The sequence below is a fragment of the Acanthopagrus latus genome, chromosome 15, assembly GCF_904848185.1.
Source record: "Acanthopagrus latus isolate v.2019 chromosome 15, fAcaLat1.1, whole genome shotgun sequence".
Lineage (NCBI taxonomy): Eukaryota > Metazoa > Chordata > Actinopteri > Spariformes > Sparidae > Acanthopagrus > Acanthopagrus latus.
In genome coordinates, this window is record NC_051053.1 from 6,534,353 (window position 1) to 6,606,441 (window position 72,089).

General features: G+C 43.6%; 1 protein-coding gene and 1 long non-coding RNA gene across 4 annotated transcripts; one reads left to right on the forward strand and one right to left on the reverse strand.

The window, feature by feature from the left end:
* Nucleotides 1–2,429: 2,429 nt before the first annotated feature.
* Nucleotides 2,430–57,675, reverse strand: zgc:171482 (zinc finger protein). Of its 3 annotated transcripts, none has more exons than XM_037124049.1 (8): nucleotides 57,536–57,675; nucleotides 40,242–40,358; nucleotides 36,894–36,986; nucleotides 30,276–30,453; nucleotides 26,875–27,132; nucleotides 17,491–17,587; nucleotides 10,650–10,741; nucleotides 2,430–4,990 (listed from the first exon to the last, which is right to left on the reverse strand). In XM_037124049.1, exons 2-8 carry the CDS (start codon nucleotides 40,350–40,352, stop codon nucleotides 4,986–4,988), a joined length of 834 nt encoding a protein of 277 aa, XP_036979944.1. In that variant the 5' UTR covers nucleotides 40,353–40,358; nucleotides 57,536–57,675; the 3' UTR covers nucleotides 2,430–4,985. The 3 variants fall into 3 exon arrangements, with proteins under 3 accessions (XP_036979944.1, XP_036979943.1, XP_036979945.1); XM_037124048.1 differs by having other exon boundaries at nucleotides 10,646–10,741; XM_037124050.1 differs by lacking the exon at nucleotides 10,650–10,741 and having other exon boundaries at nucleotides 2,432–4,990.
* Nucleotides 57,676–57,942: 267 nt separating this feature from the next.
* Nucleotides 57,943–59,079, forward strand: LOC119033667. The gene is made up of 2 exons (XR_005079343.1): nucleotides 57,943–58,082; nucleotides 58,770–59,079. It is a non-coding gene; the product is annotated as an uncharacterized LOC119033667 (long non-coding RNA).
* Nucleotides 59,080–72,089: the final 13,010 nt, after the last annotated feature.

Here is a 72,089-nt window from a genome sequence, read left to right on the forward strand (position 1 = left end):
ACTGGTGTCACCACCCTTGTTACTGTCAAGCCTGTCCTACTTAGCAACATCTAACTCGGGGGTGGGGGGACTTCAGGTCTGTCAGTTGTCAGACTTTAGCTTTTTACAGATATTCTGATGCAAACTGTTCCTCAGATTTAGGGCTGATTGAAATGCAAAAAATCCTATTGAGATGATTTGATTATTTATTAAAGAACTGCAGCTTCTTTTATTTGGATATTGCACAATAGGCCATGCTGCAATTTTTACATTACTCTGGTTAAATCTTTTGCCTTATTTAAATTCCAAGTGTGCTTGAGGTCATTTGGAATCTGTGTCGCGATTACATAGCAGTGTTTCCCACAGAATAGCGTGTCTGTAAATGACGACCTGAGAATGAGACTCCAAAATCCAGTCCCTTTTTTAGACGTGCTTAAAAAATGTGCCTACATAGTGTTGCTTTAATTCTTCACCTTACAGTAATGTAACACACTGGCGAGCCTTGCCTTTCTGTTTCTCCCTGTAAGTGTCTGCTGCCCTGTTGAATGTTCTTTGTCAGCAGTTTGTTTTATTAAGTTGGCAAAAAAAAAAACACTGCCTGCATTATAATTTTTCACCCCTCAAGCTTATTGTTAATGGCCAGTGTTGGGCAGGTTACTTTTAAAAAGTAATTACTTACTAGTTACTTTTCCTCAAAAGTAACTGAGTTAGTAACTGAATTACTCCATTATAAAAGTAACTATTTACCAGGGAAAGTAACTATTGCATTTTTTTGTTTTTTTTTGCCCCCCTTTTGAGCTTGGCATTCATTTTAGCGTACTCGGCATCTATGTATTTAGAAAATGTCTTTCTGCATGGCGGACCGGCTCCTGCGCTCCCCGGTATTTTGCCAGTGAGGGATCTGAAGGAGTCTGAGTCAGCTGTTGATAATGGGAACATGTCCTCAACAACATACCTGCCTATCACTGCATTCAGTTCAGTCTGTGTCACAAGTTTTTGTGAAGCTGGAGCAGAAACGTCCAGCTGCTTGGATGGCTCCATGTCCTTTGCTTACAACAGACGTGGACAAACACTTGGCTCTGGGACACAATGTACACTTCGCATGTATGTTCTTGCCTTTTACCTCAAGGAGATTAAAGTAGTGACTGTACCTCCACTTTGAAAATGCCAACTTTCCCCCCGGACTCGCCATTGCCAAGTTGGGTGACGAGAACTTTAATGAGTGGCTTCAGTTTCCAACGCTCCACATTTGATAGTCGGAAAGGTAACAGTGTTGTAACGATGGAAATAATAATTAGTTTGATTACCAGTTACTTAAAAAACACCATCAGAAACGCTGTTTATTTTAACGCCGTTATTCCCATCACTGTTAATGACACATCCTATCAGAACCTGTTAATATACCAGGACAGCCCGCCAAAGAGGAATATATGTGTGGGAAACACCTCGTAGTTTGTCCAGAAATGACATGTAAAATCAGCACTTTTCTCCTATCTTTAATTAAATGCAAATAATTAAAGTTTATCCCTGGAAACATGTTGTCTCCCCTCCTTGCTTGCAAGAATTTCATTTTTTTTAACTTCTTAAGATTTATGTGCTGCCCAGATTAATCACTGATTCATCAATTATTGACTCCTGATAAGCTGTTTCAGACAGATCCTGTTGCATCTTCTCAGTATTTTCTATAATGTAATTCCTTTATTAAGACAGCTGTTTGCAAACAGATTAGGTTGCTCTTATTGTGACTTTTATAGCTTTTACGGGCTGCAGGAAACCTTAAAAGTGGGTAAATAGCCAAATTCAACAAAAATCTCTGACTCCAATTTTCATTTAGATTTGGAAACATCAAAGGAGCTCTGTGGAACCTCTGTTGTGTTGGAAGCCGGTAGTTAATATAGTTAGGAAGTTAATGAAGTGCACTCCATTTCTAAACTAATGTTAGCTACTTTGCTCTCTGTTAGCAGAGCTGAGACAGGCACTCTGGGCTCTACAAAAAGAGATTCACTGTCCAGCAGAATTAAACAACTTACTGAGAGAGACGGGGAAGTCTCATTTTTCATGTCGAATGGTTCACTTTTTCACAGAAGCATGAAACTTAGCACACTTGTACAGTTTGGCCTTGTATTGGCTGTTCACTTGAACAGTTTATGATGTAGTATATGGTATCATTGTAATCCTTGACCATCAAAACATAGAAGTAGAAATATTCGTTCGCATCACTGGAATTCTATATCTCATATTCTGCATTCATATCTCTTGGTAATGTTTTGTATATAACTGCACAGTATCCCAGTATATTTGGCTGAGAGGAAATGAGAGAGTGATAAGAGACATTAAAAATAAAAGGAGATAAATTAATTAAATAAGTCTGGTAAAATATTTTTGTGTGGGTGATGGTGTAATCTCGAGGTTGTGCGTGTGTGGCAACATCGTCGCTGCCAGTAAAAAGCAAATTTCACACATCGACATGCCGTTGCCAACAAACAGAAAAAGCAAGCAGGTTTGGATTTTGCAAGAGAAAATAGATGTAGTTATCATCTTCATTGTATTGATCATCAGGTGTGTTTTACAAATGTGCTCACGGTACACAGCTCAGAGAGTCTCCCACTGCCAGTGCAGCTGACAGCATCACATACACAGACACCCGGCCGCAAGCATCATATCACAGATATCCTACCCATAGATACATCTCTGTCATATATTATGTAACATCTGCTAAAATATGTGACTCATGGAACCGTCATCCTCTGCACAAAGTGTGATGTCGGCAAACGCAGACACCGCCTCTACTGTGGTAACACCAGTGCCGGAGAGAAAGGAGCCAGTGTAAAGAGTCATCAGAACAGTCATGATGCACGACAGAAATGCCAAGCGACTTCTTGTTGTTGTGTTTTTCTTACGGCACCGTCGACAACAGACGTGTCGGTCACTTTAGACGTCATGTTAAAATCCAACAATTTGTAGTCCTGCGTCGCCTTTTTGACTGCTTCGCTGATCCACAGGCAAAACTGTCACACGAGTTACCCTGTGGTTGTCCTCATGAAAACATTGGACTTTGGTCCAACATCACAGGCTCCTCCGCTCAGGATGACTTTATTTTCACATGACCCACCAGAAAACAGTTTATATTTATTTCAGTGCCAGCATATTTCAATAATATCCTTAAGAAACACATTTCCTTTTCACCCTGTAGCTCAGTGCAGATAAACGCTATAAATACAAAAACTCTTGTACTTCTTAAAACACAAACTTTACTTATTTACACAAACCACTTTTTTTTTGCTTCGTTAGACTGTTTCACTTCAAACCCACATTGTCTGGTTGCTAATATTACAGTGTGATTGCATAAAACCATTACTCATCCGTATGAGTGCAGAAGAAAAACACTTTTAATCAGGTCATCTGTAGTTCGCTCTCCTCACCATGAAATGAACGGAGCACAAAATAATTTTACTAAACGTGTTAACACACAAAGAAACAGAGCTCGACCCAACCAGAACTAACAGAGGATAGCTCAGTGCTGAGTGCTGTGCTTTTCAGTCCTTTCCCCAGCTTACACAGAAATGCTGCTCAGTGCCTGCACAGCAAAGTGGAGCGTGTCTTCTCTTTGCTCATCTTATGGTGCTACAATACGTTGTTGAAACTCACTTTACAGACACTCTGAAGACACTACAGATGAGGGGTGTTATACAGCGGTGACTGGTCTAATTTCTAAGTATAAAAAGGTTGTCCCTTTTTGATGAATAAATTAGATGTTGAAAAGAAGCCGGTTCAGTACTAAAAGGTGACCTCTTTCAAGGTACAAGCATGTGCAGTAATGCATTACGAAGCTATCACTAGAAAGCAGCGCTATTGCCAAAAAAAGGCGCAAGCAATAGGTTTCAAAAAGGCAAGTGAATGCAACGCTTTACATTTTGCATGCATTGACTTACATCCCAGGTGTTATGTACATTGGCTGCTACATGGACTGGGATGTTTTATTTTACTCTGGTCATAGCAACAGAAAAATAAGAAATTATTTGAGAAGTTTTTGTCACCTCTGGACTGCAGCTGACATCAGTATTCAGTGCTGTGGGAATGTTTTCAACAGTTAATGATTAACAAAGTTGCACAGAACCTCACTTCAGAGCAGGAGTTCAGTTAGTTTTACTGTAAAAGTCTTTGTGCTGCTTTTCTCTACTACCCTCTGTCCCGTAGCCACATCTCAACATTTTGATTACACGGAATATATGAAAAGATGGGTTTTAAAATGACACGTCCACCGTTTGAAAAGAAGTGACACCAATCGACTACATTTACAGACAACACAGGATTCAAACCAAAAAATACCTTTTGTTTGTTATGGAAATTCATGCAGTCTGTAATGGCTGAGGTCGTTGGGAGTTTTCTTGTCCTTGGGTTTGAACATCTGGGCCTGAGTAGGTCTCAAGTGGTCGGAAAGTGAGCCATGCATGTGCCACCGGAAGCATCAATGTTTAAAACAAACCCCTGTGTTCACACATGGATCACTGTCAGAGCGCTTGGGTACGGCTAGATACAGAGTTATTATTACGTCTGCTCTATGACTATCATTGTAATGGTTATTACCACTCTGGGCAACGCACTGACATCAGTTCAACTTTAGGATTGTGGTTCACACAGGAGTTATATGGCAATATGCAGCCGCAAGTCCTCTGCCAGCTGTTGGTGTGGAGATCTTATCAAACACTTCAAGTGCTGAATAAGTCTCAGAGATACATTTTTAGATCAAAGATAGGAAAAAACACTCACGATGACCCACACGTGTATACTGCAGATGCGTACATGGATGCCAATGACACCCAGACACACGCGCACACATACACACACACACGCACACACAAAGACACACGCACGCTGAAGTTACTCTGCACAACTTTCTCATACTCCTCAGTGTCTGACACAAGTCCTCTTTTCTGAGGTTGTTTATTCCAATTTCCTCTTCTTTCCAGAGTGGCCTGTCTCCGTGGCTTACTGCTGGTGTTGCTTCAGGCTGAAAACAAAACACAGGAAAGAATTTGTTAGCCTTGTTTGTCTCTGACACAGGCAGATACGACAAGACAGGGCTCTTTAACCACAGGGAACATCAAGCCTACTGGGGAAAGATACTCTGCTTCTGCCATACTCAGTCCCTGGGAAGTAATCCCATTTACCTGTAAATCTGTGTCTCCTGAAATTCTTAATATAGTGTAGATAGCGAAAGAAACAGTCCTCACTGGTGATGTATCAAGACAAATCTGCAGGAATGTAATAATGTATCCCTGCTATGCTTTCAGAGCTCTGCTGCATAGAAAAGGCTTTGCTTATACCGGGAATGGCAGCTCTACTGTATGTGAAGCATTAACCAATAATCCTATTTCACAATCTTCTCATAATTACAGTCGTCTATTATGCCTTCTATCTGGCTGTTCCCCGTATTAAAACAAAGGAGAACGATAGGAGCGTAAACCCTCATGTTTAAGGTGCAATAATTACTGCGGATTTAGTCTTTATCTGGAGCTGCAGATTGTTTTTCACGATGACAGGCGCTGTGGCTGCATTCTGTAGCTTTATCACCATGAAACAAAGCAACTCTAGAGGCAAACGCGCCAAATTTAATTAAAACAAAGAGATAAGTTGGGTTGGAGCTCATGCAAAGCAAGACCCTACTAATTGAGACAGCATTTCTCAGCGAAATGTATTTCATGGTGGCTGCAGGTCCTTAAAGACTTTGGAAATGTCTTAAATTCACAAATAATTGTTTAAACAAAGTACAAGGTAATTCATTGGTCATTATACAACACAGGCTCGCATAACAAGATAAAAGTTCAAGGCATCAAAGTTTTGACTTTTAGGAAACACTGTCCACTGAACACCTAAATAAATTAACTTAATAATTAACTAATACATTTTACACGCAGTCCACCTCTCCTTGTCCCGCTGTAGACCAGCACCCAGCACACTTTTTTTGTTTACATTGATTTCCAGTAACACCAGGACCTCGGTGTAGTTTCCTGCCACTGAAGAAACCATCACTGAAGTCCACACAGGGGCACAGACATCGAGTGCAACAGCTTGATCCGTGAGCATGTGGTGGAGACAGACCTCTCCTAAATCCAGCTTGATTAGAAAGGCTCCTATCCCAGCTCTCGTCCTTCCTGTGGCGGTCTGGTTGGTCAGGATTGATAGTCAAAAGTTGCTGTGGGCAGTGACTGAAGTCTGAGACTGCTCTCAATCCAAAACTTCCACCTTCTTAACCAATGCTCCAGGATTTCAGGGCGAGTCTCGCTCATGTTGTTGCACCAGGCAGCTTGAACAGGTGATTCACAGCTTGTAGTTGCCCCCATGTTTCCCCATTCAGAATACAAAAGGAACGATATTAGCTTAACAATGTATTGGTAACATTGCCAGGACAATAATTATCCACCTGAATTTGGGTAAAGGTCATAAATCATCAGCCCAGTATGCATGAGGAAGTGGATTACATTTATAACAATAACAGACTGTAGGCTGAATGAGACAGGATAGCTTATACCTGTTTATTTAAAATCCCCACATAAACTATAAAACAGAATCACAATAAAAATCAATTTATATCTGTCAGTATAGAAATGATCATTCTACTTGCGAGCCACCCTGTTTTTGGAGACCTCCATATGACAGCGGGGTGGGGGCTTGAGGAGTTGGGGGTGGTGTCAAGGCAGTGAAGTCCTCAGCAATTGTAAAGCTGATCTTTGCAAAGTATGACTGAAATTACAGTATTAAATTCTTATTCAGAGTTTAGTTTCAGATATTCAATTGCCAAAGTGTCACAACAGAAAGCAATACAATACCTCTTTCTGTCTGCAGCTTTTTTGGATAATTGTTCCTCTTGTCAGTTTGAGGAGCGTTCAAACTTTTTTTCATGGAGCAGTTATGAAATGTCTGTTGTTCGGAGACGAAAACAACTAAAGACCCGCACAAAGTGAGATTTAGATGTTTGTTTCTGTTCGTGGTTGTCGCTCCAAGCTTGAAATGAAAACGCGTCCCACCCAAACAGCGCACAAATTCCACCGTTTCCATCACAGCCCTTGTTAAAATGCCAATTGGAGCGTTGCCCCCCCCACACACACACACACTCTCAATGCTGAGATGGAGGGAGAGATGGGGAAAGGGATGCACAGGCACCCTAGCTGTCAGCACCTATCCCAGTAATGGCTGTTAAAACAGTGGCCTCTACACCCTGTCCGCTCTGTCAGGACTCATCTAGTACTTTGGACTCTCTGAGGAGAGGGAGGCCACGACTCTGGCTGCATGTATTGTTCCCTGGGAGGGGACAGGTAGCGACGAGGAGGTAGGGGGAGGGCATCAAGAGGAGAATGGCCAGAGAGAGAACAGTACGGGGCAAAAGAGGGGCTGAACAGACAAGTCTATTCTGGGACCCAGTGGGGAGTTGCATGACTTACAGACAGAAAGAAGTTGTGTTTGACGTAATACATAAACTACCGTTCAAATGTTTGGTATCACCTACTGCGTGATATGGCCTGGAAATAATACTGCAATATCTTTAAGCTATATCGCGATCCACAATATATATATCTTGAAATGTTTAAATCTCTTCACACTAACTTCATAATGGCTACGACTGCGTGACAAAATCAAATATTTTAACATTTTTGACCAAATACCTCAATATTTATATTGGAACAATATTGTGATGCTGTTGTGATACTGTTGTTGTTGATACTTTCACAAAATATTAACACAATCAGAATGTTTGATAATCAATCCTCAGTAATGTGAATATATGGGAAAAGATATAGAAAAGACAACATTTATGTATTACGTCTTCCACATAACAATATCCAAAATCTTAGAGTCAAAACAGTATAAAAGTAAGAACTCTAACATATTATTAACATTTGACATTTTTTTGCCCTCCAAAAAGAATGATTTGATTCCCTTATGTCTGAAGAATATGTACCATCATGGTATGTATGGTATGTTGGGTATTATACTTGATCATGCAGCAGTTCAAGTTATATTTTGATAACTTGGTCAACCCTATGAAATTCCCTTTGATTGTGACTTTGTCTACCAGTCTAGAAGAGCACGAGGTCTTTGTAGATGGAACCGCAACAATGCGATTGGTCTGATTTGTCAGTCCACACTTTATATTCAGTTGATAATCTGTGATCCAATTCCAGTAGTGCTATCCCTAAACTGACCCTCTGATTTCATCTTACAGCTTTAAGAATAGTTTTGCTAAAATGCACTGTCAGCAGTCACGCACCTGCTCATCAGAAGCAATAACCATTCATACGCACACACCCTCATGGATGAAAGAGCCACCAGGAGCCATTAGTATATGCTACCAGTTCAGCATTCTGCCACAAGATGCTTCAATATGTAGACTGCCAGGCTGGGAATTGAACCACTGACTTTGAATTGGTGGACAACAGCTCTACCTCCTGAGCCACGCCAGTTAATTCCAGGTTGATCACAGCCTTGCCCTGTTCCTTTTTAAATCTGCAGAGATTTTGATGTTAAACATCAAATTTCTCTTTACCATTGACTGGGGATTTCTTTTACCCTAAATGAACTCAAATTAATATTTGTTTTTTTTCTCTGCCTTTTCAAAATGCTGTTTCATCTGCTTTTTGGAGCATTTGGGAGCAATATTCTCTCCACGTTCAAACCTAAACGGATGAAAGACCATTGAGAAGTATAGAGTGGACTTCTCACTGTACTGAATCCAGCTTTTGTGGCAGAGCATGATTAAATCTCGTTAATCTAAAGTGCATGTTTGACGCTTACACATTTATAATAGCGGGTAATACCAGGACAAGGGCTGGAAAGGTGACGGAGCCAAGTAAAGTAGAAGGTGAGACAGGAGGGGGTCAAAAAACAGGTCATGATCTGAGCGAAGCGGTTTGTTAACTAATCCAATATTCTCTCCCATGGCCACACATGTTGGATGTGAGATATACAGGGATGAGGACGTGTGAGAGAGAGAGCAGAGAGAATGAACAGCCTCTGTGTCCGAGGGAAGTGTTTGTGAGGATGCGAAGGTCACCTTGGCACGCCGTGTGTGAGCGTGTGTGTGAGCATGCCAGGTAAACGCAGTCCGACAGTGGCAGTTGCTAAGGGAGCGGAGCTGTGAGTCATGATTCAGGCATGACCCTCCCCTCCTCACCGCCTTCACCTTATTAACATGACAGACAGCAATGCTCTGGGCAGGCGGGCTGTGTGTGTGTGTGTGTAAAGAGTTTGTGTGTTTGTTGTGCGCAATTTTTTGGGGGGCGGAAGGTGTGAGCAGGACAAGCTAAAGCAATGCCTTTGGGGGAGATGAGGAGAGACTCAGGCGTTGGCCTGCATGTGTGTTTTCAAGTGTGACAGAGCGGAGCTCACCAGTGTCAGTCCTGAATTAACCTTTGACTTTGCCTCAAGCAGGGAGGACGCACACACATACTCAAACCATGACACACACACACACACACATACATGCAGCTAGCCTATTAACAGGTCGATAACTCAACCATTTTGCATTTGGAGTTACTTTACTTACGTACACCAAGCAATGTCATCTCCCGGCCTCTCGGTCTCTGTCTCCCTCTTGAATGTGCATTAGTTTGTTTTGCACTTTGTGTGTATGTGTCCCCTGTGATACTGATGCTGAATAATTACTAGGGTGAGTAGGCTAAATGGATTGTCCCCGACCTCACCATAATAGCCTTGGGGCATCAGCATCAGCATTAGCATCAACATCACACACACACCCTCATACACAAGCGCTCGCTATGCACATAAATGCACACAAAGGCGGGCCAGAGGTCAGAATTGTGTAAGGAAAAAGCACCCAGAAAGCAAAGGCCATACAGTCCAAGTGAGCGATTGAGAACATGATAATATTACACGGGTAGTTAAAGCAATGCAGTGTCATTGGTCAGAGCTACAACCCCGCTGACACGTCTCATCAAGTACACTGGCCTTACTGGTTGCCTTGTTTGCTCTCATGGACTCTAGGGGGGTAATTAGTTCCCATCCTTGTTTTATTCTGGTGTTTCTATTTGTATTCCTTTAATGCTTCCTTGGACTTCAACTTTGGAGGCCGTATAAAACCCACTGTAGCCTTGAGGATGTTGTGGACTGTGATTTTGAGGTCTCTTAGCACTTTTTCTGGTTCACAATACTGGGTGTTGTTAATAGAACAACGCTGTACCAGACAGAGAAAGATCTATATAGTGGAGCCTGACTGATGAATCAGCATGCCAATAAGCAGATCTTATCGGCATAATGTTGGCAGATTTACAGAAAAGCATTTGCTGCACATAGATGTTTTATAGACACAGTGAGGTGTATATTTTGTTTTTATATTATTATACTGCCTTAATAATTGCTGTTACTGCCATTTTTTGATAATGAATATTCTATTGAACCTTTTAACAAGTGTTTGATATAGTATTTGCATATTTATGTAACACATAATCGAGGATTAGAAACATGTTAACTCATAGGAGCCTTTTATCGTATCAGTGCTTCTACAGCATAAAAGAAAACATCAGGTTATTGGACTGTTGTACAGTTAAAAATAAGACCTCACAAACTGCTGCATCCACTAGCACATCTGAATTGTTCTCTTCCAAAGACAGAACAAAGATACAACTTTTGAAACCTGATTAGAAATTACCTACTGTACTGTGTATCGGTGCAGGCATACATTGTCGCTGGAAGCAGTCTTCCATCGTCAGAACATTTCCCATCGACACGTGGGCTCAGCTCCTGTCTGCTGATTGCAGGGTTCAAAATTAGTGCCGATTTCTGTCAAGTCGATTTTATTTATTTTGCCCAAAAATCATAACCACATTTCCTCAATAGGCTTTACAATCTGTACATGAATGACATCCTCTGTCCTTAGAACCTCGATGTGTTTAGGAAAAACTAATTGAGGATAAAAACTCTTTAGCAGGGGAAGAAAAATATTATTTTGTATGTTTAACAGTATCTTAATGAATGATGGCAAACTAACCTGGGCGCCAACTATACAATTGCTGTCAGTGCCTGGCTACTCGATGTAAAACCTACAAAAAATGACACTTTAAATCAGAAAAGATGCATTACACTTGTGGACAACAAATCCACATTGAAATCGGTAGTGGGTGAGCGTGCGTGCAGCCAGATTCCTGGGGTGTGTTTGCTCAAGGGAGCTGATAGCAAATAGTGCTTATGAGGCTAATTGAGCTAACAGCTAAACACACCTCAGGACTGAGAGTTTCACTTCAGAGGAACAGGAAGCAGTAAGTGTTGTAAGTTGTTCTGGGATGGTGGCCTTACGCTCCTTTTTTTTAATATCACTTTTTTAGAGTTCTGCGCTCTGGAACCAACATGGCAATTTAAAGTTCATCCATTTGGTTCAGCTGTGTCTGCTGCCCACTTGTGTCCCTGTCTGCCAGCCAGCATAGTGCCTTGGCTTAATTGCAACGTACTGTAAACTGTGAAAATGTTCTGCCAAGTTTATGTAGTTTTATCTTCGCTGTTATCTTCCTGCACAGGTCCAATTACAGCAGCCAGTCTGGAGCGACTGTGTGGAGTCTGCTGGGTTTCAAATGACCTGCAGCTGACTGAGTATGAAGCAGATGCATGGTGCAGATAGGGAGAGCTGGCGGATAGATGCATCCAGCTGTTTAAAGAACAGAGAAATCTGTTGTTGTTTTATGATGACACATTCCTAATGCCAAACATCACACACACACACACACACTCACACATACAAACACACACAAATATATGTAGAAACGCATACACAGTTTTCATGGATGTTTCTTCGGTGAGAGCTAATCCCCTGCTGTTGTCAGCTGTGCTTTCGTCTCCTCCGAAAGCTCCTTACACAAGCCAAAGCTCATCCTGAGTGCGAAGAACACACACACACACACAACCCACAAGAAATGCATACACACACTCACTCAAAGTTTGGGTGGAAGATCTCACGTCGCTTTGGCAAAGCCCTGTCCACCCTGTAAATAACCCAGAGATATGAACAACAACCTCAACAACCTCTTATCCATAAGGACTCACACAAGCTGCTACATTAACACATATGCGTGCACATGTACACATAGCCACACGCAAATGGATAAAGAGCATTTGAGCAGGGCAACAATCCATAATCAGACGGCTAATCAAAAAGTAGAGTTTGTAAAAGACTCATGCACATGCACACCCACGCATACGCATACACACACACACACCCAGCCCTCATTCTCAGGGCCTTATGTCTTCGCCTTACAAGTCATCAAGTCTTATATCTGTGCTGCAACCAGTGTGTGTGTGTGTGTTTGTGTACACTCCCATGTCAGCAGAAAAGCGACACTTTGAACAATATGCTGCACAATACGATGTGACAGGGGCATTATTTGCTATCATGCCCACATACTACTCTGTTACCAAGGCTAAAATATAACTGCTAGTTGATGCAGGGAAGGGTTTGCGTATGTGAGTGAGAGAGATGTAGCCTGAAGCACTTACTATCACACATTCGTGCACCCGTATTGTGTTTCACCTGAGTGACTTGGTGAAGGCAGAGGAAGTGAGGTCGATGAGGTGGAACCTTCGGTCTTGTTTCCCAGAGGATCGATGGAGCAGTGCAACGGAGCTGGCAAGACTTATTTCCACTACCAGTGTTCACTCCGACTAAACAGAATTCAGCAGGCGTTTGCAATAAGTCTGGGAAGGCTCAGGGCGGTCGCACTGTACAGTCGCTTGTGCTTTGAGGGCTCTCTCATGGACTTTTTGCCAATTAATGCACGCTGTCTGCAACCCTGCAATCCTGCAGATGCTGCTTAATGGCCCCCTGCAATGTATTTTGGTATTTTTATGAAATTCCATGTTTCTCTGAGTATTTTCCTGGCAATGTTGATGAGCCACACTGTTTGCCAAGTAGCCTAATTTTGTGCTCAAAGTGACAAATCTGCATGCTGTTTCTAACATGGAATAATGACGTATGACTAGAGTCTGATACGTCATCCTCCAATTATGGAAAAGGTGCCTATGTAAATAGGTTCACATCAATTTGCTCTTTCAATAAAATGGGGATCCATTGACAATAACCCTTAGACATTTAAGTAAAGGGCTGTTGACAAAATCTGAGACTTCAGTTCTATGTACTCTATCGTAAGCTTTTGGGTCATTGGTCCAACCGGCCTTCATGTGGGTTGCTAGGTCTGCCCAGGCGTGAATGGTTGTCAAGCTGTCTGGGGAGGGAGCTGAGTACTGCATTGTAGGTGTAGTAGTGTTGTTAGTATGTAGTTAGAACTGAAGAAGCCTCTTGGATGAGAGGTGAAACGTCCAGTTGCCTATGACACAGTGCTTAACCTGGATAACTGAAAAGCTCCATCAACATGGGACATCAGTGTTCTGTGTTTAGGGCAGATGCCGAGCTTGGTCTGTAAAACTCTGACAGTCCTGCTCTCCTCTCTCCTACTAAAGAATTTGATAATTACCTTCTACCCACAGAGGCCTCGTAAGGTTCCTTACATAACATTCCATTACCTTACCTAAACCTTACCTAAACTTGAAAAGGTAATCTTACTACAGAATGTCAGTAGAGTATCCTTTCCTTCTGTTGACAGCCCCGCAAACAGTCCAGGGAAAATCCGCTGCTCTGACGCGCAGCTCTTCACACTTCTAGACCAAACTTCCTCCACTTCAGAGCTCCTTCCTGTAAGCCTGTCTGATAGTGTGGATGAGGTCCATCCTCCCCTTCTATCCAGTGACCTTTTGGTATCAGCCCTGTAAATGCCCCTCTCAGTACCTCCCTCTCATTGTGTCTCTTACTGCCCTCTGTCCGTTGATGCCCTGTCATCCCACGCTGTCTATCAGTACTTCCCAGCAGCTATCAGCAAGACTACGTTCTTCTCAATGTACACTCCGGGTCTGCGCTTTATATCTCTTGCTCCAATTTCAGCTCAGTTTAGGGAGATTTTTTATCCTGCTCTTTCCACCTTTCCATCTCCAGTAAATCCTGTTTCTGTCTGCTTTACTACATTTCTCCACGTCCCTCTGTCTCTCCTGATCAACTTTGTCCTTGGCTTTTTCTATCTCTTTGCCCTTTTTTTCAAAAAAAAAATAAAAATGTGTTTGGCCTGTCTTTCGAACACGATTTGTCTTTCTGTCTCATTGCATCCCACTTCCCATCTGTCTCTCGGTGTCTGCGGTGCATACCGTCCCTCCTGTGTCTATCAGTCTTGCTTACACTCTCATAAAGATGACTCTTTCAGTGTGTCTGCCCTCTTTTCCGCTTTATGACAGTAAATCTGACAGACGGAGAGAATTACGAGCTGCCATTTTACATGACATACAGCCTCTGTGCTGAGACATTACACATCTCAACAATCACGCTCTTTAGGGGTTTAGCTGATGTTCCTATGTCTGCCGACTCAGACGGAGGGAAGAGCTGTTTTTAGGCATTCGGTGTCTTGCTCAGTGCATGTAGTAGTTAATGGCCTTCTTGTCGCATCCAAAAACACAATAAAGCGGATGTCCCTCCTACTCAGCAACATCTCTTTCCAAACACATTCATGCGCTTGTTTATGTTAATTACCAAACCTTGTCATGAAGTTTTGCTGAGAACTTTATATCAAAGTACGCCTGCCAAATGTCTCTTTCTGCTAACAAAGAAAAATTAATCACACCAGCTTCAGTGTAGTACATTGAGTAACCTTTCAATTCTGTTTGAAATTTCTGAATGTCAGTTTTTCATGCCTTGATCTCCATAAACCAAATACCAGTCCCGAGCTGCTATCTCCGCACCTCAGCCAACCTCTCTGAGTGGACTGATACCACGCTGGGGAGGAGAAAAATAAGTTTGCGTTGGGATTTGAGTCAACGTTCCCTGAAATGTCTTAGGCTGCACCGTTTTCAGCACATCTACAATTTTACCTCTGTGCCTCCTCTTCAGCTTCGGCGACACTCAAATATACACAAATCTTGTTTGTTTTTTTTTCCATTTTATGTTAGCTCCTATATCAAGAATGGTCTCTGAACAAACCATGTGAAATAGCATTGTATGTCAAAAATGTATCCTGTAGGGACAGTTTACCCTGTAATCAAAAATGTATTTTATTTTCTCCTACATGCAGTGCTATACATCCATCTTGATTGTTTTGGAGTAAGTTGCCAAGTTTTGCAGCTCAGCTCGAAGCACAAACAAAAAATTCATTCAAATTCATCAAAATCTGAACAGCAATGTCTCCCTTGCAGAAATCATGATTAGTCAAAATACTCCATGACCTTGATGTGAGCAGTTTGATGTATGAACCTTCTCTCTATGTAACTCAAGTGTCTATATAGTCAACAGAGCATGCATGATGGTTCCCATAGTAATAATAGAGATTATCTTCTCTTTTGTGACCAGTGGATATCAGCATTTGGAATTTGGCCACAAGAAAATAATTTCTTTTATTTGCTGTCTGTGTCATCCTTCTTCCCTCTCTGCCTTTTCTCATGCTTGTTATTGCCGCTGTTTTTCTCAGTCCACCCACCACTCTCTGTCTCAGCGTTAACTTGTTTGCAGAAGTTTGGTGTATGCAGCCCGGACGAGTTATGCTCCAGGGTGGATAAATACAGACATTTCGGCTGAAGTGTCTCCACTCTCGGAAAAAAGGAAGAAGAAACGGCCCCAACAACAAAGTTATATCCTCAAGCAGCCTTTTATCTGGCAAACACTCAATTTAGAACACACCGCATTTCCATTATGTTGCTTTAAATTCAAAGAGATGCACAGATGGGCACGCATGCACACACACACACACACACGCACACACACACACATACACACACACAGCACACAAGCATCACAGAACAGCCTACGGCAAAGCTTTGAGCCATTTCATGATAAATGCATGAAATGTAAGTGTTCCATATCGCGCTCTCTTCCTGCTGGTGGATATAATTTCCCTGACATCGGCTGTGATTGCGTTTTCTGAAATCAATGATGAAAATGACCAAACCTCATCGTGCAATTGTCATTCTTCATTATAAATAACCTTGTTTCCATTACGCTGCGCTCAGCCTGCTCCACATCTCTTTGCATGGCTTACATGTAAATGATGAATGAATGTCAGCCAGTGAATGTCGGCTGTGCCATTCCCCTCATCAGATATTTAAAAATTTAAAGCCCCGTCATCATCAAAACATTTTAAATACAAACAGAAATGTGCTGTAATTTGCAAGTAGGGCTGACCGCCTCTGTCATCGCAAACAATGCATTTCTTTTCTTGGCTGCAACAACACAAAATGTGTCCAAAAAGATGTACTGTTTGAATCCATCTGAATCTTCCCAATGACCAACCATGCCGACCATCCCTTTTCTCCTCAGCCCTCAGCAGTCGGTACTGAACTTTTCAGGGCACAAGATTAGCATCTGATTCCAGGCACATGCTGATGAAACATACAAGGTCCTGAAAGATTTTCTTCACTTAACAGCCACAAATACCCCAAAGGTAATCTACTGAGCAATTTGAAAATGCAGTAGCTACAGGGCCATGACCCTGCATGTGCATGAATCCCGGTGGCGACATCTGCATAGTGTGACGTCATATGCACTTCTATGGGGCAGGACAGGAAAAAAGGATTGTGGAAATATTAATACATGTTTCAAATGGACACACACGCAGGCGGGAAGCCGGTTGTCCTAGCCTCACACTGCCTCCCTTATCTCTCTCGCTGTGAGGGCTTTTCTCTTTGTGTCTTCTTCATAGTCTCAGCGCAATGAATTGTAGTGGGGATAAGCTCTCACACATTCAGATGGTTTTTCATTTGTTGGACTCATTTGTACACATGAAAAAAAGATTAAAGTGGAAAAAGACAACTTTTCAACTCGCTGTTTCCCTGTGGTATAACTTGGCGCCACTGTTGCAAACACAGTATTAGCAACATGGCTACCGCTAGCTGCCTGGCTACTGCCCAAATCAGAAGAAAAAAACAACTGTAAGAGATGTAGAAACCTTGGTCTCAGTGTAATACAAAGGAATAATAAAAAACTTTGTTGTGTTAAGAAGTAGACCGGTTTTGTTACTTACTGACCTAGTAGAATGATTGCCAGTTTTAAACTGTCTGAAGTTCTGCTACTCAGGGAAAACACATATCCAAGGGCAACCAGACCCTTGACACAACACCGGTGCTCTCCACTGAGTGAATGCCTGTCTGTTCACTGTTGTTTCCCTCTTCACTCCCTTTGCCTCCTCCATCAGCAGGGTTCTTTTTCTTTTAAAGTTTGCTGTTTTCTCTCTTCCTGTTTTGGTTGCGTAATGTGACTTTCATTTTTGCGGTGGAAAGGCCAAATAACTTATTCAAAGCGAGGTTGAAGGTGAACCGATCTATATGTGGATGGTGTCATTTGTCTGCAGCCATTACACTGTGCAGCCAGTATTTACTTCAGAATGACAAGCACAGGTGGATTTACCTTTTTGGAAGATTATGCGCTGTCGCCTTTTTATGGATTTTATTGACTATCAGTCTATCCATGTATGTACTCACTTGTTCTGATGCTTGGAGCCCTGGAGGTGTGCATGGTACTGCTCGATGGAGTTGAGGACCACACTGCAGACGCTGCAGGAATAACTACTACGCAGCCCTGGTGGGACACAGACACACATGTACAGAGGTTACTGTGAGGACACTTGGAAAAAAATCCTAAAAATCCTTAAAAGTCGTTGTCACTGTCGTCATCGGCATGAGCAACAATACAAATCTCCATATAAAAGCCTTATTATTCTGCAGTGCAGGGTAATTTTCCTAATTAGAGTGCATCTGGAAAAAAGATTTGATTAGACTAATCATTAGGCGAAAGCCAGTTACATTTTTAGATCCTTAGATCACTGCCTTCTTCTTCTTTCCCATCCCCGTGTGTGAATGTGTGCGTGCGGGCACTTGTGAAACTTGAACTTGGAGATGAAGAATGAGAACACTGGGGGTAAGAAGAAAACGGTGCAGAAGGTTGTGTACATGAGCGTCACTGTCTATGGCTCTGCACGCGCACACATTTGTATTGTACTGGTGAATGCATGCTTGAGATGGTGGGGCTCAGACACAGATGTGAACTAATTAGAGGGTTTGCAGGTGGTCGAGATTAACACCCAAAAATAGATGGATGAGCATGGAGATCCTGACAGAGCGGGGTGAAGAGGGATGGGCGGAGGGTTAGGTAGACAGAGCGGGCGAGAAGAGGGGAAAAATAAGATTTGCATCAAGAGATGAAGGAGATGGAGACCCGGTAAGGATAGTGGGTTGTCACACTGCAGCAGTGATGTAAAATGCATGCAAGGGTTTGATGATCACAGAGAAGACATGACGCGCGTTTCTGCCCCCCCCAAAGAAAACTCCCCCTTACACATGTGGTGACGACAGAGCGGCAGCGCTGATTTTGATTTCAAACTCTCTCTTTCACAAGGGCAGAGGAAGATTCTCTCTGATTGGACGAGGATGGGGCAATCAGCAGCGTGACATAATTGGCTGTGTGTTCTTTGTCAGGGATGCGATGAAGTGCTATTTTTGTTTCTGCACGCTGCACAGCCGTCACTGCAGAACTTTGCTCTGATCACAGATGAACAACCCTGACGCTTCAAGGTTGTGTGACAAGACAGGCAGCCTGTCCATGTTCAACCCCTCCTTGTCCGCGCCTTTCTTTTTTTCCGTGAACGTGTTTTGACACTGAATGCATAATTCTGGGAGTGGCGACTAAAATCGGCTGATGTTTGCTTGCGTGTGGGTGCCCTTTTCCCTGCTGTCATTACTGTCCTTGAGATTTATGAGTTGTCTTGTGTATTCCATCACCTTTTGACCCTCCGTGGCGGTAATTGGTGAAGTATGCTGGGAGATGAAGTTGTAATATTGTTAGGGAGTGGTGGGAGGTCATTTATACTGGGCTGGAGCTGCATAATGTGGCATATCTACTCCCTGTTGTCTCTGAGTCGCTCTGTCTGTTTCAGAGGTGATTAAGGACAAGCAGTCATTTACAAGAAAGCCACGACTGAGTAAGTTGCCTGGAGTAAGCACAGTCTTGGCTTAAATGTTGGTATTTTGCATCTGTTAGGAGCTAATAACGAAGTCTGGTGTGTGTAGGAGAGAAAAAAAAAAAAGAGAGAGATAGTACATCCTCTTCTGCCAAAATGTCATTACTTCTGTTCTCTCTTAATGAAAAGGCTATTAATTGGAGAGGAGATAATTTGGAAAAGAAAGGAAAGGAATGATAAGTCTCTCATTCTCTTTCCGTTTCTCTTCCTCGTAATTCTATACTGCCACAAGGATTACACAAAGAGGTCTTTTGTCGTATACACGATTAAGTGTGTTTTTATGTGCCCGCGTGTGTATGTGCGCACACACAAAGGCAGCATCCCTGCTTTTAGCCTGATTGATGTCACCTCCCCACCGGCTGACCGAGTAACACTGATGCACAGCACGCTGCAGTTTGTGTCTGTCCCAGAAAATGTGCTTTCGAACACACATTTCATGCACACACGTGCACACGCGCACACTGTGTTTTGGTTAATAAAGCAGTTCTGGCATAAGACAACACTGTGCCCTAATCCATGTTAATTACATGCAGGGAGAGTGTGTGTGCAAGTGACAGCATGCAGCACAGGGTTGTGAATGTGGGTTTTTTTTTTTTTTTTTGTGAGCACGAGCAGTATTTGTGAGGGTGCTCTAAGCCTTGTTAATTACACAAGAAGATATGCCAGGAAGAGAGAGAAGTGGGGGTGAGATGAGCTCAGGCGGTGGGTGTGGAGCTGTTTTGTGGCTGTCGTTTAATGCACAGTCTTCTGGCATCACTGGCACCCCTGGTATGGAGACGCCTAAATGTGTGTCAAAAACGTAATAAAAGACAAAATGATGCTCTTTTCAAGTGCCTTGTTGCAAGAAATTTAACATCTTCCCGCAGTTTTAGAGTCAGACATATTTTATCTTTGCCTCGGCTCAAGCTACAATAATGACCTATTTGGAGTGTAATGTTCATGGCTCGTTTCATTAGGAGGCTCTGCCAAGCCTCATACCTTTAATTTGTGAGTCTCGGAGGGTTTGCAGGGAGTGGTCAGCTCTGACGTTTGTGAAGTCTAGTGTTACATGAGCACTGTTGGTTAAATCGAGGGATGGTTTTCAGATGCTCAGGGAGGAATTGAGCTGTGTGTACTGAACATCAATGTACATATGGATCGTTTCATGGTAGATTTTCCTCTATTTTCCACTTCCTTCCTGTGAGATGACTGCAACTGGGAATCTCACTGTAAGGTACTCATCCATAATTTCATTCACCATGGAGGCAGGATAATAGTTTACAGCGCTCTCACTACCCCGGAGCCTTTGTGCTGTGGCACACCATTAGTTTACCATGTGCTTTGCAAGATTAAAAAGGAACTGGATCCAAAAAGAAGCCCACTGAGATGCAATCAAACCAGCAGTCTGCAGCAAAAGGCCTGACAGTTCGTCTCACAGGAATATATCACAAATACCACAGCAGAGAGGGGTTGAGCATTGGGTGAGAATCATTTTGAGTCCAAGTGGAATTTTACCAAGAAACAAACTTTGAAGGACTTATACTGAAACTAATTAGTTTTGCGGTGGATGTGACAGTAATTGGCGAGACCATCTGTTTTAGACAATGAATTATCGTAGACATGAAACAGACTTGATTAACTAATGCTCTTCAATAAAAAGACCTAATACTTTTGTATTTTTCCTCTCAGTTTATTAATTTATATTTGTTTCCTAGTCTCTGATTAATAAGACTTAATTTTAGTTCATAAGAATATATTTGCATTCAGGATGTGTAATGTTTGAGCCTATTTGATATCTTTGGCAAAATGATACCTGGATTTGATATCAGATCCTGTCAACAAAACTTTTCAACACCTTAGTTTAGAAACCTGCTTTAACATCATGCTTTAAAAGTTTCTCATTCAACTAAATGTTCCAAACTCCTTATTTGATCATTGCTGAAGCAGTAATAATTGTTTTTATTGCTACTTGGTGGCCACTTATACAAGGTGCAAACAAAAAAATAGACATTATATAACATCAATATGGCGAACACATGTAGCAAACCAGCTGCGACTCCCATCAACATGCTAACCGTCCCTTTCATGAATATTCAATCGTCATCAGTATTAATAATCAGGTGCTCAGTAATTATGGCGGTGTGGTTGTACTTGAGATTTGGCTTGGTTTGGAGACCAATTTTTGGAGATCGAGGTATCGTCTTGAAATCGACTGGATATTTACTCGGCGTTGTCTCGTTCTCAGGAGATTGTTTTTAATCATTTTTAAGACCAGTCAAGACCACAGCTGCAGGGATATGAATGTACTGAATATTTTTTTTAGACATTCTGCACTTAATGAAGGTTTATATTGGAAGATAAGGGCGGATCTATTTTTGACAGATGCGGAACACAGCCGCGCCTAGCTGAACAGAGCACATTGTGCCGGGCACGAAGTCACACAATGAATTTTCAAAATAAAACACGCTGTATTGTTTCAGGATCACGTTTCACTTCACTACATTGACATTACTTCATAGAAGGGTTTAAGTACATAGCCTACGCACTCATGGTAGAAGAAGACAAATCAAGGAGAATGTGACAAAATAAGTAAAATCTCGGGAGGTCTACTGTATCAGCCAATAGCACGCTCTGCAGCTGTAATGCTCTCTGTGGGATATGCAGTTGCATGGAGTATGGAGCAAAACAGCATCGCACGGGTAACATCATAAGCACGTGTCCGATGGAAACCAGGGGTGAGACTCGCACTGGTCTTCGTCATGACTTAGTCTCAGTTTAGATGGTCTTGACAACAATACTGTAAGGATTTACAGGATTTGTTGGATTCAGTTTTAGCTCAGCAAAACAAAGTTTTCAACTGCATCTTGCACTGTCGTGGCGCTTTCGCTTAAACAGAAGTCTGCTGACAGACAGACATAGGTGTCTTCAAAAGGTGTCTCCAGGACAACCGTTTTGCAATGATGAGATGCACACAAGCACGCTCGCGCGCACACACACACACACACACACACACACACACACACACACACACACACACACACACACACACACACACACACACACACACACACAATACGCTGGTAATTAGCATTCATTTGGAGATGTGTTTCTGCCCACCTGACAAGTATGTGTTCAACACTCCCAATTACGGAGGGAATATCTGATTCTTTGCTCCACCAGCTAGTGGCTTATTTTTGTCTGCCATTTGGTGCTAAGCAGGTGGCATTCAGTGGGTGAAAACAGCTGCCTCCTGCTACTGGAAACAACACTGATGAAGAGCAGTGAAGCGAAACACAAAAGTTAGGCTGTTAAACCGAAACAATGAGCTGAAAGATGCTAAAATGCTCCGTAGAGCTGAGTTGAGCCAGGAAGCTGTCGAGTTTTCACTACGAGACGCCCCTTTCACATTACACATAGTCACTGGAACTGGTGTCAAAGGTAAAGGCCAAGTTTATCATCATGTTTGCATCATACATGGTACAATGTTTAGTCAGATTCAGTTTCTACACATCCTGAGTATTAGGAGAAGTTGGCGGTCATGATGTGGTACCCAGAGACCAAGGGGTTCATAGTCGTTAGTACCAATCCAAGAATATTATATTTAATATATAATGTTATAGCTACATTTAAGTCTGTACTCAAGAAGGATTGAGCTTTCATAGAAGACCTACTTCAACGTTTTGTAAATTGTATGTGGGTCTACCATGCCTGCAATGTATCTTGTTTATGTGTGCATGAATGTCCACTCACTTGTGCGACTGTATGACAGCTTGCACTGTCTCATGGGAGAGGAGGTCAACTCTGTCTCCCAACTCAGGCACAGTCATCAATTACACACAATTTTCTCTGCTTTGGTACCTCACCCTCTCCTGGGGTCCTCACAGACACACGCACACACTCATACACAGACACACACCGCAGTCCTAGACACTTATCTCACTGCCTCTAATTCTCTACAGTCTCCTGAGAGAAGACACAGCGCGCTGGCTCTGTCTTGAGGGGTTTCTACCCCTGTCGTGATTTATGTAAAGACACAGCTGAGTCAGGCGGGCTCCGTCCCTCGCCAGTACCCACCCCCCACTGAAACGCTGTCCACCTCCATAATCCTTTTTCCAAGGGTTTTGTCTGGCACCTAGCCGTAGAAAATAACGACAATCTCCCCGGTGCCCTGTCTGCACAATTACACCAGAAAAATTCAAGAGTAAGAAACAATGTCGATAAAAATGTCATGGGGATTTTGTGATACGTTTCGGTCTTTGAGAGAAAGGGGGGGGGTGGTGGTGGTAGCAAAAACAGAATATGCAGTACAGTGAAGTACAAGCAAAGGTCAGTATCATCAATAGGACACAACCAGATAATACAACAAGGGAGACTGTCGGGAGAGAGAGGGAATATTGGCGTGTAAATAATTCACCTGTGCCTTGTGGGGAGCTAATGAGGAAGACAGATGAGACATGACAAGAGATCAGAGCCCCTAGTGGCGCGCACGCACACATTTACACACAAAACAGTCATAGCAACAACAAACAAGGACACAAGACTGAGTACAGCCGCAGGAAGGTGGTGTGAAAAACATAAAAAAGGATGTAAAAAGAAAACAGTTCCGCAGAAGGAGAGGAAGGACAAAAAGGCAGAGACGAATCTGCACTTGGCCGAGACCAAATTTCTCATTACTCCCCCCTTTGCTCAGCTGCCGCTTCGTTCGACCCTCCCTCTGAGAGTACACCAGGCACACCTGTGACTTCACACCTGAAGTAGTGATAAAAGCCAATCAGATGTGCGAAAGTTGCACCGATGGAAATGTGTCGAACTGAAGAGCAAGGCGACCGCTAGTGATGGAGACGTATTTTGATGAACAAAGTGTTTCAGACTAAAGGCGCTGGAACAAACACTTGATTGATGGCACATATAATAGATCCCGTCAGAAGCAAGCTCACTTAGAAATCTTAGACCAGTTGCCCTTGAAAAGAAGACGGGTAATAGATTTTGCCATGGAGTGTCAATCACCGCTGAGCGTGATTATCTCGGATATGAGAAAAGGCAAATCCGACTTTTAAAAATGTGCATTGTGTATTTGAATTTTAAATGTGCTCTGTTGTTATATGCTGAGATTTTGAGTCCAAATAACCCAAAAAACAGCTGAGGTTGTGGGATCTGGGTCACAGTGTGTGGATGGAGGACGATATCCAACATGACACCTCTTAAAGCCTCTGAGCCAGTGTAGGCGGCAACATGACTCACGCTTTTAATATGATTGGCTTCTTGAGATGATGGTTTGTGTCATGGCACCTGGAGCACAAAGCAAACGGCACGGCTTCGGCTCACAGAGGATCTGCATGTGTGTGTGGTGGCGTCAAACTTGCGTGTGTGTATGCGTGTGTGGACGCTGTAGAGGTGTTGTGTGGCTGGGCTGGGTGCTGCAGTGGGATGATGTTGGACGATATCACTCATAGGAACCAGGAAAGGAAAAGGCACTTTCTGTGCCACATACTATTAATAATTTCATTAGAATACCCTCCTGGCAGTAATGTGTGTGTAAGCATGTGAATCAGTGTCCTCTTACTGCTACATTTGTATGTGGAAGTGTTTGCGTGGGAGAAGGGAGGAATAAAAGGAGAGAAACACAGTAATTAATACCCAGGACTGGCTATCAAAACTGTCGTTTGAACTCAGTTTTAACAATTAATACTGTACAGTGGAACCTTTTTCCAAACTGCCTTATTAATCCTTCAGCTGGAGTGGGACTAATTTTGAAACCATCAGCAAATGTACAGGCGTGTAATGTGTGGTTATTTAGCTGCCTGAGCTCCGGCTCTATGTATGTATGCTATATGCAACATGCCAACAGAGGCCCTATGGCTGCTTTTGACAGTTTGACACAGTGCGATGCTAGCTAACAAGTGTGACAGCTATGCTGTTACATGAGGAGGCCGTGAACCCAGACAGCCGACATGGGAAGGTCAGACTGCGACGAACAGATGATGAATTAGATGTGTCAGGATTTCACTTGGGAGAGACAAATATTTACTTGGGATGATGGATGAGCTAACTCATTATTTTCCTGGCGTAGAGTCCAGCCAAAGCATTCCAAAGAGAACTCCAGTGATTAATTGTACATATCCGTAAAGTTGGGGAATCATTCAAAAAGCAATAGTCAGAGTTGGCTCAGCAGAGCTATCCAGATTTAGTCCCCAATGTGGGTCAAGCTCTAAACATGTTGCCTTCTGCTGTTACGATATGCAACTTGATAGTTTTTTCTTTCTTTCTTTTTTTGTTGTTGGACCTAAACCACCAGATCCATGTCTATCAAACTGCAAGCCGGGCATTCAACTGTGATATCCGGATAGTGTCACCTCATTAATTTCTCATACTTGACAAAGCAGTCAGAGCCACAAATTAAATTAAAGCTGCTGTAAGCGTTATTGTCTTATTAAAATATGCATTAAATAGCTCTATATTCAGAGTGTTTGGTCAGTAACCCATGTCTTTCCTCCCTGCGCTCATTTTGTAAGAGAGTAAGGAAAGGTATCCCTGCACGCTTTATGCAATCGGGACAAATAACTCCGCAAAGCGGTGGAATGAGAAATGAAAAGGGGGCAAAAAAAAAAAAAAACTGCCCCTGAAAAAAAAAAAAAAAAAAGGAGTCATGCATATGTGGTGATGCAGAGAGAGGGGAGAGGATTGCTGACAGTATAAGAGACAGGAATCTCGCTAAAAGGTCCAAAATGGTTGCTTTAAACTTGAAACAACCATCACCAGAGGGTGACCTCTAGGGCTGCTTGATTATGACAAAAATCAAGATTATTTTGGTCAATATTGAGATCCTGATTATTTAGATCACTCATTAGTGTCAGCCATTTGTTGAACATTAAAGTAAAAACAGTTTTTTCCATGAGCCACAAACATAATTCAACCAAAAATGATAATATGAGAAATATAATGACGTGTACAAAGCGCATTATACTGTCATTTATTTGCTTTAAAAAAATGGGAGAAAGAACTGCTGAAATGTGACTCTCATCCCTTTTGCCTGCTCGTTACCAGTATCATAGCAGCGGGGTTAGAAACGCATCAAAATCCAAGCGACGGCTGTTTTTCCATCAGTGACTCCCTTAACTGCAGTAAGCTCAACTACACGTCACAACCTGGCCAAGAGTAAGTCTGGCTTCATAGGGAAGGTCGAAAAAGCACTGTTGTAAAGAAAAGCGGTGTGCTGGATTTATAACAGCACAAGACAAAACGAGGCATAATAATCATTTTATCTCTTTCAACTTATTTTAATGATCATTGGAAGCCGAAATTGAAAATAAAATGCGATTATTTGCCCGGCACTGATGCACCCATGGACTTTCAACTGTAAAAGTGGTTTAGTGTCTCTTGAATTCAGGAAAGTCCCGTTATGACCCTCCTGCAGAACTATAAAACTTTATAATTCTGCATCTAAATTTTAATTTTAAGAAGGTATTCCAACCATTCTGTATCACATTTATTGTTTACTGGATGAACACTCCGACTGCAGAGGAGGTTGATCGAAGGAAAGGACACACAAAGTACGCTTTAAGGGCACAGAAGACATGTAGTCAGCTGTAGAGGCCGTGTTTGTGTCCACATACATGGTGGATGTGAATCTTTACAGTAACTGCCTGACGTTGCTAATTTTATCTGCGAGCTAGTGGTGTGGCTTACCTCTGTATTACATCTGTGAAATGTACACCACAATAAAAGGCCTATATGGACATTCAGTCCACCCTCACCGCCACAGATCTCCAATGTGATCTCCCCCCCTGATCGCCTTTCAACATACAAAGTCGCGACAACCCCAGTACCCGCCTCTTGACACTTGTGTCGGGCTCGGGCCCAAGAGGCTGACCTGTGCTCTCCGTGGCATCCAGACTGCCCGCTAGCTGCTCCAGGAGGCGTGCTCTGGCTGCGTTCCTGCGGTGTTTCTTGCCCTCGTAGTGCTGCTGGGCCATCAGCGGGTTGTTGAACCAGGCTCCGCACAAGCAGCAGTACTTCCCCGCCTCTCTGCCGCCGTTGCCACCGACTACCGCCATGGGCCAGGGCAAGGCGGGGGGAGGAGGGGGACACGCCGTGGGGTCTGCGGGAACTGGAGTGGAAGGGGAGGAATCTGGGGGGCGAGAGAGGTGAACAGATAGGTGCAGGGTGAGTGATTACAGAGGGAGGAAGAGAGCGAGAGAGCATATTAACGTTCATTCAAATGCAAATTGAGTTTTAAGGCAAAAATGACATGAAATGAAATATTTTCATGGATTACATTAACATTGAAATGCCAGGCATTCATATTCAGATGCATACACACACCTCCAGTACTTCCTTACACACACCCGTATGTGTTCATTTAAAAGCTCTAGATTTAGACAGTACTGATGGAAAGTGAGCGTGAAGAGTAATAGACGGCTGTAAGCCACATCTGTGCAGCATAGATGAGGGTCAGGAGGAAGCTGCCGGCGCTCCAGGGACCAGTCTGCAAGTGCTAGAAACTCACATCTACTGTACTCGCAAAACCTTCCTGCTTTACCTTTTTTTTTTTTTAACCTACATCCTCCCCTTTCATCTTTCCTCCCCTTTCATCCTCTCCTCTCCTCTCCTCTCCTCTCCTCTCCTCTCCTCTCCTCTCCTCTCCTCTCCTCTCTGTGAGCAAAAAAAGATCTGGCAGACTTCCAGGTGACCTGCTACTCATGACATGACACCGGTTACCATGGCGATTGCCCATTAATAGCCAACAGGCAGGGACATGTCCACAGGACGCGGTCACGGCTCACGCAGCGAAGACTGAGATTGTGCGTACGTGGCTACATGTGTGTTTGTGTGTGCATGTGGGTGTGGATGGAACGTATAGGCCACGCTTTTCAAAGCTGTGTGATCGCTGAAGTGTGTGTGTGTGTGTGTGTGTGTGTGTGTGTGTGTGTGTTTGTGTTTGCGTGCATGAATGAAGCTCCAGAATAGGATGCTCGGGTGTGTGTAAGGTACAGTATGCGTATTAAAAGAAAATCCTCTTCGCTCAAACTGTTTATTTGAACACAGGGAGGGGGTGTTAGGTCCACGGCCAGATCGTGTGAGAAAGCTTCAGATGCCAGATGGCATGTCCAAATGTGCCGGCACGCCATCTACAATGTGTCAATGAGATCTACCGACTATGACTACACAGCCTCAGTGCTGCATGTTTAAACATTTTACCTCACAAACAAAAGCCTACACGTACTTCTCAAGCCAAAATGACTCACATCACGTCGTCTCGCTGATAACAAATGAAGTGCAGGCATGAATTGACCATGAGCCTGAGGTGTGTTAGTTTGTGTGTGATTTTTTTCTATTTATTTATTTATTTATTTATTTTCCGTGTTGACTTGACTCTAGCCCCTGCGAGCTGATTGGCTGCTCATACCTTGATGTGTCTTGGGGCTCTGTTCACATAGTTACTGTATCTATGGCCGTGTCTCGGCTCATCTCACCAACCACACCCACTCACATTGCCTTCGCCTGTGTTTGCCTTCGCCTCGCTGTAATCTCACTTTCAACCCTGCATCTCTTCTGCTGTCTTTTCATTTTTCTGCTATTAATCTCAAAGACGAGGCCGTCCGATCCCCGGTGTAACACTGGTTTGTGTGTGTTTGCACGAGGCCTGTGCGTGAGTGAGGCTCCTGAGCTCTGACGGCTCTGAGGAGGAGACGGCGCGTGCTGAGCAGCAACAGGGAGAGATCCTCGGATGTGTTTTTTTTTTCTTTTTTTTTTCCTCTCCATCCCTTGTTTTCCCACCCTTTCTTTTCTCATAACTGTGATCTCTGCACACTGGAGCAGAAGTAAGTGTTTTTCACGGAGCGGGGAGCTGGGAGTGTGTGTGATGGTGTGCGTGCAGGAGGAAGAGGAGGAGGAGGAGGAGGAGGAGGAGGAGGTGTGTGTGCGATAGGGGAGGGAACACAGGTACAGTCTCTGCTCTTTACCTCTCAAGGGCTTCTCCGTCACACATGGCCTTTGCTTTCTCTGTCCTCACTGTGTGGTTTTATGTGTGTGTGTATGTTTGCATGTGCCTGTTTGCATCTCACACAAATGTTCAAGCATCAGTCATCCTGCCTGTGTGTGTGTTTCTGACGATTGTGCGTCCATTCGTGCGCAGGCCTGTCAGCTCGGATGTGCATCTTCTGTGGAGCGCTCATCTCAGAGTGATCATGAAGGCTACTTTTGACTTTAATCTCTCCTGAAATCTTCTTCTTCTCTCCCAGGTCACTCTTTCCTCTCGTCTCGCTCATGTTCTCTTGTTTCTTTTCCTCCAGGTCCCACTGTCACAAAACCGCGCAAACTCCACGGCAGCGGCTGTACAGAAGTGACACTTCTCCAAAGTAGGCCAAAGTTTGGCAAAAGTCACGCAGGGGCTTGATTATAACACTCCATTTTTTAGCGATCGTGTGTTTATGGCTCTTTGAATTTTCACTCTGAATCCAATTTGAATCACATTATGTAAAGCTTCCCTGGAGACTACTCACCAGCACTGACACTTAAAAAAAAAAAAAAGAAAATGTTGCTCATCTTAAACAATCATGAGCACAAACAAAAATCAATTTGAGGATGTTTTGACTTGTTCAGAAGTTTTTTTTTTTTTTATATAAATCATAAGACCTAAATAAATGAAAGGCTGTCTTCACTTTCATAGTTTTACTCCTTTGGCCTCTGGCATGTTAGACACTTCTTCCTCCCTTTTCATAACCAGGCTAGAGTTTTTGACTGAGGCGTTGCTAAAGCCGTAAAAATCCACTTCAGATACAAAACACATGCTTTGAACTAAAAATAGTTCAATGATACATGTCGCCAAAAACTGAATGTCCGGGTGACTCGTGGGAGCAGAGGTGAGACGGCGGTTTAAAGACGAAGGTAATAACTCCTGGTCGTGGTGAGGACGGGCTCTGTGTGCAAACACCAAGACTGGAATCCAATACAGGTATTGATCAGCCAGGGCTGACAGGGTTGATCATTAGAGCACTGGTTTATAGTCGGAAGACTGATAGATTGGACTTGTCAAGCTTTCACTTTCAAGTCTGGCCCGAAGACACACAGACAACAACCTGCAAGCTCAAAGAATAGCGTTAATGCTCTATTCTCTCTGTCTCCACACGCACGCTCGGCCACTGCTGTGATCATCGTCAAAGCATCTCGGCTCAAGTGCTTAAGACACAAACCTCCAACGGTGCATGGTTGGATGCGCTGGGTTTGGTCACGTTGCTGGAATCAAGCCCAGAGGCAGAAGGTGTGAGATACCTGTGTTGGTAGGGCTGGTCATGGCTGCGGGCAGGTTGGTCGGCTCCCCCAGCACGAGGCGGACTCTCTTGGCGTGGGTTTTGCCCTGGTAGTGGGACTGGGCCACGATGGCAGAGGTGAAGAACATGTTACACAAGGTACAGCACTTGTTCCTGTCCACCTCTGTCTCTGCACAGTCCTACAGGAGGAGGGGAGAGGCAGGAGAGGGTAAGGGAGGTGAAGGAGCAAACAGGGTGGCAGAGGTGAAGACAGGAATGATGTGAAAAGAGAGGTGGGAAGAGGTGAAGGTGAGAAGAGAGAGACCGCAGAAGATGAGAAATGTAGAGGTACACTTTGCACCGACCTCACTAAGCTTTGTCTTTTTCCCACTCTCTCTTTCTCTCTCTATCACACACACAAACACATACACACACACACACACACGCGCATGCACACTCACACAAGCAAAGAGAAGGCTGATCAAATATTCATCTGTCTCTCTGGGCTGAAACTGTGGCTTGGCCCCTTCACCGCTGCTGGTTCATTACTAATGATGAGGGGGAGTTGCTCCCCACGGGAGAGAGGGAACACAAACAAAAAGACCCACCGCCTGATTGACACAAATGAACAAGCACACACGCGCCGCACATGCAAATACACAAGAACACACACGCGCGCAGGATTCAAGCCGTATTTGCTTATTCTCCGTAGCCGTTTTCTGCGATTCTAAACTTAGAAAAACTGAAATACACTGTAGGTTGCATGTCAGGAGAAGCAAAACAATCCAGTAATATTTAGAAATCATCCAAAATAGCAGTAATGATTTCAGTGATCCTGGCATTTGCTTCTCTTTAGCAACGAGCGCCACATTTTTCTAGCAGACTTTAGAAGCTGGAATATTTTCATTAATTCCGATCATTTTCCATCCGTTACATATGACGGCCAGTTGGCCGCGCAGCCCCGCTCTGCAGGCACCGCGTTGTTTTGCACATAACAAGCTTCTCCAAGGCACTTTTGAAGCGAGTCTCCGTGTGGTCGGGGGGCTTAATGTGCACTAAATGTTCTGAAAAAACTGAGAAGTGATCTAAAAACTCTCTAATGATAAAACTCTTTTGACAACAACTGTGTGAAAAAAAACATACAGAGCCTTGAAGTGTCCACACATTGTAGTGTCTTTGGTCTGAGATTTTATAGTTCTACTTAAGGGAGATTAAACTGCTTCTGTGTACAACGATAGGCTTCGTGCTTTCAGCCTTGTAGTAACACATGCTTTTCTGAGTTTGGTGAGCCTGCATGAAGACCTGACCTCAACCCCATCCAACACCTTTGGGATGAATTAGGACAGACTGTGAGCCAGACCATATCATCCAGCATCCTTGCCTGACCTGACTAATGCTCTGGAGGCTGAACCGGAGCAGCCAGGTTTGAGGACGGCCTTGCCAAAATTGCGGAGGCAGTTATAGCAGCATAATAATGTTTGTAGTTTTGGAATGAGGTATGACTTAATCGCACAGAGGGTGTAATGTTCTTAAAATATGTGGAATAAAACAGGGAGAGGATGAAAAAAAAGCAAACAACAGATGAAACACGGCCGTCTTCTGAGAAGAGTTACATTTCACTCTTTCAGTGCAACATTTTCATTCTGCACAGCTGTTTCCCGAGTCTCTTTCTTCTGCTGGCTGCGCACGCCGAACCTCCACCGTCTCACTGTCAGTTCATCCACACTCTTCTTCTCTCTGTCTCTGCGTCTTCTCCCTCTTTTTTGTTTGTTTGCGCACCCCTCCCATCTGTCCCTCCCTTTCATTTTTCTCCCTTCTTCCTTTTCACACCAGCGCTCTCTCTGGTCCCGGAGTCGAGTCGGAGGAGAGAAACCTCCGTCTCTGCGAGGGAGAGGACAATAATAGAAAAGTGTCTGCGACACCATGTCTGTGTGTGTGGGTGTGCGCTGCGCGTCTCTGTGGATGCATGCGTGTGTGTGTGTGTGTGTGTGTGTGTCTTGTGTCGGCCCTGGTTAGCGTCACAGACAGCGGATGTGAGAGTTAAGGACACCTTTACCTTCCAGGCTTAGCTTTGTCTCTCAGCTGTCCCATCCCTCTCTCTTCCTCCCTTCGTCTTCTCTCCCTTCTTTCTCCATCCCTCTCTTCCTCGCTTGCTTTTTTGTCTTTTTGCCTTGCCCTCGGTCTCGGCCCTTTCTCTCTCTCTCTCTCTCTCTCTCTCTCTCCCCCCTCTCTCCCTCCCTCCCTCTGGGCACCAGTCTCAGTGACTCTGTGTGTTGTGGGATGAAATATTTATCTATATTGGCAGGCCTTCGCCACCCCTTCTCCTCCTCCCCCGCTACGCCTCGCCTCCTCTCCTTCCCCGTGCCTGTCCCTGCTGTGATCATGTTAAAGGCTTTCTCTGAACTGTCCCATACACACCCCCCCTCATCCCCCTCCATCTCCACCAGTAGCTCACTTGCTTCTCCTTCTCAGTTGGTACAGATTCATTAATTGTGCTTTGTGGGCACATTTATCAAGTGTGTGCATATTTGTGTGTTTGTATGTATAAAGAAGTTGGTCTATATTTACCCCATGATCTTTATTCATGATTGTGTCGTGGGAGACACGTCGCCCGTGAGGACGAGTCTCACTCCCTCTCACTCCATCCATCCCTCTCACCTACTCTTCCATCGCTCCCCCATTAGCATCTCTCCTCATTCTGATCCTCCCTCATGTGTACTCTCTGCTCCTCCTCTCCCACTATTGTTCTTCCCCCCTTCCCCTACTTTGTCTACATCTTCCCTCCCCATGGGCAGAGCTGCTGAGATCTGGTTCTGCCCAAACCTTGTTGCACCAGGACGAGGAAAATGAACCGCGGCGAGCCGACGTCCCGCGACTGCGTGGTTCTAGACTCGGGACGAAGAGGCTGAGCTGCCTCTCTGCGGCAGCCTGCAGTGGCAGTGGTCTCACCTGTCACAACACACTGAAGAGCAATAGAAGCAGTCGACCGAGCTTTGACTGAAACACAAAGACGAACGTACTTGAAAGGAGGAAGGCAACGCGAATCCTGTCGCTCAGTGACAGATGTTACACCAGGGATTTCAGTGAGAGTGCGGGGAAAGTTTTAAACAATTTCAAGTGTGTGTGGGTGACTGACATGTGAATAATTGTCAGCTCATTACAGCTGCCACTCCGCTGAACCACTTTAAACAATAAACAGCATCTCCAGCTCACTGTTTCCCTCCGCCGCCCGTCTCCGCTGAAAGTCATCAACCTTTTTGTTTCGTCGCGTTTGATTTCTAGATTCCTGCCGTCGCTCATCTCGGTATTCCTCGCTGTGTTTTGTCGCTCACCGTCTCTACCTGTCGAACCTCGCGCATCTGTTGAGAGCTGATTTGCATGCGACCCAATTGTTGTTCCTGTTTGTGTGCATGCCAGAAACCTGCATGTGGCCCTACAGTGACGTCTGCATTGCAGAATATTTTGTGTTTGGGTGGCTTCATCCTTGCTCATGCACCTAACAATAGACTCCTAATTAGCTGTGTTAATCTTCATCTCCTTCTGTTTTGCTTTCTCTCTGCTCCTCCTTACTTTTCTCCTACTGCTCTGTGTCGAGGCGCTGTGGGAAACATTGCTAAATATACACATGGAGCAGCGCAGGGAAACAGACGCTCTCATTTGGAGTTTGAAGAAGCGCTGAAAGTGTAAATTGAAAGGAGCGACGGTGCAAATATAGCATTAGAGGAGAATGAAAGGCGAGGGGGGGAAAAAAGGCATTTTGTTATCTCTTGCCCTTTTGCGCGAGAAGAAAACTGCTCAGACGGAGAAAAAGAGCACGGTGGAGAATAGGGAGAGAATAAAGGATAAAGTCCCCCCCCCTTTCATCTGGGAACACCTTTACGACCTACTTTCCCCATGTTTGTTCTATGGTAACACTCTCACCTTCACACAAACACACAAACCTCCAGGCATGGCATTTTACACCGGGTAGAGGCTGGCATTTGATTCACTCCTTGAAAATCCTGCTCTGCCGCTCCCATTGGACCGCACCGTGTCAATCGTTACGAGAACAAAGGGGCAAAACACCGAGATGAAATGCAGAGTAAAGATGTGCAAAACTTCCCCGGGGAGAGAAAAGGGGAAAAAAAGAAAAATAAATAAATAAATAAAAGAAGAAGATGAAAGATGTGAAAGAAGAAAACTTGATCCCAAATTGAATGGCGAGAATTTCATCTCTGGAGATTAGCTACGTTTTACATCAGTTCTCCCGCGTTGTCAGATAATCAATGTCATATCTCTGCGTGAAAGGTTATGAACAAAGTGCTAGCTGTGGCGCTCGCAGTACGGTACAGTAGATGAGCTGAGTGTGCGTGTGTGTCCGCGCGTGTGCGTATAGCCTTTTGGTGTGTATTCAGTGTCCCGTATGAGGTGAGAGCCAGGAGGGGCTGAGTCATGTCTTATTCACTTAGGGAGACAGATGGAGACGCAGGTGTGTATATCTCTACAGTATGTGTGTGAGTGCGTTTGTCAGCCCGCGTGCCCTCGACATGCCTCCAGTATTTCATGAGCGTCTGCAGCATGGTGCACGTTTATCACCTTTCTCCATCTGATTGTACGGCTTGTGTTGAGAAACATATTCCGCATTTCAAGAGTCTTGAAGGTACGAGACGGCTCACACGCACGTCGCAGTTTGGTATAGTTCCGTGGTGGCAAATGCTATTTTTAGTCCAGCCTGATGCTTCAAACGCCTGCTGCTAACGATTATTTTCATTGTCCATTAATGTTTCGATTATCCTCTCAACTGATCCATTAGTCTTTTGGTCCATAACAAGTTGGAAAATCGTAAATATGTGTCAGAGAGGATCTCTGAAGCCCAAGATGAAGCCCTCAATGTCTTGCTTTGTGCACGACTCAAAGATACTGTCATAGAGGGGTAAAGAAACCAGACAATAGTTTTTCCTTTTGCTTCCCTTCTCTCTCCAGCTGTCATTTTTTTTGTTCCTCCAACCATTACGTCAGTCATATTTGGTGTGATTAACCATATCTAAATACTTCCAAGGAGAGGCTGTTAACATGTGCACTGCTATTCTTATTCTAAGCCATTATCGTGTCTCGCTCCTCTCCGGCTGACGGCTTTTCACTCTGCCTTCGAGTGTGGCTGTGAGGAACAGCTATGAACACCATCTACAAACTCTTTTCAAGCATCACATGGGCCTGAATGTAATAAGTCTGCACTGCACTGGAGCTTCTTGAATGGATCTCAAACTTTTGGCTTGTGAAACAGATATGCAAAGAGACCTTGGATGCACATAGATAAAGGTACTAGTGTGAGAATGGAGACACACTACATGTGATGGTGAGGGGAGAGGTTCTGCTTTGTAAAACAGACAAGGTGTCACCTCTCCAATAAAGAACATTAATATATCAACACGCATGGTTTGAGGAAGATGTGACTCCTGCCCCATGTGGCAGTTCTGGCTGCTTATACTCAAAATGTGTTAATCCAGATCTGTCTTCATGCATTTGCCCTGCTGGATTTATGGATTTGATCTGAAATCTGCTTACTTTGAAGATGTTTGCTTGCAGCCACAAACATCATTATTCAGGGTTTTTCCAACTTTGCATTGCTTAATCGTGAAGTGCAACCTGAGATCACTCGCTGGGGGTAAACATTTCAGCTCCCTCTTCTTTTTGTTGTGAGCGTCCTGTCAGTGGAGGACAGAGGGTCATCGCTGCACAGAGCTAATTGGCCCAGCACCACGTCCCAGGGTCTTGGCTGTTGGCGCTGCACCTCCTCCCCCTCCTTCTCTGCCCTTTCTCTCTCTGGCACAGCTAGAATTTGTCAGTTAGTTTGATAAGCTTTATTTTTCCACCAGCTGTGTCCTCAGAGTGTGTGGCTCATGTATACTGCGTGTGTATGTGCGTTCCTCGCCATGTGGGATTTATAGGCTTGCCAGATAAGCGGGGCACACAATGTACTATAGTGCTGTATCCCTCCACACAATGGTCTATTACGCTCACATTTCTTTTCACACACACACTCAAACTGACGCAAACACACACAAAACCCATCAACACAAAGTGAAATTTTAATCAACGGCAAAATAGATGTTTGCTTCGGATGGATGCAAATGCAGCCTCAGCATTTGCTACAATTGCAGAACAGGGCCTTGGAAATAAACAGACACAATGGCCCACCTACGGCATGCAAACACACACACACACACGCACGCATACAGACACACGAACATTGGTAATGCACTGACCTCCCTAGGCACGGCCTGCAATAGTCAGATACAGAGCTGCTTTGGTGGCGTTTGCCTTCGACTAAATCTTACCAGAAGCACCACAGCGAAAGCACAACCTCTCCTGGGAGAATTATAGCACAACAACTGCACACAACAGATCAGATGTTCCCATGAGCACTCGGCTGCTGTGGAAAAGCCTGAGTGAGTGTGGACAGGCCCAGCGAAGGATTAGACTGAGGCCAGTCACTAGTGTCTGTCATGAAAACATGCTTCAGTTTGCTGTTACACAGAAAAAAAACAGGTTGATCTGTTGACCACTTAGATGATAAATGAAGTAAGAGTGAGGGGATCGTTGTATGTTCAGCAACACAGAAACACACACACACACACACACACACATAATGAGAGCATACTGGGTTATCTGGCCTCAGTCTCTTGGAAGGTGGTCCGCCGTCTTCAGGGTGAAGCATGTAGAACAGACGTACCTTGTTGGCATGTTTCTTACTCTGAGAGAGAGGGAGAGAGGGAGGGAAAAAAAGAGAGGGTGAGAGTGTCAGCCAGTGAACTGAGTTTTATTTTATCAAGTCAGCCAAGAGGAGAAAAATCAATGTATGTCACTCCACCTTGGCAACTCCCTCCGAGCTCTTATCTCTGTTTCAGCTGAAGATGCTAGCAGACATTTCGCCCTGCGGCTAGTAGACTAATGGCCCCGGCCGGCCTCCGCTTTTTGGGAGGCCAGTGTGAGGTTGTCGGGCAGGGGAAGGGGGTCAGGATTAAGGTCTCTTCACTTCATGTATGTACACTGTGGAACTGTCAGATGCTAAAGCGAGTTGTTCATTTAAGCCTGAAATTAACATGGGCTGATCAGAAGTTGCTATATTTAATAGAAAACTATTTATAGAATAACCTGAAGAAGAAGAAGAAGAATTGAGCTTCAGATCAATGTTTTTGATCACAGGGGTAAGAGAACTATTTAAAGAACAAGTTTTTTTTCCTTATACTTGGATGAATGAACTTTAATCAGCTACCCAATGAGTATTTTCAATTTCAGACACGCGCTCCCTCAACCTTAATTCATATGTCGTGAAAAAACAGATAAGAGATTAGAATGAGTCTGCCTAATATTCAGAGCTTTTGGTAAAAAGATGTGCAGAACTGTTCTGTTGAGGGTTTTTTTTGTACTGCTTGCTGATTTCCCATTGCTGCGTTGTTGTTGCCCCACCTGACAAAGCTATAATAAGCAGAACCATACAGTAGTGTTTATGTGAAAGGACAGCGAGCTGTCCTTGAAGCTGCTAACTGTCACTTTAATGCAGAACAATGAAAATCACTGGACACACTGCAGGGGAAAAGATTAGTGCAAGTGTGTGTGTGTGTGTGTGTGTGTGTGTGTGTGTCAAGACAACTCTGTGCGTTTGTGTACAAGGTTGACGCAGCCATCATGCCCCATACATAGCATTTTATTGACATGCCCTGACCTTCACTCCTGTCTACAATACAACATCTGTTATTATCTATAAATTCCACCCCGGGTGCGATTTTTCCGAGGAAGTGTTGACAGTTTGTGTCTTTACTGCCACACCTGCAATCAAATACGCATTACTGCATGACAGAGGGAGGAGACAAGTCATGATTGTGTGTATGGAAAGCATCGAGGGAAGAAAATATTGATTTTGATTGGCATTGAAAGTAATTTCCGCATGCGAGCACTTGCATTAAACACTACGAACACGAGTACTCATGAGCATCCCCGGCTGATTTTTGAGCGACAGAGGTGATTTAAAGGTGCCTTCAGTTTTATCCAGAGCTGCAGTCCCCTGAGGCTGATCACTTCACTGTTGAATCCAGATGATTTGTGGATTTAAGTTTTGTGGGAATAGAATTGTAACTTTGGGTCTATATCATGGCTGCTCAACAGCACAAAAAAAGAAAGCGACTGAAGACTCTGACAAGACACTGTACTTGCTGCTCCAGTGCTTAGATTGGATCCTCTGCCCCCGGGACAAGAAAGCCCCCCCCCCCCACATCCCTCTACCTCACTTGCCTCCTCACTTGTCAGACTACTTTAATGCATTTTGTCAGTGCTTGTGTGTGTGTACGCTTGTGTTTATAGGTGTATAAATGGTCATGCAGTAGATGGCTCAGGGATACGGGCTAAAAGCGGGACCTTGTGTCACCATGGTTACCCTGCACTGACCCTCACCCTCCTCTAATGGACTGTGCATGTCTCTCCGTCTCTTCAGTCTCTGTTTTTTTTTTTTTTTTTTGCCAGTGACAGATCAAGTCGGAGGAGACAGACAGGGCAAAGGACAACTATTAAAAAATGTCTGCCACATACTCCCTGTGTATTTGTGTTGCACGTTCGGAATGTATCTCACATTACACGTGGTCAGATTCACATCCTCACGCCAAGCCACACACTACAACTTTGTAGAGCATGGACAAAAAGACAAAAAGAAATCATGTAGGGGATCACCGTCATGATATATGTGTATAGTGTTTTAATAGACCTAACCTATTTGTATAATCGCAGTCAGCTAGACTCTGTAAGTCTGTCATCAGGTAAACAGGTTATGAGATTTTCATGTTTTGTTTTCAGCATAAAATACGTCAGTAAATACCCCACGTTTGAATTATAAAGCGCTTATGAGTCTTTACGAGTGGCAGTGGCTAACAACAGGCTAAATGACACTACGGAGGTTGTCGGGGACACTAACCGTTATCACTGCCCCTCAGCAGTTCGTTTTGACTTTTTTTTTTTTTTTTTTTGACTTCTGTCAATCACATTTATACTTCAAAAATCATAAAGGTGATTTTTCTTCTTGCAGAGCAAAACATGTTCACAGAGCTCATTTTATGAAATATCCCAAAATCTAATTGAAAAATCGCATTTACATTTTCTTGAAGGAACTATTGCTACGCTGATGCTAACTTCTGGTTTATGACAGAACTTTCTTTTCTTTTTTCCACCTTAATTGTACTTCTCTCCTCATCTTCTCATTGTTATTTCTGTGGCTTCCTTAAAACAATATCAGTTAACCCACAACTTGTGCTGCAGGTAGAGCTGCCCTACCTCACCTCCTCTCCTTTTTGAATCTAACCAGTCCAAACTTTTTCCTGTCCTGTCTCCATGATCCACTGACCTCTACTCTTTTTTTTTTTTGTCAGGGGGGACACCGAGGACAAACAGTGAATCATATTTGACAGAAACAAACATCGCTGAATTGTGCAGACAGACTTGGGCTGAGAGACAGAAAAAGACCGCGTTCACATGCGTGCGGACACAAACACACTGTCATTGTCCCTGTTAATTCTCTCCAGATAAGGGCCTTGTCCTCATTAGTCTGCTTGTTAATCCCAATTGTGTCTTGTAATCAAGGGCGACCTCAATGCGGTACATGCATATGTGCCTGTGCGCACACATACGCACACGTGCACACACACACGCACTAGTTAAATAATGCATCGGGGTGATTATTTAATGGCCTTTCATTGAATTAAATCTCAGGGAGTCTGCTGAGAGGTAGACAAGATTAAACATAAAGTGCGCGTGTGTGTTTGTTTGTGTAACCAGCATTACCATGCTGCATTAAGTCCATGTATAATGGATGAGCAGCGTCTTGAACGGCACAAGCACAAATTGGTACAAATAAGGCTGATGCAAAGTGTGCAGTGCAGGAATCTATCTGTCAACCGGAGATCGTAGAATTGCGAGTCATTTTCCGTGCAAAATGTTCCTGTGTGAGCAGAGACGGACTCACCTCGTAGTGAGCGGTGCGCTGGGACTCGGAGATGAGCTGGGCATTACAGATGTTGCAATAGCTCTCTGTGAACAAGCCTCCATCCACGACGCCCGCAGACTTCATCTTCATCTGAGACTACATAAAAACACACCCACCCCCAAAAAACATATGCAATTATGAATATGATTAAATGCAGGACAGAATAAAATGTCAGTGAACCAATATAGTGTGTGTTAGGGTGTTAGTGTGTTAAGCTTGCGTGTATCTCATCTCAATTTAGAAACAGTTTTCCCTCAGAGCGACAGATTCATTATGACAGTCCCAGCCCCAAATATGTTGATCCTCTGTGTCAGAACATACTCTCATGCATGAGTTTTGGCTCCAGTCTTGGAAACAGCGGCCTGAGGCTCTGGCTTGAGTTTCTGTATCTGACTTAGCATTAAACTGTTAAATATATATTTCTTAAATGTTTGGCATCATTTACAAACACTCCAGATGCAGACAGAAAAAAACAACGATTACTATTGTTGGCCAGGGTGGCCTGAGGCTTTACTTATATAATGCAGTGTTTGAGTTGATTTGTAGAAATGCATCACATTTTTATCAGCTTATCATTTTAATATGTACAATCATCATCTGTAACACAACTAGTGACACCAGCAAACAAAGACATTTAGTGGGGTAAAAAGTACAATTTTATACAGTGGTGGTGGAGCATGATGGTAGAAACTTTGTTCCTCTGCCTTCAGCCATATCAATTAACCAAAGGAACATTGTTAAAAAGTTTATGAACATTCAAGAAACTTGGAGTTTTAGTTTGCTGGCCAACCATATTAATCACCTGCTTCCATTTAGAACCAGTTGCAAATAGTCTGATCCTTAGTTTCTTTAATCGATGTCGTCATGTTTTTTTTCTGACAGTTTTGCACTGCAGTGACATTAAACTCATGCTTCTCTCATGCAACAAGAAGATGTCATGGCGGAGAGGAAGAAATGGTCTATAGCGTAGCTTCATTTCACGAGGAAAAATGACAACAGCGCTGGTTGTAATGTGTGTAAAATGATGATTTCACATCATCAAGAATTGGCTGAAACGTCTTTCTATGAAGCGCGGTCTTAAATCCTGTGAATGGCACGTTTTTGACGCGCTTTGCACGAGTGCCACTGCTTCAGCTGAGCTGCCTGCCTGTGAATGAGCAGCCCTGCAGGCAGGCTTTACAGTTGTTTTCTTTGACGAGGAAAACCTACATAAAAATGAATGCTGTACCAATATTTCCTCATTTCAGATGGTGTCACATTGTTGCAATAGCTAGCTCAACTAAAATCACTCAGGAATTAAAAAACAAATCGATAAAGAATCAGCCGGATCAGCAGATTCATCCTTATAAATCAATTGGACAAAGAAGACATGTTTTGATTGCCTTTTTGTGTGATAACATTTTTTAACTCTGGATCAAAGACACCTTTCCAATCCATCACAGAAACTTTCAAGAATTTCTGAACACTAGCAGAACAGCAAACAGCAAGGTCAAGAGCAACTTAGGTGAGGGTTACAGTCTCTGAGGTAAACTGCTAAAGGTCTCCAGTGAGATTCCCTGGTGAGAGACTGTGTCTTAAAACCTTGTCAGTGTTGGTATATCCCAACCAGTAAAAACCACTGAGACCTGAGCACCCCACTGGGAGCCGTGGCTCTGGTTTCTTAACAACCCGGCAGCAGTGTTTTCTCTTGCCTTTATACTGAGTAATAGAAAATGGTTTAATGATGTGCTCTGGGGTCTTGTGTTCAATTTTCTATTCTCTTCATTATGTGTGCCCCGTAGGCACCGCGCTGACAGGGCTGGGGTGAGTAACGGGTCTGCAGGGAGCGGCCCAGGAACATCAACCATTAAATGGGATGAGCTCCTCGCCTCTCGGAAGCAACAGGACCGGGTGATTGTGGGGCCAAAGTGTTTCATAGTGCAAGTCACACAGATGCCGCGGCGGTCAGCTCCAGTAACTTTACATGGTCATCCCGGGTATCGCAACATCAGCAGGGACAAGTAGTGACGGCTCATATCTAGTCTCGTAATTAGCTTTAGCCAATGCGCAGCACGCTCACACATGCGAGTACACACACACACGCACACACACACTTAACCACGCTACTGGTAATGACCCCCGTCTGTTCTCCTTGTCTCTTTGCTGCAACCTGGACATGCTGTGCAGACGGCTCCTCCATTATCTAATTGAGTTTCAGGACGCCCCCTATACATTAAAACCAAAAAGCACTGCAGACGCATTTCACATAAAATGCAGTTGAACCTGTCTGTGAGGTACAGTGTTCATTCTGAAATGTGACTGATGACAGGCTGGAAACTTGTTTAGTCCCAAGGCATGGACGCATTATTACCTCCACTGTGTGAGGTGTCCTGTGAGACACGAAGGAATGGATATATTTTGCAAACTGACACATTAGATTTGCTGCAGAATTCGTTTCCTCCAGGACTTTTACTGTGGCAAGAGAAAGACCTTGCGCTGTCTGTCTGGACGCCAGCCAGGCAGAAACGAGCCTATCTTTTAATCTCGCGGCTAATTAAAAGCGATTGCGACTGCAGAAATATCCCTATCTGCCTAATATCTCTATTACCTCTGATTATTACATGCAAGATGGGAGATGTAGGCTAATTAATAGAGGCAATCTGTTGGTGAGATTAATGGAATGGCAGGCCCGTCGAAGCGAAAAGATGGGAATGCAGATAGTGGGGGGAAAATAATAATGAAAGCAAGAAGGAGAGAGGGAAAAAAGAGTCGGCGGGGAGGTTTATTACTGGAGCATGTGATATCTTCATGTTACATGGGTTTAGAGATCTTAATGGAAAAGAGGTTTCATTCCTACCGTGTCGGACCAAAGCAGTTAGCGCTTGTGTTTCATGAAAATCTAATTGATTGTAACTTCATCATCAGTTTCGAAACCAGCGTGAACCACAGATCGTCATGTGTTATGTTTAGTATCAGACAGTTCAACTTCAGTTCATCTTTCAATCCCGTCTTGGTTTACAGTGTAGTTTGCAACTTATTTTTCGCTCGGATGCATTCAGGGGTCACTGGAAACTGTGTAATTGACGGTGACGGCGGCGTGTAACAAGTAAAGGGAGTTTAAATATAGATGATACGTGCTAGAGGAGCCTGGTGTCAGACGAGCGGTCGGAAATTTCATCGCCCCAAGAAATCTATTTTCTCAATCAGCGTCTCAGTTTGAGTGATGGGCTCCACGTGGAACAAAAAGTTTCTGCCAAAGTTGGAAGAGTTCAGCAAGTCAGGTTGTCGTGAATAAAGTTGAAATGTTGAGAACAAACTTGACGTTCCGAGATTATGGTCGACCTTTTTTAGACGGCATCAAACAGAATGCCTCGTGCAGATGAATCAGTGAAACTGTCATCAGAATTGGCTTTAGTGCAGCTGTCAGTGTTACGACTTTGAAGAGGTTGTTACACTACACGCATAAAGTTACACTCCAAGAATATCGTAATGGCAGAGACCTTAAGAGACCTTATTATCAACATTTCTACTTTGTCTTGCAGTGCATAATTGGAACAAAAACCAAAAACTTCCTCCTCTCTGCTTTTTTCTCACCCCTGGCCCTAATGCTCTTTTGTAAGTAAGAGTATTATGTCGAAGAGTTTGCCATTTATAGCAAAGCCAGTACAGCTGGATTTGGCATGAAAGGTTCTGCTCCTCGAGGAAACTTTTTGGGGACCTCAGGCAAAGGAATGTCTTTTTGAAATTTAGAAACACATCGGCTCTCTCATTACAAATGGTATTCCTTGTAATTGTCAAAATATATTTCATCTTTGTTTTCGATTTAATTTATTTTTAACTCTTAGCTTTTCCTGTAAAGCTCTTCATACATAACTTCACGCATTGTCAGATGAACAGAGACTGGGAGTTGCCCATTCCAGTGGAGGGTAAACAGTATGCAGAAATGGACAGTAATGGATTGTGACGTATTTAATTTGGCTTTACAAAACAAAAGAAAACAACTGTGTTGTTTTCACACGGAGTAAAGTTATAAAAATTTGATGTTGCGTATGTGTGCGAATAACACTTTGGGGGCTTTGAAGCTTCAGTGAGAATCCCGTGAGTATTCGAGGCTCTGACGGCGTACGAGGAAGCGAGTGTCGAGTCGTTTTTGGTGCAGCCTCTGCAGTCTGGGCCCCGGGGAGACAAGCCGGTGCCACTGGTATTAACTAAAAGAGATGCATTTAAGTGAATACATAAAGCTTAACAATGGTTTATATGTGTGATGTCACTGCAACACGCCATATTCTTTCAACCCAATGCCTCCAAATGTACAGTATTATTAGACGGGGCGGGCAATGCTGCTTATGATCCCATGAGTACTTAATTTGCCTTTGTTAGACCGCTTTACTAATCATTGAAAAAGAATGCGCAGTCCAAGCTTTGCATTTGGTCACTCTAAACCCCCTCTCACCCAGGACAGACAGAATAACCCCTAACACCAAGTGGCTTTTTTTCTGTCATTGTGTTTATTGGCTCCAGTTCCTGATCAGCAGGGATGAAAACATGACACCTGGCTGAACGTGCTGATTTCTGTTCCTTTTTTCAGTTTCAGAAGTTGCCGCATACGTCCACCCGCCTCAGTTCCATAAGCGCCGGAAAAATCATTCAGTTTCAAGGAGGGAATCTGTAAAGCATAAAACATGTTGATGTTCTCCATGCTGCTATTTTTACTGTTCCCCTGTTTTTTTCAGACGTGTTTGTGACGTCAAAACATGACACATGAGAGAAAAGAAAGGCAACTCACTCATCTACCGGCAATGGCAAAGGAGTCAGTAGCTGAGAGATTAGAAAACATGCATATATATGCTAATTTGTTGTAAAAATCGTATAACTGCCTGTCTAATTACATTAAGTAAAGAGCTCCGAGGCTGGAGATTGCAACCATAAATAGAATAGCAGAGCATATTGTCCATTCACTGTTGAAAAATCTGAGTTGCAGCAATGGTTCTGGGATTCTGCTGGGAGAACTTATCCCCCGTCATAAAAAAATATGTGAATATTAAATGCCACATCCAGCACAAGAATTACAGCACAGGAGGTTGGATCAGGGGAGGGAGCTGCGGCAGGAAGTGATGTTGGTGTGGTCAGGTTAAAAATGGCCGTGTTGCCTACCTTCATGAAAATCAGTGCATGTTTTGAGGCACACAGCTGTGCAGCTGCCAATCAATCAATCAATCAATCAATCAATCAATCAATCAATCAATCAATCAATCAATCAATCTTGTGGAAAGAAAAGGGTTGTTTTACATATCTCCATGTGAAAAGTCAGGATTTTGCAGTATTTGATTCTCAGCCTCATGACAGTTGATGGGTTGTCTGCTGCTGTTGCCAGGCCGTTGTCAATCAAATGAAGTTGACCCCTCACGGCCCTGGTGATTGAGATTAGCATAGTTTTTAAACACCAGCGCTAATAAATGCCAGTTTGACAGATAATAATTGAGGATGTTTTAATAATCTTAAAATGAAACTCTCGCCAAAATGCAACCCAGGCTTTTTTTTGTTAATGTATATGAGTCAAATCTTCCTGTAAAAGCATAATTACGATGAAAGTGGCACTTTATTTATTTACCGTATTTTTGTTTTCGGGTCAAACTTCTCAGTGGGAGTGCTACAGCACTTTTACGATAGCATCAAAATCGCTCTTTTTAAAAACACTAAGAAGGCTCAACACAACATGAAACTTTGCTCACAGTATCACCAGGGTCTCTACGAGAGTTTCACTTTCACTTTGATGTTTCCTCATCTAGCTGGAAGTATGTTCAGAGAGAAATACCTCAAGACTCAATGAAAATACATAATGGAAAAAGAGGTGACTGCATATAAAAACACAGAGTAGACAAAACGTCTTTGGTTTAGGTTTGTGAAATGATGAACATTATGCCAGTAGCTCATATTAGAAATGAAAAAAAGAAAAGCCCTGAACTCAATTAGAAACAGAATTGCAGAAATAAGTCTTAGCGAGAGCATGAAAGCCCGAGGCCCTGAAGACAGAATGAACCTTAAGGGTATTCCCTTTTAAGACCACATCAAGTATTTAACATCAGCGTGAACTCTGAGCCCTCCCTCAAATCTCAGCCTCTGGCCCACCATTCATTAAAAAGCTGGCACTGAATCGGACACAGCCTTTTGTTCTTTTGTAATAAATGCAACCACTTAGACTGTTTCCTGTCGCCTGGGCTTAGAATATTAATTAGTTTGTAATATCACTCGCTAATATATAGCGTTGTACTACGCGAGGGCCCCATTGTACAGACAGAGATATGGTGTGATGTTTTATCCCGATGGAGAGCTTCAGAGACGGCGCTCCTATTACAATTCACACATTTTCATTTCTCTGACGGCCCTGAAAGCCCACCTTTGTTCAGTAAGATACATACTGAAGACGGACTGCTGACAGACAGACAGATAAATGTGCCGCATTGAATAAATTACGCGAGAGGGTGAGTGATAAAGAGACAGAGCGAGAGAGAGAGAGAGAGAGAGAGAGAGAACAGCAGGTGGTTGGGGCAGCAGGGCTTCTTTTAACTCCCCCCCCCTCCCCATCCCTTCCTTCCTCCTCAATCTTTCATTTTTTTTCTCCTTGAGGAGGGTGACTGCCGCGAACCGGACTGTCTGGTCCCCTCTTCGCCTTCCTCCTCTCACATTTCATATAGTTCTTATCTCATTCGAAAGAAAGTGGTGCTCCGATTCAACTGTCAAATTATGCATACAGACGACGAAATATCGACATCAGCCTGAGAGCCAATGACCTGTCTAATGAGTCCCTAGTGGGAATAACAAGAGAAAGGGTTCCAGGGTTAATACTATGGAACCCTATATTGTAAAGGCACTCTTCCGTGTCACTTTGATGTTCCACAATTCCTTTCCTGTTTCACTCTTGGTAATATAATCTTTCTGAACACTGTCTTCCCTCTGCCTGGCACCCCCCCCCCCCAACACCCCCCTCGAACCAGCCCCAAGATTAACAACCCTCCCCCCTTTGTACAGTAGCAATCAAAGGTACTAGACTGAGGGAAATGAAGTCTTTAAAAGGAGCCGGAGCTCAAGTCTGATCCGAATCCACATTCATTATGTTTGCATTGCAGGAGCTTGCTTTGTATTCTCCTTGCTCAATACTGAAAAGTGCAAACATACACAAACTCAAACACGGCCGGGGTACAAACACAGAAGGCTCGCTGTGGGATGCAAAACTAAGAGCTAAAACCTGATGACCCTAAAATGAGTGACAAACGTGTGATTGGGGTGCTTTTGTGTGCACATCGGAGAGTGTAGCGTCTCTGGGAGGTTAGTTCTCGACTGAAGGAAAGGACTTGAAGAAAAAAAGGACCACCCACGAATTACATTTCCGTCATTGTCTACTCTCCTGCGAGCCGATGGAAAGGTGGGTGAAGTTTCATCATCCACAAAACTTTTCTGGAGCTTCACAGCAAAACAGAGTCACAGCATTTTCCTAAACAAGTAGATGGGACCTCTGGCTCGGCCTGTCATCAGAACTATTCCTCGTCTACTTCACTTCTTTAGGAAAACACTTTTTTGCAGTGAAGCTCAAGAAGTAAATGTTCTGTGGACCACGAAACTCCCCCATATGAGGGGGAGACAATAACTGATTCTTTTTATTGTATTATTAACTTTAAAGTAAGAATGTCTTACATGAGGATCATAATAAACTTAATCTGCTCCTTTTTAGGAGGGCGTATTGCGTTGGCATGGTACATGTCAGACAAAGGCTCTGTCACAATTTGACATTTTATCCTGTTTTAAGCAGTCGTTTTATGAATCATTTTTGCCTTTTAACCAACATGTTTTAATCAGGTAAAGGTTTTGCTCATCGGATGTCTGGATTTTACTTTTACAACCTCACTGCAAACTCTTGAGTGCTACTTGCTTATCTGATTTTGTTTTAAGCCTGAAGGTTGACGACTAGATTCCACCAGATAGACATGTCCGGTCCGGCTCCGCTGTGTCACAGACCTGCCATGGCAGCGGAGCTGATACGTTTCACTTTAGTCTATGTGTTTACTTCCACTGGCTCTGCTGCGTTGCGTATCTGCTCTGGCAATCTGGTTCCTGCCGGAGCAGATATGCAGGACTTCCATTTCTGCTGGATGATGGAGCACGACGCAGCAACCGAAATAACAACATAACATCCAGTTAATTTTCGAAATAAAACATTCTGTGTTGACGCCAGCACAAAACTCACAAAAAAGAGACAAATACGAAGCTCTTCTACTAATCCTTCGGTTGGGAACACTTGGTGTTGTTGTTTTTATAACACATACTTATAACTTTGGTCGTGCATGAACTGTGTGGTCTCGCAGCTCCAGCTGTCTGGCACTCAAAACCCAGCCGATAGGGGTTGCCAGGTGACAGATGAAGGAGAAAAAAAAACATACTGCACCCGGAACGCAATGGACATGCATCCAGTTGAATCTTAGACTAAGCTAGCCAGCAGCTTTTACTGAGGATTTTAAGCAATCTTAATTTTGCATTGTTCTGCTTGCCCTCTACTGCATTGCGTCAATGGATGCAAGGATGCTATGCACTTCTTGTGACCCTGTTCTGAGCTCTCGGGACTGCTTGTGTTCTGGCCAGACATCCCCACCTACATTCCTTTCATAGCAGTAAGATTACATTAATTGTGCATCCTTGTGCTAAAATCGTCCATAAAGCTTCATTTAACTGATATTTACAAATCGGCCTTTTCACCCCTGATGAGTTTGCACCGATGGTTTATTTCAACTTAGTCACCAACAGGGTAAAGTCTCCTGGGAGGAGAGGGCCCTGCATACAAATACACACTTAATGCCAAGGTCAGGTCACCCATTACTCTCCCTGAGTCAGTGTGTGTGTCTGTGACTCTTCTTCTCCTTTTGCTCACTGCTTGTTGTGCCCCAAATTCCATTTTTGACCTAATTTTCCTTTCTGAGTTATGTGCAAGTCGCCTTGCTATTTACTGAGTGAAAGACTCACACACGCACACACACATACACACACACACACTATGCTTTTCCATCTCTGTGTCTCTGGCTTTTCTCCATCTCTTCTATCTCCTTTCTCTCCCAGTGGTGGAAATATGGCCTTGAGGGCAGGGATTACTCATGAGGGATGGTGTAGACTTATCTACTCTTGTGAGAGGGGAGCAGATAAGCTACTGTATTATGCACCTTCACACTGGAATAAATTGCAAAGCAACTCCAAGTTAGAGATACTCATTCCTCTTCAGAATACTTGCTGATATTTCTTTTTATATCTAGCTTATATTTTAGAGGAGTGTAAATGCTCACTCCTGGCTCTCCCTTGCAAAAGAGATTATGATCTTAATGAAACTTGCTGAATAAATACATTTTAACAACAAAATGACAAGAAAAAGAAAAATGAAGTTTTTAAAATTCATGCACTGTAAACCTTTTTGGTACGGTAATAATGATAGTCTGAAATGACGTTGACTGGATGCATGGTCAGATTCTTTGTCGATGGCAGTGTTGGTGGATCAGTCGGTCAACCACTGAAGACTAAAGACTGAAATATCTCAGCTGCAATCGCTTGAATTAAAAAACAAATTTGAAACATTCATGCCTCCCTCAGGATGAATGGTTTTAACTCAATTAAATTCAATTTATGGCTCCTAGATGATGTATTTTACTGACTTATGTGATCTCCCGAAATTTCCTTCAGAGCCACCACAAGGTGTGAATGTATTTAGCAATTTAGCCTAAAGCAACACATCACCTGAGTACATAGTCAGTCATCAGCTTGGCTGTGGTCTTATCGTACTTCTGCACAAACATTGCTCATGGGTGATTTGACTGATAGATCATGATAACATACAGAATCTGAGCAGTTAACCATCACAGCTAAACAAATCTGGGGAAACCTAGAAAACCACCTTTTTTTTTGTTGTTGTGGTGAAGTAGCACAGCGGAGAGAAAACTTCAACTTGTTGGATCTTTGAGTTTCTCCAGTTTAAAAGGGATAGATGAGATTGAACCGGAGGTCCCCACCAGCACTCTCTCTACTCTTTATAACCTCTCTGCCTTCATCAGACCTTTTTATTCATGAGCATGCTGTGGTACTTTTATCTCTGAAAATCTCTCTCTCTCTCTCTGGGCCATTACTTGTTAATGGTATTAATAGCAGATCTTCCCCTTTAGGCCACAATATGGATTCATTAGAGGGTGAATGAAGACTATTATCCGGGGCAGAGTTAGGTTTTCCCAGTTTAACCGAGCACATCTCCCTGTGTCTGAGTGTATGCGTGTGTGTGTATGTGTGTGTTCAGTAGACTCTTAGGCAAACTGAGTTAATGGGGGGAAACCAACGGCGACCTGTTTAAATGGGGGTCGTTATGTTACTGTAACATATGGGGAATGCAATGCTTGATGGCAACAAAACTGTTGGAGTCTATCTGTTCCATTAGCAACTAATTGCACCCTTTTTATACATCGGCACATTTTGTCCAAATGTTCTTTTCTGCTTTCGCATAACTTTTCCCAGTTTTCATCTCCATGTTATCCTCTTCAAAGCGGCAGAGCAATTATAGATGTCTGGATTTTTTTTTTTTTTCACACCCAACACCAAAATTCAATACAAAGTGCATTAGATTTGAGACTTCAGTGATGTCACAGCGTGGTTTGACTATCCAACAAAACCAAGAAAGTGGTATGATCAATAAAAAGAGGGCCTTCAAACATGGCATTGCACTCAGCACATGCTTTAAGGATTTAGGCTGTTGGGAGCCCATGGGAGGCGCTGAGAGCACCTAACAATGAAATTCAATATTTTCATGAATGTATTTTCCTAAACCTTGACAGAAACTAATTTAAAAGCCAACAAAAATTTCACACGTAGGAAATATTACGCCATATTTTTCGAAGTCGGATATGCATTATACCAGTCGGCAGATTAGAGCTACATGGGAAGTGGGAGTGAGCAGATTTCCCGCGAGGCAGCGTGCACCTGAACATAAAAGACACGCATTACCTCAGAGACCGAGCTGGAGTGAGACATACAAGTAATACATCCAGAAGATGTTGGGGAGGGAAAACAAGAAGTGTGAGAGAAACCAGCCATAACATTTGCAATAAGCGCAACAACTGAAGTGACACTAGCCAAATAATGCTTCATAATGACTTTCCTCCTCCATATCGCTCCATCCTCTCTCACTTGCCTTGTCTTCATTATTGAACTGACGAGACTGCAAACAGCTAATTAGCAATATGACAGTTACCCCCTTACTAATTAGTAAAATAAGCTCCCTGTTCTGTGAAACAAAAGGCTCGGGCAATGCTCCGGTAAATCTGGTGGTTTGACTGAAAAGCATGTGCGTAAATATTTTCAGTGTCGTGCAGCTGAGAGATGACGATGTATTTTAGTCCTGAGGGGACGTGTACACAAATATCCTTGTGGGATCAGCTGTCAATCACAGGCTGTGTGTTTGTGTGTGTTGGTGTTAGTAGACGCACATTGTCATGCCTGCAGGGATCCCCACAACAAGCCAGAGGTGAAAAAAAAGGTCATTAATGCACCTTTTGTAAGAGGCGTGTGTCTCTGCATGTGTGTGAGTGCTAAAGTGTCCTTCACAGTGTTTCTATGAATGCTCACAAATACATCCTGCGCTGGAATAATTACACAGGTCAGTGATGGGGTTTAATAAGGCAATCACAACAGTTTTAACAACTTACTGGTTATTTACATGCTGGGCCAACCATGGAATCCTTGGGATTGATTGTATTTTTTTTTTTGCTGGTAGCTGTGTTCTCTAAGAGAGTGTTAATACATTCAAAGGATTGATTTTAGCTTTTGGGTTCAACTGTTAGAGTTCGAGTGGCCCTTCGAAAGAGCTAAAAGAACGAGGACGCAGTCAATGGCATTGATCGTGGTACTCAACAATCAAATGATCAAACAAAGGAAGGAATAAAGTGAAATGTTGAAAATAACCTGAAACCAAAAAGAAGACTAAAACTTTCAGCCACTTTGCGATTAAGCTCATGCGGTAAATCAAATAAGATCAAATGAGAACGTCTGAAAAATAAACTCATAGCAAAATCCTCAGAATCAAAGAAATGCCACTTAATACATTACTTTTAATGTAACCACACACCATCCTACAAACTACTAGGGATGGGAATCACAGTGACTCAAGATATGATATGATAAGGTAGTATAGTATCAGGGATTATGTGATAGGGCATGACCTCTGTCTGAGTTGCTCTGTTTTAGCCCAAATGCCTAGTCTGCTCTGATTGGTCAGCTCCCACATGCCTGATCCCCCACGGCTCGCCATGTCTCCGGTCAGCTCTGTCCTGTTTTCTGTTTCCAGTCAGCCTCACTTCTACCATGAATACAGACATAAGCTGTGCAAATGTGTGACATGGTGATGAAGTGTGATGTCAAGAAGCCACGGAGTTGCAAGCGAGACTACTGACGATGCATTTGAGGTACTTCAGGGGCCATGTTTTCTGTAGGACAGTGGAGCTCTTGCTGGCGTGGACTTTTGGACCTTTTACATTCCCAAGCACCGATATGACACACTGAAGGAAAGGAAAAAAAAAACGATAGCAGTATAGTAGGTCTCATTAACATTTTGCATACTTCACACGGTCCATTCATACTACAATGAGCCCATGTAGACAAAGCTTATGTGTGGGAAACACATGAAGAACACAAAACAACCCTAAAAAGGCAAAGTACAGGATTTATGTATTTGTTCACCGCATTGTGGTGTCAGTTCCAGGAACTGAAATAACACAATGTATAAAAAAGTTTTAGCTTAGTGCCTCTTTATCACGCACACAGATTGCAACTCATCCATGCCCACGAGTGCCATCATTCCAATGTAAAACAGCGTTAAACTGTCAAAAGTCTGAACTGCTAGAAAAGTTCTGGACTTAAAAGAATACAACTCTGTGTAAGTTATAATTACAGAAGTCATGAAACAGTGACTGGTTGATCAAAGAGTCAGGGGAATCTGTTTAGATCACCTCCATGCTTCTATTTAAATATCAATATTTGGCGCCAGTGTATCAACAATCATTTGACAAGAGGGAGTAGAATGATGTATTGCCCCATCAATACTTGGTCCCTCCCCTAATAATTAGTCAGGTCACTGTCACAGTCAAGAAAGATAACTGCAAAAGCATTAAAGGACCATTGTTATGACTGTCATGCTGAGCTCACTGTGAGATCCACTGGATTAATTCTATTTAACTTTTTTTTCAGTTCAGTTTCCTGGTAGCTCTGTTCTTTAAGAGAGTGTTTATATTGAGAGGATTGATTTTGGCTCATGGCCTCAACTGTTAGAGCTGTCTTGGCCCTCAAGTGTGCGATGGGGAACAGTGCTTCCAGCAAACTGAGAGCTTAAAAGAACAAGCAAGCAATCAATGGCATTGATCGGAGCAATCAGCAGTCAAATGATCAAACAAAAGAATTAAAGTGCATGTTGAAAATAACCCTGAAACAGAAAAGGAGACTTTCTTTCAGGATTAAGCGCACAGTAAATCAAATAAGATCAAACAAGAGCACAGTCCGCTGAAGATGAACCAAAAATAAGTGCATAAGTTAGACTGAACATAACAATACCAATCCGCCTGTTTCAGTCAGAGAAACTCTGGCTCCCTTGCCATTGGATTTACTGAATATGATTTGTTTTCCAATCACGAGTATGAGTTTGTTACCGGATTAAAACTGTGAAGGCACGGTGTTTGTGATGTGAGTTATATAGCCTCCACATGCACACACCAACCCCATCAACAAAAGTGGCAAGCAAGCATATAAACCCCACGCTGTGCTGGAAATTATGACCAAACGCACAGGCACACAGAGGAATATGCTATTGATATATATATACGCCTGCATGCTGTGACAGTGCATCACACACTCGTACGCACACAGAAATGGGGCATGACCTTGCAGCACCTCGCCCATATTAATAGGAATCTACCATCGGGCGCTTCTTCACCTCCCTCATCTGTTCGTTGCGTCTGTGGATGTTTTATGAAGTTTAGAGGCAGTGAATAACTTATTTAGGCAAATTGAGAGACGTGGGAGAATGAATTCTGGATCTGATAAGCATATTTACCCCCACCCTCATTCACTAATGCACCCACAGAATCACCCTCTCCTTCCCTCATCACCCCCCCCCATCTGGCAGCGGGCCAGTTTCCGAACGTGGTGATGGAGCAAAAGAAAATTGATTTCTAAAGAGCTCTGTCTGCTATTCCCGGATATGAAATATGCAACCAGTTATTAGCCTAACACTGATATTAACATAACACGACAGCCGTGTCAAGATATATATTAAAGATGTCTCTCAGGCTCACGCCGAGAGAGACTTGAAATAGACTAAAAAGTGATAAACCGCCACTTGTTCAAAGCATGCCGAATCATTATCAATACGGCGCGATTGTGATGATATCTGCTTTGATTCAGGGGAGAAAAAGAAAGACAAAAAGCTTTCTGGAAGAGGTTGGCACTGCGCGGAAGCGGCTATGAGACAGACGGACTCAATATCTCGATCGTGTAGACAGGCGCAGCGGGCGGCTCAACATCAGTTATCATGCAGCTATTAATGAATCTACACTAAGAAAGGTCAAACGGCCGACACACTGATGTACAGGGACACACACACACACACACACACACACAAATGCACACACACATTAACAGATAGAAGCAGATGAACCCATGCAAAGGCTCGCTTGCACACAGTCTGCACAAAGGTCACAGTATACGGCGTGTGAGAAAGAGATATTTGAAGAGGATATGCTGCCTGTTGCTAAGGAGCACTCCTGGAAGAAAACATACACACACACACACACACACACCCACACATGACGCTCTATCAATCTTAAAGAAACTAGAGCAATGCACACACACTCTCACACACGTGCGTGCATGCACACTCACATATGCACTCGCTCGCTCAATCAATCCCTGTCCTGTTGCGGAAGAGAAGAAGCTACTTTTCAAGAGCATCACTGCCTCATTTATTGCTGTGTGTGTGTGTGTGTGTCAGTGATTGCGTCTCAGTGAGCGTGTTTAAGTTTTTATGTGCTTTATTTGTATGTATAGAGGGAAAGCAGGCACTTTTCAAAAACAACATCGCTCCTCTGCTTATTCCTCAAGGACCGGGGTAAATTATGCCAGTCGGTTAATCAGATTCTCCCCCAGATGCAGTTCAGCACATCATGAGAGACAGAAGGAGGGAGAGTGAAACAGACTCCTGTACGGCGAGAGCTGCACTGTATATGTTGCACATTAGAAACATACTAATTAACTTGCTTTGCTTTCGAGTTACATACAGTGTAGTGTAGAAAATTATAGTAAATATAAGCGTTTACAGCTATACTGTATCTATAGACAAGATTATGTTCACCAAAAACCCGAAGGGGACAGCATCGTGAAACATACAACGATATGAGACGCAGTTATGACTACTTGGAATATGGTGTGGAGCTAAATCAATCAGTCGATCACCAGGATTTTGATAATCAATTGGGTGTAAAGTCAATTTTCAAGGCAAAATGCTCAAAGTTTGCTCGCTTCAGCCTCCTTAACGTGATGTTCCGCTTGTCACTGTCTGAATAACATGAATATGAACATTTTTTAAAAGGCTGCAGTCAAGGATTACTTCAATTATCGATCCATGTGCTGATTAACTTCTCGATTAATCAGTAAATGTTTGAATCTGCATGTCAGAAACAGTTGGTAAGTGTCCGACATAGGTACCTGAAGCACAAGACGACGTCCTCTTGATGTGTACGGCAAAACCCAAAGACATTATATATATATGACATATATGATCACACGCATCAGAGGAAAGAAGAAAAATCAAAATATTGATAAATAATAGGCCTGTTGAATAATCGATCAAATTGACTGAGCAACCTGGCTGTGTAGTTCAGAACTGAAACAAGCGTTTTCGAGCTCTTGCAGACATTTCTCTCAAATTCCAACCATTTTACAGACAAAATGATTCATCCGTTATTTGGCAGATTCAAAGTAATGAAAATACTCATCTGTTGCAGCTCTGATATTGCTCTGAGACTTTGCAGCCCTGCCTGCTGCAGTGACCTGAAGTAAAGCAGAAGTCAGCGCGTGCTGATCAATAACTGTATGTAGACAGAGCGTGAAGCCTCAGCTCAGCTCAGGCGGTTGGGCTACATGTGGAAAAATAAAATGCAGAGCACTGAGAGCAGAGAGTGCTGTTTGGGGCAAATACAGGATGGCTGCACGGGATGAATACATTGAAGCGTTCTACTTCATGACACTTGACTGCAGTGTGTGTGTGTGTGTGTGAAAGAGTGATATTTCCCTGTGCTCTGTGTCTAAGTCCTGCTGACAGGCGGGCGAGTGCTGTGTAAAGGCCATAAGCTGGGATCATGCTGCCTCAGACGCCCAGTGAGGCTGACTGGACATTCTTCCCCAAGTGACAAATACTCGCGGTAAGAGGGCTCTCAGGGAGATGGACAGGAGCCAGACAAACTCCATGCATCAAGTATCAGAGCTGATCCGCATTGTACGTGGCACGGGTCTCATTTTCACGTTTCACAGAAAGTCATTACTGAAGGTGGGGCAGCGCGTGTTGGGAAAAGTTTAGAAATCATCGCTGCCTCTGGTTCAGACTACACCTACTCTGTCTCTCATTTAGAGCTGGCCAGCTGAAGCCCACTGAGGAAATTACTTTTGACTTGACTTGAAATGATAGGTTAATTATCTGAATAAAAAATGAATCTGCAGTGATAACCTATTAATCATTTGAATAATGTATTAAGCAGAAAAACCACACGTTCTCTGCGTCTCACCTTTTTTCCCCAGTGTAAGGATGAGCCGCAGTGTAAACTGAGCATGTGTGCACTGCCTTCAGGACACAAAGGAATATTCTGGGACCTCATCTTGAACTCTGATATTCCCCCCCCCAGTATTTTTAGACAGTTTCTAAATAAATAAATACAAATGACAATACAAGCTCTATAGGAAAAGTCCGACACCATGCAGCAGTAGATTATGATATCAGTACCCTGCCTCTAGTCCTCTACATTTAATACATAACACAAAGTTAGCAGACGTTGCTTCAAACTCCACTGACAGCCTCCCAGCAGGGATCCCACAGGCAAAATGCGTGATTTAAGGGCGCCGAAAACTTTCAGGGTGCTGCTTGAGGATGACCCAGACTTCAAATTCAATCCATCAGCACCGATCAATAATTAATCTGTCGGACAAACTCGACGGTCAGGGTTTCCCCCATCACTCACCTTGCGCAGAGGCAGTGACTCCTCTCCACGAAACCGACAACCATCCGCCAACTGCCTGTTTTTTTTTTTTTTTTAATCCCTTAGCGCACCTGTGCAGTAAAGAATCCCTCCAAAACGTGGCTGGAGCGTCAGCAGGTGGCAGTTGCGCTCTCGAGTAAAGATATTTTGTTTATTTTCTTTGTTTGAAACCGCTCCACCTGCCCATCCAAAAAATAAAATAAGATAAAATAAAAAATATAAAAAATAAAATAAAAAAAGAACTCCCTCACGCTGCTCTCCGTCGTGATGCGCGCGTCCTCTGGCAACTCCTCTCCGGTCCGTAGTACCGCGGAGGGAAGAGGAAGAAGAAGAAAAAAAAACGCAGCTCTGTTGATATCATCCACTCCGAGCGAAAGGGAGCCGAAAACAAAAACAAAGTCAGCTATTCCGGGAGGGGAAGAGGAGACGAGGAAGAGGAAGAAAAAGTGCGAGCAGCAGCCTTCGCCGGGATGAATGGGAGGCGGGGAGCGCGCTCGGCTCGCACCGTGTGTGCCAGCGTGTGATAGTGGTGAGCACTGAACGCTGCTGGGTTCGCACAGTGAGTGAGTGGGAGCACTGGTCGAGTGAGTAGGTTTTCCGCACGGTGCACCCACGTCGGTATCATCTTACATAAAGACGAACGGGAGGCAGCGGAGCGCGCCCAAATTCATTCAAATTCCAAAACGGCGCTGCTGATGGAGTGTTTACAGAGGGGGAGCCTGCCCAGGTGCTCCATCAGCGCTCTGAGACATTTCATCATCGCCTGTAACTTTCTTATATCCGCGCGTTACGGCTTGGCTTGCATGGTCCCGAAATAATATCGTGACATTTTTATTCAGCATTTCGATTCACAATACATCTCGATATTTCGTCATCTCCTCAAATGGGCTTCGTAAATTCTCAGACCGTTTGACAAAATCAAATATCCTGATAATTTTTAACCAAATACTTTGATACCAGTATTGTTGTCATGATGATTATTTGTACTGCCACACTGAGGTTTTGATAGATAACAATAATAATCATAATTATAATAATGATAATAATCGTTGTCATCATCAGCAGCAGCAAATGGGTAAAGGCAAGTAGAGCAGTCTGGTAGCTGTAAGACATTTTTTTTATGCTTTAATGCGAAAAAAAAAGAAGTTTCCTTATTCAGGAGCACTGTATTCCCCATCAGTCTGACACGCTCTGTTTCACTTCCTGTCTCTTTAAGCTGCCGAAAACCCAGCCTGCTCTGATTGGTCAGCTGACGCACGCCTGAGCCAACACCGCCAACACCGCCAGAACCGTTAGTGTGATGTCGCAGAGTTAAAAGCGAGACTGCTGACGAGGCGTTTCAGGAGCAGCGAGAGAGGAGCTCCTGTTCACGCCGACATTGGCCTTTTTTTTTTTTCCATTTTCAAAACCTTTCACATGCACGAGAACCTCTATAAAACACTGAAGGAAATCCAAGGAAATGCATTCTCGCTCTGCTGACCTGAAGTAATGTGTTTGTGGTAAAGAAAACAAAAAAAAAATACTGACCAAGTTGTATTTTATGGTTTTTCAGCCACTGGGTCGGGAGCACTCACTAAGAGAGAGAGAGAGAGGGTGGCAGGAGGATTAATTAGATGGGAGTAAAGAAGAAAATATGTTTCTGCTGCCCCAGTCTGTTTTCCCCCCCAAATCTGTTTTGCTTGTTACACACTGAGTTTGACCTTCTCGAACGTCAAGATATTATTCAGACTAGCAAGGGGAAAAATTACTGTTTGGTCGCCGTGCTCACAGCCCACTGACGCAGATATAGTGCAAGCTGTACAGAGGGATGTAAAGTGCTGCGTTCTCAAGGGTTGCAAGCCTTGGAAAGACAAGTAAAGAGGTGGTAGCCTATCCTCTGTGAATGAGCTCATTCCTCACGGTGCTTCTTGTCCATGGGGTCGTGTAACAGGCGTTGTGAGCCTCTGCGCCATTTTTCCCAGCATGCGGTTGGCCGAAAACACTGAAGTGTCTTGGACGGGTTTAATTTACCTTTAACATTTCCATCAACGGTGCAATTAATCTTGACGACTTAAGTGTTTGGAGTGGTTCGGGAGACGGCGGCTCAAGATGGTTGTAAGTGGCAAAGTGTTAATAGCTTTGTCTGTTCAGGTAGAAAAGCGCTGGATGCAGTGAGCGCAGTCCGTGCACTTTTTGACATTTGAGCCAAAACTGTGTCAGCCATTTTCATAATCGATAAAACACTTCACCTTTCACTGTCACCGAGCGAGTGTGACAACTGGTCTCCTTTCTCAGTTCTATGTCTGCATATTGAACGGGACATTTGGGATTTGGACTTTTTAGTCAGACAAGTCGTCATATTTGGCTAAGGGAACTTTTAATTGCCATTTGTCACTATTTACCACATTTTTATAGACTCACCAATGAATCAATCAAACCTAACAAAGCCCCGCTTTATTGCACCCGACCAAAGCTATGAATATTGACACAGTTGTTCATTTTTTCGAATGCCTCCAGTTTCTCCTCTTCACACTGCATCCTTCTTTGATTTTACACCGAGGACCTGACCGATCAAGAGAAAAGCTACAGTAAGAGGATGATTGCGTTGTGGTGCTGTAGGTCTAATTTTAAAACTCAGACACTCTTGTCAAAGCTGACAGATTCTACTAATCATTATCTGAACAAAAGCCAGTTGCTTCACATGAACCCATAATTCAGGAGGAGTGTTTCTAAGGAATTGGAATAAACAAACGATTGGCTTTGAGTCCCGGTCGAACGGAGACAAACATGACGCAGCCGTGAATCAGAGTCCGACTCACAGAAACCCCCACGTTTGCTGCCAGAGTGCTTCACACAGCCAACAATAACCAACCTTGATCTATCAAATACGACATTAATTCACTGTGGTCCGCAAACACTTCCCAAAGCAATCATATGCACCAAATTTAGAGCTTAGCTGAAAAGAATGACATTGCTATGCCCCCCCCCCCCCTTTTTTTTCCCCTTCATAATTTTCTGTTCGATTATCCCAAGTCTTTTTGAAATGCCACATTTTCTCGCTGGTGTATGGATGTGCATTCATTCCGGCAGAATGGGCGCCTATTACACGCTTTCAGAGGCTGTGACAGCAGCCTTCAGTGAGGAAGCCAAACACTTCACAGCTCAGACAATGTACCCAGGCGGACGCGCGCACACACACACACACACACACATGCGCATACAAGTGTGCACTCACAGAACCGTATACACACGAACCCACTGACACAATGCACATCGACGAGATGAAAGGGCCAATTTATCAAACCACCAGCCGAGGCAGGCCTGAGGACGTATAGTGCCAGCACTGGTCTGCAGAAAGAGGGCAGGATGTGCCTCTGAGAGTGTGTGTGTGTGTGTGTGTGTGGAACTTTGTGTGACTTTTCTTTCTTTTTTTTTTTCCTGCCTTGACAGTAAAGTCATTCCTCCCACCATAACATGCACGCCCGCCTTCGGGTAATTTTCCCGAGTAAAATGCATCACCTTTTAACACTGATGCCGGCTGACGTGGCAGCGCGACAGGAGAATTACAGTCCTTGTGATTGTCAGGTGCTTTAGTGTAAAGAGGAAAAAGTGTGTGTGTGTGTGTGTGTTTGTGTTAGTTTGTTTAAAAAAAAAAAAAAGCCGCTGAGAGTGAGAAAAGAGAGGGAGGGAGAGTTGGCGCCGGGGTCTGTCCCGCGTTATTTCTCATTAAACTGCAAGATCAATGTTCGTTCTCTGAGCTTTACAGCATTTACAAGCCCGAACTAATCCACTATTAGAGTGCTGCATGACAGAGCCGCGGAGAGGGCGCAGAGCGCTGCTTGGAAAGAGAAGAAGAACAGCGACAGAATGCTTCTCGCGTCCGTAAACAGTCCTCGTGTGCACGTGACAGGGTCTGCACGTCGCACGGTTGCGGATGGACATTTGGCCGCACGGCATGGATCAATTGTGGGATGCTGTTTAGGCTTGAAACTGTCCATCTTTCTGAGAAGAGAGGAAAGACGCAAACGCAAAGAGGAAATAAATGATCGAGCACCTGATGTTCGACAAGGACAGATGCCAATGGTGAAAACTCTGGAGGATTGATGGCGGCTCCTTCGGCGTGACATTTCATTCTCTTCAGACATTTCATCCACTGACTTGGATCCACTGATTGTTTTGACAATCATCAATCAGCTCCTATGAAATATCTGTGACCAGATTCTCCATGTGGGAGAATCGCTGTGTCTTGAGGAGCTTCTCATCCGTCTGACATCATATGTTTACTCTGTTCTAAATGGATGGTTTTGGTGTAACACGGCGGTGTAAATGTTTCAGTCGTACACATGCTGACAAGGAGAAAATTCTTGAGGATGCACTGAATTATTGATAAAACACACAACACGCTGCAACGCCTCTGAATATCAGCACAAAAAAATGTAAGCTTTTGGCGAATGCAGACTTGGAGTATCACTAAAAATAAAGTTTGTTATCTCATTACAATTAGCGCTGGCCTTCGAACACTCGAACAGCACTGACAGACCCCTTCTCTACACTACAAATGAAACCTGCGGTGGAAAAAGCAAAGCCGTGAAGAACCAAATACTACAAGGGCACAGAGAAATCTGCTGAGATTAAATTGATACACCGGATTTTATTTCCACTCATCCGCTAACTCCCCTAGCTGAGGGAGTGTTTATATTTAGAAGTGAATATGTGTTTATGTGTGAGGGAGAACATTTCAAACGCTAGGCCCCAGATTTTGTGATGCCGGCTTCAGTGCGGTGCATCTGTTGGGTTTTGGCTGCTGGGATACTGGCCCGGTCTGCTTGATACGGCTCCAAGGTCCGGGGGCAGCCTGCCGGCACTGCCAGTTGGTGGTCAGCCCAAGCGGGGCTGGGTTGCCTGTTATAGTTGGGGGGGGAAAAAAAAAAAAGATGATGAAGTGAGGACAGCTCCAAGAATCATGGTCCCAGAAGTATTTACAAAACTGATACATCTTTGTTTGTCCACCATGGGTCGGGGACACGGAAATAGACACGGATCACTGGGACACGAGCAGAGTCTTGATGTGTGGAGAGCATTAGTTAGGAGAACACAAGGATACAGACAAATATGAGAGAGTCCATGCACTTTCCAATAAAGTGTTTATTGGTAACAGGTGAGGGCGGGGGGGGGGGGGGGAATCCGGAGATGGAGATTTGATTTCAGGAGCATCAGCAACTTACACACTCACCCGTCGGATCACTTACAAATAGCCATATATAGAGGACCGCTGACACTGAGAGCGTACAGAAGCAGCTAAATCAAAATTAACGTGATCTTGTCACCGCCCCCGAACGCCGGGCGAGGAATAAAGAGCGAGGACAGATGCGTAATTGATATCTACAGCTTCGACTGCGGCACTAATTCACTGTCTGATTACTGTCTTCTTCCTTTTATTCCCCTCGGCTTATTAAGGCAACTCAAACAGAAATACCTGCTCTTAGTTTTGCTGCATAGAAAGCTCCAAATGTGTGCACCTCATGCCTGACATAAGAAAGATAATGGAGCTGTTTTGTATCCATGAAAACCTCTCCTCTTAAACTTCGCTGTTAATTCTGCCTGTATATATTCTATTAAGTTGATTTGTTTCTCAGATCATTGGCTTTAACTCTTCTTAATCGTATTATTAGGACACATAAAGAAATACAGGATCAAAGTGAAACTGTTTGTCCTCAAACAGCTGCTGCCAACATGATTTGTAGAGAACTCCCAGAAAGATTTATGGCAGCCCCGCCGCTCAAAACACGATACTTGTCATCAGATGTCTGGAGCTGTATTTTTACACTAACAACACCTGCAGGAATGGAATATGCATGAGAGTCTGTCATGTGGAAGATGTGTGAGAAACAAATTATTTAGAGGGCCTGTTGAGAATATTAAATTCTCCTCGTACCAAAACTTGGATGATCATTCAGACTCGCAGTAACATGAGGCGTGTCTCGTGCAGTGATCACACTCGTTTTCCTCCCCAAAGCGGCGTCCAGATGCAGCTACAGAAACGCTGCGCTGTCCTCATTAGCGTGTAATTAATAGGATGCTGCTTTTGGTGAGCCGTGACATTTGTTGACCTCTAAACATTTGCTGCGCTTCTGATACCGTCCTCCTTTCTCTTCACACGCTGGTCTGCACTTGGTAGCGGTCGCCATCTAGAGGAGAAATGAACACAGTGCAATTTCCATCAGTGTATGTCAGACCTCAGTAAATGTATTAAGATAAGATTCGATGTTCGTCTGTTGATGCCCCTCGAGGGAAATTTGCAGGTAACGCAGCAGGGAAATAAGTAGCACCGCAAGACTAAGTCTCAAAAATATAGACAATGCAAAAGAGATATTGTAAGAATGAAATAGCAATTTGAATAGAAAATATAAGAAACTATTACAATAAAGATAAACATACTATATGCAGTAACCATGTATTAGCTTCAAGAAAGCTATTTCTGCTTGCAATCCCTTATTAAAGGGTAGATATTTATACAGAAATGTGTGTGTAAAATACATGCATGACTTTAGACGGAAAAGGCACAAAATGAAGTTGAGTGGTTCCTTGGTTGCCACTCTGCCCTGAGAGGTGACATTATCCAGCTTCTACAGCCTCACTGATTGCGACCCCTGAGATGTGTCCCGTGACCTCTTGAAGGTCCTGACCTCCAGGTTGTTGTGCTTCAGAGTCAAAAAGGCCCCAGATTAGAAGCAGATTTGGATTTGCGTCTCACAGAAATAAAATGTAATATATTGCCAAGATGGTGTCTCACAGCATTTTAATGCGATTTCATTAATCTCATTATCATCGGGGTAATCCAAACATGCTGCACATCTCTCAGAACTTATTCTGCCAGGTTCGGTATCGCAGCATATACAAGATGTTAATGAGCTCCTTATCTCTTCAACCCTTCTCTGTTGTCGGCTTTTTTCTTAACATTGAGATCAACTTTGCTTTCTTAATCTTCCTGCCCCCACAGAGGTGCCAGCCAGTGTTGTCAGCGTAGCTAGCTGCAGGCAACGCCTGACCTCTCAGCCCGCTGCTTGAACTTTGGATGCCCTCTCTCCTTCTCAGCAGTTTTAAGGGTATTTATAGTTAGAATTTCATGGTGCTCTGGTGTTTGCATGGTGGATTAAGGAGCACAGCCTGATTTAAATTTGTGATCATGCCAGGCTGCAAAGAAACACCCACATTTAAGTGTGTCCGTTCAAGATGAGATGCACACATGTTGGAGTATTTAAGTAGATAAACATAGGCATTACAGTCTGATAGTTTGGTTCCATTTAACTGTGATGTTTTATAAATGATAGTTTTGTATTATTTTACCACAGTGGTGGAAGGAATGCTCAGAGCTTTTACTTAAATGGATCCTTTCCTTGTTTGGAGGACTGTCGCGCCAGCTGTAGGGTGCATGAGAAGGCACAAGATGGCGCCAGAGCGCTGCAAGTTTCACTTGCGGGTTGAGCAGAGACAAACGTGAGAGTCAAGTCGAAACCTCAGGGATGTTTTATGACACACAATCAGCTGAGTGCTTCCATTTAAACCAACATTAATTAAATTTATGGCGTATTGAGTTTACACAGTGGAATTGAGTTTTCTTTGCTGAAATCATTTTGAGTTGATTTACTCCATCTTTTCCACTCGGTTGCCCATAATTAGATCCAAATGACTCAGCCCTCATTACAGATGTCTCCCTGGAATTTAAACACTTGTGTCGACTCGCTGTGCATCTGCCTGTGCTCTTAAGTGTGTGTGTGTGTGTGTGTGTGTGTGTGTGTGTGTGTGTGTGTTCCCTGGAGGAATTCAATTATGCTACAGTACATACGTGCATTTACATTCTTCTTCCCTGGTTCTGGTTGTGTGTTTCTCAGCCATGTATGGTACTTTTCTCCCTCGCCAGGAGTCTGTGTGAGCGCCTCTCTCGTTCTTACCGAGAGGTGGGCTCATCCTGATCCGCTGAAGCCACTCTTTCTACCTCATCAGATCCCGGCCTCCCACTTCTCCTCTCGCTCCCAAGTTTTGCCTTTGTTCCAGAGGATCTTATGGAGATCTCTTTGGTGTATTTAAGCAGGAATACTGTATCGAGGTTGCACGTTTTCCCATAAGCATCAGATTATAAAAACATCTACACACATTTAAATTCATGTGTTTGCACTGTACAGTATGTACATTGGCATGCAGTTGACTTTTACACATTCATTTTGCCACAATCATTGCCAAACATCTTTAACTGTAAGCTCTACCTAGATTCTGTGAATTTCCATTGTGTATCCATGCCGCTCCGAACAATGACATGATCCTCAAATGGCTTTATTTTAAATCCCCAGAAATCCGTAACAACCACCGGCATAAAAGTAAAGCAGGGTAGCCCATTCCAGCGAGACATTATTCTCTTTCCTCTAAACAAAAGGGACTCGGCTTTCCAGCTAACGAGACTGAACTCACGGTCCTGTGGTTGGACCAGAACAAAAACATTTGCGGGGGCCGCAAGCTGCAGGGTGTCTGTGTAGCCGTGTGTGTGACCATGACTGTCCGAATGTCGTGTGTGTGTGTGTGTGTGTGTGTGTGTGTGTGTGTGTGTGTGTGTGTGTGTGTGTTGAGGTTTTGACCTGTGCTCAATATTTCCTCTCCAGCAGATGATGAGATTACAGGAGTGGTTTTAGGGTCTACCTGCAGGGACTGAGTGTGTATGTGTACATTGTGTGAGTGTATTTGGGGGGGAAACTTGTGTAATCTCAATCAAAACATTACAGTGGAAAAAGTCACCAGATTCATGTAATGAAGCCAGCCATCCGCTCACTTGCACTCACAACCAACAACAGCATGCTGACAAATACAACTGCCAGCAGCAGCATGTAGGCAACGAGCATGAAAGAGAATATGAAGCATGTATGAAATATACTTTTCAACAATCCCATTTGTGGGCTTTCTTCCTGTTTTCTATCATGCGCCACATTCACGTGTTCATCACAGCCCAACAGCCTAAAGTATCGCAATTGCGTTGATAAGCTGCGTCCACACGATGCTGATGCTTCCCTTCACATCTGGTGTAGATTGAAAGTTGGCCACATTTTGGCCAAACAAATGAAAGGGGGGAAATATGTTGTTTTGTGAAAGGGTTCAAGAGAAACAGTCAAAACCATAAGACGCTGATGCTATTTTTACGAATGAAATGCGCATATGTGTTTATGGGATGGTTACAGATTTTGATTTTGGATTGATGCCTAGTGGCTAGTTTGGCACCCACAAAGAGATTTAGCATAACTGCTATGTTGCTGTTAACAGTGCTAGGTCAGACATGTGTGATCTGACCAATCAGAGGAGACTAGGTATTTGGAGGGCGGGCTTGGTAACCCAATATAAAATGATGAACCTGAAAATGGGCATAATGACTGAAGCTTACTAATTGTTGACTTTATTCCTTTGAATATTTTCCATCTTGACTCTGTTGACAGTGTCAAACAGTTTGCGCTAGTGGCTGCTAATCAATCGCCAGGCTCCATTTTTAATCAGTCAAAATGTTTGGTAGGAAATTGCACATTTTTCTCAAATTTTTCTGCCAGTTTGTTTGCATGTCAGCTCAAAGATCTGCTGATAGACCACAATCACAATATGCTTCCTTTCGGGTGGGGTCACGAGAGGTCAACTTTCTCAGGAAAAGAAGCAAAAATTTGTTCTTGGCGAAAAGGAATTTGATACAGTATGTGGAAATGTGTCAGACACACCAGCCAGCTGAAATGAACGCTGAATTAAAGCTGCTAAATGAACCGCTGTAATGAAACCAAAATGTGTTCCATGAAGGCAAATTTCAAGTTTATTTTAATCACGAACCCTCAATCTTTCATTCTCCATCACTCCTCAAATAGTCATATTGTAAATGTGACAATACTCCCGCCCGGCCCTGCACGTTGGGACCTGCGGTGCATACCTCTTACCGTGTTCCTATAGGTCAGCCAAATGGCCAATTTGGCTGACCAAACTGAAAATTCAATATTACACCGCAAGTGTTTAAACAGACAGTCTGAGAGAAATGGAAGTGGTGGCTCGTTAAAGACAAACAGAATTACCTGTGAGGGCTACGCTAACCTCACTGTGTGTGTGTACTCTGTCTCCTGAGTGTGCACCCGTCCGCTTGTGTGAGTGTGACGACCGTTATTCCGCTAATTCAATATCCATCATTTCCTACGGTTTTCTCCTACATTCTGGTGTGTTTTGCCAAGATATGACTGACAGCTGCTGAGCCAAACCGGTTCTCCTCTGATGTGCGTTTGTGTGTTTGGCCCTCGCTCAGTAGGTCTGCAGTCAGTGATTTATGTCTCTCACATGGACGCACAGTTGGGCATCCTGGGGGAAAAATGGCAGACGATGCAGAGATCAGTGTTGGGATTTCTGTGTGTGTGTGTGTGTGTGTGTGTGTGTGTGTGTGTGTGTGTGTGTGTTTCAATACGCTTCAATGATGTCTCTTTAGGTGAGTGTGGATCCAAGGTGTCGAGGGGAAAGGCCTGCCTTCCTGCTACTCTACTTTCCATCCATCATAGCTGTTGATAACAAGCTGTTTGCTTAATTGCACCTGGAGATCCATCATGAGGAACACCACTGACGGCACCGTCACCTTAGTGTATTTAATGTACAGCAGAAGGCCTCTTTTGCCTGTCCACCCTGACTGTGGGACTACTGTGTTGCACTTCTGTTAAGAAGTTGACTACATAAACAGGGGTATTTTCAAATTATGCCTATTATGCTTTGTTTCCCTGTATTGTGTGTGTGTGTGTTCCCATGACTGGGTAGATGAGCACATCATGTTCTGTGTGTGCCTCCATGTGGGTATACTGTATATATAAGCAGAGTGCAACGTGTGTGTTCTGGCCTGCTTAATGAAAATGTGTTCCTCACTGACGTGGCATTTGGAACAAGTAACGTGTTTAGTGAGACAGAGACGTGTGTCATCAGCCGGGGACAGGGTGGGGAGGAGATTTATGGGGTGCTGAGACTGACTCATGTCGCTAATGCTTATGTAGGCTTGGAGATAAAGAATAATCATAAACACTTATAGCCAACAACTTCCCAACAGACGTCCGAGCAGCACACAGCCAATACATACATACTCAAATCTCACAGCGTTCACGCACTCACAAATGACCACACACACGCACAGATTGGACGGGTTTTCCCGAATGCCTATAGGACTCAGCCTTGCCATTCTCCTGTCCACACAGCACTGACACATCCTAAATGAACAGACAGGGAGAGGGAGGGTTGAAATGTATTTTATATGCAATGATTTATTATCTGCAGATGGACTATTAAATTGTTACCACCCTGACCAGAGCAGTTAGGACGCAGATTGAGTCCTCACTCTGTGCCGCGTCCGGCACTGCCTGCAGGCTTCCCAGAGCCCAGGTGCTCGCGCTACCCTGCCACAGCGTGTGTTGACCATGACGGCTGCACTCTGGCTCGCCCCAGGCCCTGCAGGTCTTGGTTGGGTCCAGATGTGGTCTTTGGACCCTGGATGATTGGTAATGGAGGGCCAACTGGACTCGGCTAACGTCTTCCCAGGGACCCCCGCTGGGCCAGAAGTGAGGGCTAGGCAGGGTCACAGGATTCAGATAGAGCAGGGTGTCATTGCTGTTTGATGATGCAATGGGTAGTTCCGCCTTGCAAGTGAATTGGTCCGATGGGTGTCTCAACCATGCTTTATGTGTCTGTAAAGTGCACTGAGGTGTGTTTTATGGTTTGTTTCTAAGCTGCCTACAGTAGTGGTAACCAAGGAACTATTGAACTTCATTTCAAGCCTCTACTTTTTTCTTGTCATTTGTGTGTCTGACATGGAAAGAAAACTCTACAGGGAGCTCACATGTTCCTACAAAAGCTAATAAAGCTACTAAATCTCTTAAAGATGCCCTTTATCATCATTCCTGTACTTTGATGAAGCTGACATTTTTAAATTATGCGATATTCAGCGTAAAGACGGCTGGCAGAAGAACTGGAAGTTTGGAAAATTGAGGAGATTAAGGGAGCTAAAATAAAAAAGTCTGAAAAGGAGGGCAAGTCGAATCAGAGATTACTTCAGCTGAAACCTTAGTATTTGGAGTAAAGCTCTCATGCTGCAACATCACAAATTAGCTAAATCCTCAAAAGAGCAGGCATTTTTATTTCATCTGCAGAGTTCCATTAATCACCGGTTGTGTATATGCAATAACAAAGCCATGAGTGCACGTACGGTACAGTACACTGAGGTGATGTATGAGCTACACACTCGGCGTACAGTACCATACTATACTCACACATGCACACATAAGTATGAATGCACGTGCATGCACATATATAGGCATAGAGCAGTGCCAACTAAAACAGGGCTGCATCAAGAAACCTCAGTAAGATTTACTGCTCGGCTATATGTGATATGCAACCAGTGGGAGTGAGGGGTAGCAGGAGGGTCGGCAGGTTACAGTGTGTTCTCCACGTCCAAGACTGAAAAATGGAACCCACGGTGGACTTTAGAACAGTAGGGACTACATTTTCACTTAGTCCTACATTCCTCTATCCATGTCTCTCATCAGCGTCTAATTGGCATTTAGCTGCTTCAGTGGTGCTCTGTGTGTGTGTGTGTGTGTGTGTGTGTGTTTAAGAGAGAGAAAGAAAGAGTGTGTATGTGTGTATGTGTGTGTGAGATCATTCTTTGCGAGGACAAGTTTAGGCCTTGTGAGTGGGTCCTTTTTGGAAAGTGTGGAGATTTTGGCCCTGCCTAACTAGATTTATTGCACAGCTTTGTTACAGATATACTTAACATTTCCACATTGAAATGTCTAAAAACAACTACGCCCACATCACATGTTTTATTGAGTTGACTTGTCTACCTACATTATTCCAAATGTTTACAATGATATTATTACCACTAAATACAATTACAATACGTTACCTTGTCCGTCAACACGTCTGAGTCACGTCAGATATATTTTCAACAGCAGTGGGAGTTGTTTAACAGTCAAGACGACTCTAGTGGTCCCATGCTACTAAACTACGTCATCAAAATGTGTCACTCATTGAGAAGGATCCAACTGCAGCCTTAAAAGATATAAAAACCATGCCCACTACAACACACGCCCATTTCTTAAATCAGTCTTGGCATGTTGGGAAGGCGGCTTGCAGAGTGCAAAGTAAATACATTTGTGTAAAAGTAAAAGTTGTCAGTAAAAACATACCAGAATAATCTATTTAAGTACAGTGATGAAATATTTGTACTTTGTAACTTTCCACCTCTGATACTGACTAGGGCTTTTATTGTGAAAGGTACAAAAACAGTAACGGTCAGTTTGGATTTTGCTGCAGTTGTGAGCAGAATCTTTGCGTTGTTTGCCAATATCGTGTTATTATCATCACCTTCGGTAAAGGTAACTTATAACTCTTGTTCTTCTGTGACCAATTCAGCAAACAGACCATGCACACACCTCTTGGAAGCTAAATTTCCTTCCTTGATTGAAAGGCCCCTAGTGGCAGAAATGTTCAGCTAAAAGTGTCCGTTCTGGGCTACTGTAGTGCAACATAACCAACTCTGTGGAAGAGACCGAAAAATGATTCTTAGCCACAGGAGACACACGCTAATGAAGACATAACTGTGAATATTATATTCCATGTCTGCCTCCAAATCCCCCTATACCCTACACACTGGACCTTAAATAAGGGACCTCACATGTATGAGTGTGTGCTTGTGTATACATGTCTATGTATCCACTGCTGCACTGCTTCGCCCTCATGATAATTTCCCAACAAATGTTTTCAGAGTCATCTGGAATTTCAGTACCAGCGCCTGCTCAGAACTAGCAGTGTGTTTGTGTGTGCATGCGTGTGTATGTGTGTATTTGTTTAGATGCACTATAATGAGCAATTACCTGATGCTGACTCATAACCTGTTTTTGGGCAACTGGACGCTCCAAGCTCTTTGTATTTTAAGCATTCAGAGGAAATTATAAGGCAAATAGGGAACCAGACTAAACACGATTTACCTTTGTGTGTCAGACTAAACAAGTGAAAGAGTCAGAGACAGTAGATGTTGTTTATTTTCACATCTACAACCTGCCACTCTGTCAACAAACATGAGGAAATATGCAATTAGAATAATGAGCACGTGTGGTCCGGCTACAGCGCTGAGTCGTGAGCATCTGCAGAGCACTGACAACAAGGCAAAATGTATGTGTGCATGTGCTTTAGTTAATGTATACCTCTGAGCCTGTGGGTGTGTGTGTGTGTGTGTGTGTGTGTGTGTGTGTGTTCATGTGTGGCAGGGCTGACTCAAGTCGAGACGTCAGTATGTGTTTGCACAGACCATAATGATTCTGCCAGGCAGCTCTCCCATGGCGGCGGTACAGTGGCAAAGACACACACACACACACACATACACCCACCTACCATACATTCAGCACTCCCTTCCTCTAAGGACATTATTTCCCCTCTCTCTCATTTACTCAGGCCAGTGGCACTGCCATGGCAACCAGCAGTGTTTTGGAGAGTGCTTGTTTAGGGAATGTGTGTCGGGGGA

What these genes read in the sequence shown, in the direction of transcription:
- zgc:171482 (XM_037124048.1), bottom strand. Translation starts at nt 40,352, where the DNA reads ATGAAGATGAAGTCTGCGGGCGTCGTGGATGGAGGCTTGTTCACAGAG. An exon ending in GACCAGCCCTACCAACACAG is followed by an intron (nt 27,133 to 30,275) that starts GTATCTCACACC and finishes CTCGCCCCCCAG; the next exon opens with ATTCCTCCCCTTCCACTCCA. An exon ending in GGCTCCAAGCATCAGAACAA is followed by an intron (nt 10,742 to 17,490) that starts GTGAGTACATAC and finishes TGCAATCAGCAG; the next exon opens with ACAGGAGCTGAGCCCACGTG.